The 66,176-nt window shown below is 37.4% G+C and overlaps 7 protein-coding genes across 8 annotated transcripts; 6 read left to right on the top strand and 1 right to left on the bottom strand.

Moving 5' to 3' along the window:
- The first annotated feature begins 9,301 nt into the window (after positions 1–9,301).
- LOC121782641 ((+)-sabinene synthase, chloroplastic-like) lies at positions 9,302–12,702 on the top strand. The gene is made up of 7 exons (XM_042180571.1): positions 9,302–9,755; positions 9,996–10,272; positions 10,370–10,760; positions 10,849–11,067; positions 11,392–11,530; positions 11,938–12,186; positions 12,268–12,702. Exons 1-7 carry the CDS (start codon positions 9,522–9,524, stop codon positions 12,556–12,558), a joined length of 1,800 nt encoding a protein of 599 aa, XP_042036505.1. The 5' UTR covers positions 9,302–9,521; the 3' UTR covers positions 12,559–12,702.
- A 4,033-nt stretch (positions 12,703–16,735) lies between these two features.
- LOC121781913 (ankyrin repeat-containing protein NPR4-like) lies at positions 16,736–20,066 on the top strand. Its single transcript, XM_042179620.1, has 5 exons — positions 16,736–16,950; positions 17,023–17,469; positions 17,552–17,716; positions 18,394–18,818; positions 19,338–20,066. The coding sequence occupies exons 1-5, from the start codon at positions 16,773–16,775 to the stop codon at positions 19,971–19,973; spliced, it is 1,851 nt and encodes a 616-aa protein (XP_042035554.1). The 5' UTR covers positions 16,736–16,772; the 3' UTR covers positions 19,974–20,066.
- A 503-nt stretch (positions 20,067–20,569) lies between these two features.
- LOC121781281 lies at positions 20,570–24,262 on the top strand. 2 transcript variants are annotated; one of them, XR_006046170.1, is made up of 5 exons: positions 20,570–20,708; positions 20,782–21,249; positions 21,445–21,612; positions 22,033–22,457; positions 23,509–24,262. XR_006046170.1 is itself a non-coding variant. In XM_042179020.1 (4 exons), exons 1-4 carry the CDS (start codon positions 20,642–20,644, stop codon positions 22,383–22,385), a joined length of 1,056 nt encoding a protein of 351 aa, XP_042034954.1. In that variant the 5' UTR covers positions 20,570–20,641; the 3' UTR covers positions 22,386–22,498. The 2 variants fall into 2 exon arrangements, 1 of the variants encoding a protein (XP_042034954.1); XM_042179020.1 differs by lacking the exon at positions 23,509–24,262 and having other exon boundaries at positions 22,033–22,498.
- Positions 23,620–24,147, top strand: LOC121782676 (ankyrin repeat-containing protein ITN1-like). Its single transcript, XM_042180627.1, has one exon. The coding sequence runs from the start codon at positions 23,620–23,622 to the stop codon at positions 24,145–24,147; it is 528 nt and encodes a 175-aa protein (XP_042036561.1).
- Positions 24,263–32,552: 8,290 nt separating the features above from the next.
- On the bottom strand, positions 32,553–33,193 carry LOC121781328 (EPIDERMAL PATTERNING FACTOR-like protein 9). Its single transcript, XM_042179075.1, has 3 exons — positions 33,002–33,193; positions 32,879–32,925; positions 32,553–32,807 (listed from the first exon to the last, which is right to left on the bottom strand). Exons 1-3 carry the CDS (start codon positions 33,063–33,065, stop codon positions 32,649–32,651), a joined length of 270 nt encoding a protein of 89 aa, XP_042035009.1. The 5' UTR covers positions 33,066–33,193; the 3' UTR covers positions 32,553–32,648.
- A 6,297-nt stretch (positions 33,194–39,490) lies between these two features.
- LOC121780798 lies at positions 39,491–40,669 on the top strand. The gene has a single exon (XM_042178426.1). It carries the CDS (start codon positions 39,661–39,663, stop codon positions 40,384–40,386), a length of 726 nt encoding a protein of 241 aa, XP_042034360.1. The 5' UTR covers positions 39,491–39,660; the 3' UTR covers positions 40,387–40,669.
- A 14,295-nt stretch (positions 40,670–54,964) lies between these two features.
- Positions 54,965–59,348, top strand: LOC121782702 (probable CoA ligase CCL5). The gene is made up of 5 exons (XM_042180653.1): positions 54,965–56,261; positions 58,568–58,713; positions 58,800–58,867; positions 58,954–59,056; positions 59,134–59,348. The coding sequence occupies exons 1-5, from the start codon at positions 55,040–55,042 to the stop codon at positions 59,245–59,247; spliced, it is 1,653 nt and encodes a 550-aa protein (XP_042036587.1). The 5' UTR covers positions 54,965–55,039; the 3' UTR covers positions 59,248–59,348.
- Positions 59,349–66,176: the final 6,828 nt, after the last annotated feature.

Raw genomic sequence — 66,176 nt, forward strand, 5'->3', positions numbered from 1 at the left:
CCACCAGCCCCAAACAGTATTTAAACTTCATGGCTGGCAACGGCTTTGTCAACATATCAGCCGCATTATGCTCAGTGGATATTTTCACCATCTTGACTTCACCTCTCTGTATTTCATCCCTTATGAAGTGCATCCGCACATCTATGTGCTTACTTCTTTCGTGAAACACTTGGTGTTTGGCAAGGCATAAGGCGCTGCTGCTGTCACAGTTTATCTCCACTGTATCTTGCTTCTCCCCAAAATCTTCTAGGATTCCCTTCAGCCATATTGCTTCTTTCACAGCCTCTGTCATTGCCATGTACTCAGCTTCCGTAGTAGATAAAGCAACCACATGTTGTAATCCAGATTTCCAGCTTATAGCAGTGCCATTTAGGGTGAACACATATCCAGTTTGAGATCTCCTATTATCTCTATTTGATGCATAATCAGAATCGCAAAACCCCACCAGTGCTCCACCTTGATCCTTACAATCTGCCTTGTACAACAGACCATAATCTGAAGCACCCTTCAAGTATCTGAGCAACCACTTCAATGCTATCCAATGCTCTCTCCCATGGTCTGACATAAATCGGCTAGTAACACTTATAGCCTGAGCCAAATCTGGTCTTGTGCATAGCATTGTGTACATTATGCTTCCTATGATGTTTGCATAAGGTATCTTGCTCAGCTCTCTCCTCTCTGAGTCATTCTTTGGTTTCTGATCCATGCTCAACTTAAAGTGAGCAGCCAATGGTGTAGAGACAGGTTTGAAGTCATCAGCCTGAAATTTCTTCAAAACTCTCTGGATGTAATTCCTCTGCAACAACCTGAGCTCTCTCTTTGGCCTATCCCTCAGTATATCCATGCCAAGGATTCTCCTTGCATTTCAAAGATCCTTCATTTCAAACTTGGATTCCAGTTCAGCCTTGATTCTCTCAATCACTCCCAGATCTGCTCCTGCCACAAGCATATCATCAACATACAAAAGTAGAAAAGCAATTGGTACACCATTCCTTTCTCTGATGTAAACACAGCTATCATACTGCGATTTTCTGAAACCAATACTCATCATATGCTCATCAAACTTGAGATACCACTGCCTACTACTTTGCTTCAATCCATACAAACTTCTCTTGAGCAAACACACTTTGTCTTCATTCCCAGCCTCCATGAACCCCTCGGGTTGATGCATATATATTGTTTCTTCAAGTTCACCATGCAAGAAGGCTGTCTTGACATCGAGTTGGTGTAACTCCCAATCATACTTTGCAACAAGAGCAAGCAATATCCTGATGGAACTGTGTTTTACAACCGGAGAGAACACATCATTATAATCAATCCCCTCTTCTTGAGTGAATCCTCTAGCAACAAGCCGTGCCTTAAACCTGACACTCTCAACTTCACCAACTTCAATCTTCATCTTGAAGATCCATTTGCAGCTAATAAGCTTTTGGGTCCCTGGATTCTTCACCAAAATCCAAGTATGGTTTTTGAGTAGTGACTGGATCTCTTCTCTCATAGCTGCAAGCCATTTCTCCTTTTCCTTACTCGACATAGCTTCAGCATAGGTGGATGGCTCTAAGCACTCCAATACCTCAGCAACACAGAGAGCAAAAAAACTCATCTCATAATCACTGAACCTGGCTGGCTTTCTGATCTCTCTTCTATTTCTGTCCCTGGCTATAATATGTGATCTCTGACCATCATCAATCTGATCTCGTTGCTGGGGTTGCTGTGGACTTGAAGCTTTATGGGAGCTTGAAGCTCCACCTCCATTCTGATCATCTGGATCACTAGGTGGTGGCTGGCCATGCTGAACTTCTTGATCAATAGATACTCTTTCACCCATCTGATCCTCAGTCTTCAAGAATGGCATATGATGCTCATGGAAGACCACATCTCGGCTCACAATTATCTTCTTGTTCCCCTCTTCAGTGCACCACAACCTGTACCCTTTTACTCCATGTTGGTAACCAACCATCACACATTTCTGAGCCCTTGCATCAAGCTTTCCCTGCTTGCAGTGGGCATATGCTCTACAACCGAACACCTTGAACTGATTGTACTCTCTATCTCCACCATACCATCTGACATCTGGGATTTCATTTCCTATAGCTGATGATGGAGAACTGTTAATTAGCACTGCAGCAGTACACACAGCCTCCCCCCAGAACATCTTTGGCAAGCCTGATGATAAAAGCATGCATCTGACTCTATCGAGGAGTGTTCGGTTCATTCTTTCAGCAACTCCGTTTTGTTGCGGATTAGCCGGGACTGTCCTATGCCTTTGTATCCCATTTGATTTGCAGAAAGACTCAAAATCTTCAGATAAGAACTCCAGCCCGTTATCAGTCCTCAAGCACTTGAGAGTGGTGGATTTCTTCAGCTTCATCTCTGTGCACCATTCTCTGAATTTTTCAAATGCTTGTGACTTCTGCTTTAGGATGTATATCCAGACTTTTCTGCTATAATCATCTATTATCGACATGAAATACCTGCCTCCTCCCATAGAAGCAGGCTGAGCTGGACCCCATAAATCACAATGCGCATAGTCAAGAGGTAATTTGGAGGTGTGTTTACCAGCCTTGTATGGTAGCTTCTTACTCTTTCCCAGAGCACAGTGTTCACATTCCTTGAACCTCTGATCACTTCCAGCCGGAATGACCCCTTTCTGGATCAGTTCTCTCATCCCACTTTCTCCAAGATGGCCGAGCCTCTTGTGCCACAGACTCATATCAGAGTCCTCTGCAAGATTCACTGAAGCAACAACAGTTTCTGCTACTAGATAGTATAAACTGTTTCTTCTCTCAGCAATCAGCAAGATTTTTCCATTAAGTGAGACATTCATATAGTCTTTCTCAGAAGAAAACCTGAAACCTCTAGATTCAAGCATGCCAAGTGAAATCAAATTCCTCTTAATCTCAGGAATGTACCTGACTTGAGTAAGCAGTTTTGTTGATCCATCATGAGCTCTCAATCTGATATCTCCAATGCCTTTGATGTAGCACATCTGATCATTCCCCAACATTACTGACCCGGTTGCCTCAGAAAGGTTTTCAAACCAAGCTTTGTTGGAACAAATATGGAAGCTGCACCCGGAGTCCATTATCCAAGAACTCTCTATCCCACCACTCACCACATTCATGATCTGGGGTGGATCTGTATCTTGCTTCTCCCCAAAATCTTCTAGGATTCCCTTCAGCCATATTGCTTCTTTCACAGCCTCTGTCATTGCCATGTACTCAGCTTCCGTAGTAGATAAAGCAACCACATGTTGTAATCCAGATTTCCAAGATTTTTCATTTCAAACTTGGATTCCAGTTCAGCCTTGATTCTCTCAATCACTCCTAGATCTGCTCCTGCCACAAGCATATCATCAACATACAAAAGTAGAAAAGCAATTGGTACACCATTCCTTTCTCTGATGTAAACACAGCTATCATACTGCGATTTTCTGAAACCAATACTCATCATATGCTCATCAAACTTGAGATACCACTGCCTACTACTTTGCTTCAATCCATACAAACTTCTCTTGAGCAAACACACTTTGTCTTCATTCCCAGCCTCCATGAACCCCTCGGGTTGATGCATATATATTGTTTCTTCAAGTTCACCATGCAAGAAGGCTGTCTTGACATCGAGTTGGTGTAACTCCCAATCATACTTTGCAACAAGAGCAAGCAATATCCTGATGGAACTGTGTTTTACAACCGGAGAGAACACATCATTATAATCAATCCCCTCTTCTTGAGTGAATCCTCTAGCAACAAGCCGTGCCTTAAACCTGACACTCTCAACTTCACCAACTTCAATCTTCATCTTGAAGATCCATTTGCAGCTAATAAGCTTTTGGGTCCCTGGATTCTTCACCAAAATCCAAGTATGGTTTTTGAGTAGTGACTGGATCTCTTCTCTCATAGCTGCAAGCCATTTCTCCTTTTCCTTACTCGACATAGCTTCAGCATAGGTGGATGGCTCTAAGCACTCCAATACCTCAGCAACACAGAGAGCAAAAAAACTCATATATTGAATAATATTTATCTGTATCATCAATGCTAAAAATTGGTGTATACTAGACATACTAACTAGTACACGTTTTGGGTATGAATTATTTTGTATGAACAATGTAATTACCCTCACCTCACAACAATTTAGTTGGCATTTTGAATAACTTGTGCTGGGAGAATAACTTCATCAAACAACAACAGATTTTGAATTATTGAATATGATCATACCAAATAGAGATTATATTAGATTTGGTACTTAATGCGTTTTAGTTTGATACTTTAATTTATCGAGAATATTAATTGGAGTAATTTATCTGATAACTTATCTATTTTTCTAAATTAATAAATTAATTATAACTTTAATTATAATTAGGTAAATGGAACGTTATTTCAAGAAAGTTTCTCCTCTTCAAGTTTCATCTTCGTCATTTAGTAGACCTCCTACCACAAAAATTATTAAATTAAAAGAAAAACAAAGTCGATCTAGACAATCTTCCAAGTGATCTAGGGTGACGACATGCTATAATGAGTTATTCACCAAACAAAGTCGATCTAGACAATCTTGCAAGTGATCCAGGGCGACGACATGATATAATGAGTTACTTGCAAGACATGTATCAACACGAGTAACTAGCTTACTGAAAATTGTGGAATTAATAACAGAAATTCAGTGCATTATTTATTATACTCTTCTCCAATAATTGAACTCGTCCAATATAAATATTATTAATGATTAAGGCGCGCACTTTAAAATATTCATAGATTCCACCGGCTTCACTATTAGTTAGATCAGATGAGTTATAAATTTCATTTGTACACATGAAACACAGGCAAATATCTTTATATCAGTTTGCATAATGACCATATAATGCAATTGGATTTGATTCGTTTTGCACCTTCCTATGTATTGATGGAGAGCACATGGCCTTTTTTTTATTCTACATTAAATTATTTTTATACCGAACGTTTCAATAATTTAAAGATAAACTAAATTAGCCAACCATGAAGGTCACAGCCAGCCACATTCCTCTATATATGGAAGAGGGAAGAAACAACAAACCTAACAATCTCCCGCTTATACTCAAAACATGCTTTCGAGTATACTCACTGTTAAAAACTCTTCCACTTATACTCAAAGCAGGTCTTGGTGCTAGATATATCGAACCACCATTCATTTCACATCATGTTTGAAACATGTTGCCACAAAGACGTTTTCTGTGAAAAAATCTGTTTGGTTGTTCTCTGATCATATCTTTGCCACCATAATGTCTTTGTTGCGCACTTAATCTTTAATTAATTTCATCTCTCTGTGATTCTTGGCTTATGATCTCGTGTGTCCCTTGAGTTAGCCTTCGCGAGAGTAATTAAAAATAATACTCATAGGCATACTCAAACTTACGATCAAAGGTATTAGGAAAATACTCCTAAGGTAAACACATATTATGAGGGTGACTTACTCGATCACTGATCAGTCATAAAACTTAGTCAGTGTAACCTCAAGGACATTGCATGAATGACTGGTAAACTAGAATATAACGATTAGTCTTTCTCAAGTACTATGTTATATTCTTTACCTCAATCAAAGTCCTTTGCCATGATTAATATGATATACACCTGCTATGCAAAAACACAACTAATATCAAACTTAGTACACATCATAGCATGTATGAGACATCTATCTCTAAAAACAGTCTCATAATTCTTGATCTCACAAAGTGTCAAACGACACTTGACTAGAGACAAGACAATTCCATCTTGAATGATAAAAACCTTTTCATGGAATTTCTAATGCTAAAATGTTCCATGCAATGTATAGATATAGGATTCCTAAAAGAATCTCAACATTCTTTCTAGCGATCTTGAAAGACTTAGATGGTTAGGATGTAATTGGTTTCTCTCAAATCCTTTATTTTAAACTGGGTAGACAATCAGTTTTCTACGCTAGATGTCAATCTTAGTTGTTTGCAACTTTGTAGATTTCATCATCGTATCATACCATTAATACCATCGTTAATACATTTTCAACTTCCATGTGCTTATAGCACTGTTAAGGGCACAAGTCAAATTTCAAACATTTGACAATTTGATAAAACACATATACTCTGATTTAGATGCTTGTCTGAGGCCACGAAGGTCTTCATAAGCTTCTAATCATGTGTTCTTGATCCTTTATTACATACTCATTAGGATGTTCTATGTAGATGATCTCCTCAAGACTTCCATTTATAGAAGGTTGTCTTGACAATCATAATACATACATTTTAATTTATGTAAGTCCTAATAGACAATATGATTGAATAAATCCTGGCACAACAACAGTGAGAGAATCGTTCTCTTTGGGTATAACACATTGTCATTACATAGCCATTTTGAGATCCATATTTACACTTGCAAATTTACTACCTCCCACTGACTAACACAACCTATATGTAGTATTGCAAGTTTTGTAAAATATTTTTTCTATCTTAGATTGTAGCTTGGAATCTATCACCTTTTCAAGGATGACTATCCAAACAAACCAGTGCTACATTGTAGTTAAAGGGATTATGCTCAAGTTAATCTAAGATTGAGTCTTACGACACTCTTAGACCCATGAACTTGTTATGTTCCTTAGGAACGCTCCCACTACTACATGGTTCTTACAATTTTAGGCACTGAAGTTGATCTCAGTACTGCATAAGTTTCTAATGGTATGACTTCTTGGTAAGTGGAAAAATGATATCTCTCTTTATCTTTAGAGTTATCACGCCGTTAGGCTTTTAGTACCTCTCTTGATCTTCATACAAGAATTCTATCATTGAAGATTACAAAACTTATAATCTTTTATCATTTGGGGTAACCTTAAAATATACATCAGTACTCAACTCTAATTACTTGGACACCTTTCCAACACGTGTTGGAACAACATTACACCTGGAGATGTGCTAGACTAGAGACGCTCTAGTCCACAACTCGTGTTTTGTAGAAGATACTGATGTTGGTAGTTTCTTTAAGGTGTATCTCGTTATATCTAACGCTTATCTCATCAATGATAAGATTTTAATGAGTACAACTAATCACTTAATCAAACTTGTCTTAGAAAGACTTTGATTCCTTCTTATATCAATTAATCAAACTTGTCTTAGAAAGAATTTGATTCCTTCTTATATAACTATCTCATTCTTAAGAAGAATGCTTGGATTCATCGACAGAGATTAGACTTCCACTACTGATCATAACCCATTGCTCGTCTCCTCATGGTGTAAACCATTGAGATTCACTAGTCTTTCTATGTTGCACTTCTATAAGTATTCTGAATCTCTTGATAAATCAAGTGATCCTAACTTATAGTGCATCAAATAGACATTCTCAACTCTCAAGCTATTTAAAAATAAATTGTTAAAATCTTAATAGTTTAGATTAGTTTGAACAATTTCTAAGTATTTTATTGGCCTTAAGACTAAGAGCCATAAATACTGTATTATTCATTGTTTAAGAAGTTGATGTGTTGTTTAATACTCAATCTTGTTGCATTGTTTTAATACTATTATGTCTCTAGCATCAACCATAAAACAATAATTGAGCATTAATAGTTCTCACTGCAACAAATGCCTAACTAGATCAAGGTCTCTTATTTAGAAGTTGCATTGTCATGTAAGTCATTGTCCTTCTTTAAAAGAGGTCAATCCAACTTACAAAGCATCTTCACTTCGCTTTTTAAACAAACATTGATGACAATTCAGGCTCCCCGATTTCCATATCTAGTCTTTTGTTCAAATGAACTAGGACTTAGGAAAAGTGCAGCCTTTATGAATTCGTCATCTATCATGTTACTTTCCTCTAACAGTAATATAACGACTAATATTCTGAAGGTTTTCTATTTTTTCAGTTAAACCTTCTTTTAGTCATTTCTTATTACTTTAGGCATGACTTGAGTCAGAAACTATTTGAGTGATCAAAAGATTCCTCAAAACATTCTGTTACTCTAGGACATTCCAATCGAATCATCTTGACAGATTCTATTGATATCCATCTTTCATCGTCATTAACCAAGACTTGTCTCACTACTTAAAAGAAAATAGTTTGACTTTATTCCTCAAAGAGCTTGTCAAGTACATGCATAATGCATTCTCGAACATTCTTCACGGTATTATGTCGAGAAAATCCCATTTGCTTTTTCACAACTTTTGATAATGGACCTCATATTTCACTAAATTTATTTCACTCACATTTCACTATAAAACTAATACTCCCTCTGTCCCAACTAAGCTGAGTCGTATTTTTTTGGGACGTCTCAGCTAAGTTGAGTCATTTCTTTTTTTACTAAAAACAAAACATACAATCACTCTTACTGATCGATTCTTTATCTCTCTTACTTTTTTCTCTTTCCTATTTTATTTTTTACTTTTATTTAATTTATTCAACATAATTTCTTAATATTCGTGCCCAAAAATTTTGTACCAACTTAGTTGGGACGGAGGGAGTATTAGTTTTGTAGAAAGGACAAATAACAGGCGACATTTAATCCATGATTATACTCCTCTCCAACTAATCCCTCCATATGTGCATGTGAAATTGCACGAGAATTGAACAACTAGTAAAGTAAGAAAGAAGATGAGAAGAGTAGTTAAAGTAATGTTAGTGGATAGTGATATCCATATTATTATTAGTGTTTAATGAATTGTAATAGTGAGTCAGAGTGGAATAAATTGTACTCCCTCCGTCCACAAAAATAGAGCATATTTGCCATTTTTGGTTGTCAACGAAAAATAGAGCACATTTAAAAAATAAAAGTTTTCAACAACTTCTCTCTTACTTTTCTCCCTTTTCCCGGCCTAATAATATGGAACTCATATTCCACTAACAATACTTTACTCTTACTTTTCCAATTCCACATTAAAACTCATGTCATTCATATTGTGTCTTATTTTTCGTGGACGGAGAGAGTATATAAACTGAAAATTAATTTATATATGGATAATGAGCTGAGGACAACTTTACATAAATACATTAAGCTATATTTTTATTAGACGACGAAAATGAAAAATGCATAAAAGGAGTGAGTATTAAATTCACCATATCACTCGGTATGCGCATTCCATTGGATATGATTAATATTTAATGATCAAGGGACTATATAATATTCATACTTAAGTAGATTCCACCTGCTTCATTACTAGTTTTAACAGTATATATGAATTATTGGAGTATATTAAATTTCACTTGTGTAAATCTATGCACGTGAAACTTGAGCACAATATTTATTTCAATTTGCACCAATAATAAGAGCATGGAACTCGTGAACCAATATACATTTTATAAGTGCACGATTTTGCATCACTGGCAATAATGCAACTGGAATTGATTCCTTTGTTTTTTTTTCTTTCTGCATCTTCCTATCATCATCTGAATCAATAATTTAGTGATAAACTACAGCCAACCATCTAGAATCCAGCCAGCCACATTGCATCTTGAGACATATATATATATAACTATGAAATAGAAACCAAAACCAAGAAACACAAAGCAAAAACATTACAGCTGATCTAAAAAATGTCTACCATTAGCATGCATATATCTATCCTTAACAAGCCAGTAAAGTCTCCCCATGGCTTGCATAGGAGAGCCTCAAAGGCGCGGTGTATCTCTCATACTTCACCAGCGGCTCTCCTCAATGCTCGTTGCTCCACACAACTAGAAGAAGATCATCAAATCCGACGCTCTGGAAACTACGAGCCTTCCCTCTGGGATTTCAGTTACATTCAGTCTCTCAACACTCCGTACAAGGTATGGTTCATGGTTTCTAAATATATTAGTGTATTAAATGTCTAGTTTTCCTTTTTGTCTATTCGCCAATAAATATCTCATTTTTTTTACTATTTATGGCAAGTAGACCCCACATTCTCTAACTAATTTCACTCACATTTTATTATAAACTCAATATATAAAAGTTAGACATTCCACATTTTATTGCCGGAGGGAGTATTTTACTCATAACTAATACAATATACATATATACCTGTATAGGAGGAGACACACTTGAATAGGGAAGCTGAGTTGATTGTGCAAGTGAAGAGGTTGCTACATGATAAAAAGGAGGTTGTTCATCAATTGGAGTTGATTGATGACTTGAAATATCTTGGACTATCTTATTTCTTTCAGGATGAGATTAAGGAGATTTTGGGTTCTATATATATTGATAACACATGTTTCCAAACTAATGAAGCAGATGGTCAAAAGGATTTGTATTTCACCGCTCTTGGATTCAGAATTCTCAGACAACATGGTTTCGATGTTCCCCAAGGTGGTACTAAAAGTTGTTACAAATTGTGCTTTTAACATATTTTATTTCTTTGAGTATTAAATCTAAATATAGTATATGATCTTATTCTTAATCGCAGATGTCTTTGATTGTTTCAAGAACAAGAAGGGTAGCGATTTCAAGGCAAGCCTTGGTCACGACACGAAAGGAATGTTACAACTTTATGAAGCATCATTCCTATTGAGAGAAGGTGAAGATACATTGGAGCTAGCAAGGCAATTTTCCACAAAATGTCTGCAGAAAAAGCTTGACGAGGATGGTGGCGATGAAATTGACGAAAATCTATTATCGTGGATTCGCCACTCTTTGGATCTTCCTCTTCACTGGAGGGTTCAAAGACTTGAGGCAAGATGGTTCTTAGATGCTTACGCGAGAAGGCCAGACAAGAATCCACTCATCTTCGAGCTTGCGAAACTCGAATTCAATATCATGCAAGGAACATATCAACAGGAATTAAAAGAAATCTGGAGGTAGTAGATATTACACTTGAGAATTGTTGTTCATTTATTTGTTAATTAATTAATTGATTTATTTATTTTTGTTTTGGCAATGTTATAGGTGGTGGAGTAATACAGGCTTTGCTGAAAAACTACCATTTGCAAGGGATAGGATTGTGGAATCCTTCTTTTGGGGAGTTGGAATGTTTGAGCCTCATCAGTATGGATCTCAGAGAAAAATGGCTGCAATATTTATTATGCTGATAACAGTTCTAGATGATATTTATGATGTGTATGGCACATTAGATGAGCTGCAACTTTTTACAGACATCATTGGGAGGTGAGTATATATTTTGACTGCACATCTTCATATAGGGATATGGTCAGTTGATAATTATCTTTAATAGCCGACAACTATGCAAATAACCAAATTTGTATGTTGGTTGACATACACATGTCTTTTGGTTACAAATATAGATGTGAACAAAAGATATAAGTATGTCAAGCTACATTTAGTTGCATACAAATGAGTTCATGTAGACATCTATAACGTATGTTTTTGACATAGTTATCATTATAAATTTAAAATAGTTGTCAACCCTCTTCATATATATGTAATTGATTAGAAGAATTGATGGATTGACTAATTGAATTTAAATTTCAGATGGGACAGTGAATCCATAACCCAACTACCATATTACATGCAACTGTTTTATTTGGCACTCAACAACTATGTTTCAGAGGTGGCGTACGATGTTCTCAAAGAGCAACATTTCATTTGTATCCCTTATCTACAAAAATCGGTACATACATATACTTTTATTGCTCTCTACCACTACAAAAAAAAAGAACGCTAATTAATGACGGAATTAGTGACGGCAGTGGAAATTTCAAGATTTAGTGACAGATAAATGACTAAAAGTGCCGTCACTAATTGGTGACAGAAAAGTCCGTCACTTATATGAAATTACTACTGTAACCGTCTTTGATTTCCGTCATTGTAACTTTAGTGACGGACAAATCCGTCACTAATATTTTTTACTGACAATCTTTTTAATGACGGATCCGTCAGTACTTAATCTGTCACTATATCAGTTAAGTGCCTAAATTTTGCTGATTCCGTCACTAAATCGCCCGTTTTTGTAGTGTACACAATGAAATGAAAGAAATCATGTTGATTGTTGTGATCAATATATTTTATGTTTTGTAGTGGATAGATTTGGTTGGAACATATTTGAAAGAGGCAAAGTGGTACAACAATGGATATACACCAAGCCTGGAAGAATATCTCAACAACGCCAAGACTTCAATAGGGTCTCCTAATTTAATATCGCAACTCTATTTCACATTTGCAAACGGAGATGACAAAACGGCCATCGACAGCTTGTACCAATATCACAACATACTTTACTTAGCAGGAAGGATTTCAAGGCTTGCTGATGATCTTGGCACATCTCAGGTACTTAAATGGAGTAATAATTTATATTCTCATTTTTTATGCTTTTGGATATTTCATCTGATTAGTGTTTGTTATGTGTAGCACGAGCTGCAGAGAGGGGACGTGCCGAAAGCAATCCAGTGTTACATGAGGGATATAAATGCTTCGGAGGAGGAGGCGCGTGACCATGTGAGGTCTCTGATTGGGGAGGCGTGGAAGGAGATGAACACGGAGGTGGCGGCTGGTTGTCCGTTTCCGGATGATTTGGTCGCAGCCGCGGCTAATCTTGGAAGAGCGGCGCAGTTTATATATCTCGAAGGGGATGGTCACGGCGTGCAACACTCAGGAATACATCAACAGATGGGTGGCTTGCTGTTTCAGCCATATGCCTGAATATTGCTTTCATAACCAACAATTCTATTGTGGGTTGATCTGCTTCCATAGTCTAGGCATGTTGTATTATTTGTAAAGAAATTGCATGATTAGCAAGATAGTAGTACTTGCTAAATATGTATAAAGGTTAATGTATTTCCTAAATTCAATCAATGGTCCAACTCCTAGTATTAATTATATATACTCCCTCTGTTTCCAAAGAGTATGAACATTTGGTTCGACACGAGTTTTAATGCATAATTGGTAAAGTAAGAGAGATAGAAAGAAAAAGTTTTAAAAGTATTGTCAGCGGAGAATGAGTTTCACCTCATTAAAGATAAAAGAGTTTCCGAAATTAGAAAATTCATACTTTTTAGGGACGGACTAAAAAAGAAAGAGTTCATACTTTCCAGGGACCGAAAGAGTATTTTACTTTAATATAGATACATGTATTAATTTAGGTTCATTAAAGTAGTTTATTCCTACTTTAGTATAATTAGGATGATCCTTATACTATTTCTTCAGTCAAGTATTCAATAAGAATTATCTACAAAGAGTATCCTCTTGTTATTCTCGTTTCAAATATGTCCACATATATTTGTCAGTGAAAATTACAATTTTTGGAGTATCAAAATGAGGAGTTTTTTTTTCATCATAATATCAAGGGAATATGATAAAAAAAAATGTGTAAATAATCCAACACTAATGTGGTAGGGAATATAGAATAATAAAAATGTTATGGCGTTGTTCAGGCTTCAGCAAGCAACTGTAGTCATCTATTTCTGATTTATGGGAGCCACCTTTTTGGAGCAAGAATGTTTTATTTTGTGTGTATTTTGTGGTATGAGATATTGGTGTTAAAATGTTCTTCATTTTTGTTGCATATTACTTGTTAGTGGTCCCAATTCGTTGTTTATGTGTTTTTGGTTTTGTGTATTTGTTGGTGTAAATATTTATTGATATTAAACATAGTATGTCCTGATTATATATTTAATTTCCAGACTTTATCGAGGCTGCTTTTTGATGTATATTGGTGGGGTACATGGCCAATGTGTATAATTTCGTTTTATGCTATTTTGTTTTCAATGAATTTGTTGAACATGTCCACATTCTGTAATCTGTAAATGTTCAGGACTAACGTGTAGAGTATGTTTGTGCTAATATCTATTGCATATAGATGGGACATTCATTAAAAGGTTGCACTACAATGATGAAAGAGTGCATGTAAATTAATATATGCATGGTATTTGGTATATACACCCTCCTGTCCACATTAAATGTCATATTTTTTTTTATTAAGACGGTCTCAATAAGTGTCTCATTTCATTTTTACCATTTTGATAGTAGATCATATATTTCACAAACTCATTCTCACTCACATTTTGTTATATAACTAATATATAAAGTAGGACCCACATTTCACTAACTTTTATTACCCACTCTTACTAACAAAGTCAAACAATTTCTTTTATGATGAAATACTATATACAAATGTGACCCAAATGGATGGTTCATTTGGACCGTCCCCAATAAAGAGGGACCGGAGGGAGTATAATACATACAAATGTGACCTAAATAGATGGTCCAAGTATAAGTTGATGATGTTCTAGGAACGCAAGGTGTGATTGTTGTTTGATGGAATGCTTTATTCTAAAACATGAGATGACTATAGATGAAGGGTAAAGAAATGTGCACGTAAACCAACACAACCGATGTAGAGAAAATAAAACAACAAAAATGTTATGCCATTGTTCCGTCTCAAAAATGATAACCATGAATCTTAGTTTGATATCTACGTATATCTCTGGTGGCATTAATATCATTCAAGATGGTATAAGAGCATTTGTAGACATTTGATGCGCAATTGATAAAATGTACTTCCTCTGTCTCATCACAAGTGATCAACTTTCTGTTTTGGGTTGTCCCACTACAAGTGATTGATTTCCTCTTTTAGCAAAAAAACAAAACATTTTCCCTCTCTTACTTAATTCTAGGGGTGACAAATCGTGCGGATTGAATCGTTATTGGGTCAACCTGATAACGACCCAACCCAATAAGGCCTAACTCGAACCCGAGCTGTTAAGGAAACTGCAAATCCGAACACGAACCCGACCTGCTACCCTCAAACCTGAACACGACCCGAACCCGACACGATATAATATGGGCTGACACGACACGATAACAACCTGAACCCAATATTACACGATTAAATCTAATTTTCATGATTTAAACCCGATTTATAAAATATTATATAATTAAACTAAAGTTTTTTTAAAAAAATAATATTATAAATAATAAAAATAATAATATTATTTCTTAATAGGTTATCTGTATCCAACCCGAACCCAACCTGAAATTTTCAGGTTCATAACGAGTCAACCCAATAAGGACACAAATCATTAAGGTGTGGCCCAACCTATTATTTTCGTGCGGATTCGTGTCGGATCAAAAATTGTCAGTCCTACTTTATTCTACACTACAAAAAAACTCGCGATTTAGTGACGGAATTATCCGTCACTAATCAGCAAAATTTCTTCTCTAAACATAGTTATTGACGGATAAAGTACCGACGAATCCGTCAGTAACAAACTTGTCACTAAAAACTTTAAGTGACGGATTTGTCCGTCACCAAAGTTACTAACCCACTCAATGACGGAATAGTAGGTGGCTGCCACATATTAGTGACAGACTTATCTGATACTCCCTCCGTTCCATGTTAATAGAGTCATTTTATTATTTTGGGAAGTTTCAAGTTAATTGAGTAATTTCTATTTTTAGCAAAAAGTAATTTCACTTTTAGTTTATTCTCTCTTCATCTCTCTTACTTTATTCTCTCTTACTTTTTCCACCATCCATTTAACACATTATCCTTAAACTCCGTACCGCAAAGAAATGCATCTATTAACAAGGAACGGAGGTGATAGAAATCCATGGGTTCCATCCTAAAACCAATTGGTTATAGGAGGAGGGGCCCATGAGACTTATATACTAGTTTCAGTTTTCTCTTGACACCGATGTGAGACAGTTATATGTTATATTTTTAGTTTCAATTGCCAACACCCTCCCTCAAACCCTTCAAGGTGAACCTTGGAGGGGTTGGACTTTTTCTAATCGATTGGACAATCGGCCCAATTTTTTTTTTCGATCGGTTGGACCACTTGGCCCAAATTTATAAGTCCAGATATACTGTTGGGTCAGTCATTTTTTTGGTTTCGGCCCAGATATACTGCTGGTTCAGTTAAATTTGACCCACAGTCGGCGACCCGCTTTGATACCATGATAGAAATTCATGGGTTCCATCCTAAAACCAATTGCTTATAGGAGGAGGGGCCCATGAGACTTATATACTAGTTTCAGTTTTCTCTTGACACCAATGTGGGACAGTTATATGTTATATTTTTAGTTTCAATTGTCAATAGGAGGGAGTACTAATTAGTGACTGACGAATTTCAGTCATTCATCCGTCACTAATTCTTGAGCTGTTTTTCGCCGTCACTATAATTCCGTCACTAATGAGCGTTTTTTTGTAGTGCTATTTCTCTTACTTTTTTCCATCTTTCTTACTTTATTCTATCTTCATCTCTTCTACTTTTTCTTCTCTCATAATTTATTCGCTCCACTTTCATTTAATAAATATAATTTTCTTAAATTCCGTGCCCAAAAGAAACTCACACTTATGATGGGACGGAGGAAGTAAGAAAAAAAGGATAAAGGTAGGTAACGTTAGAGAGTCAAAGAGAAAAAAGTAGTAAAAATTTTTATGTAAATGAGATAATTTTTAGTAAACAAAACAAAATGAAATAGTAAGGCTATAATTTATGGTTTATGGATGGATGAAGTATTAACTACAGGCTTGATATACTGTCCTATTAAAAATGACATGTTTATATTTTTTGTTGTACTATTAAAAATGATATATTTTCTTAAATGAAAATAGTATCGTTATCTCTCTTATTTTATTCTTTCTGTTATATAAAATTTCATGGAAAAAACAAATGTTCAATATTTAGGGAAACGAAGAGAGTATACTAAATTAAATTTCTTTCATCCCATTCTGAAAAGAAAATGTTACATTTCAAACTTCTGTTATAAGATAACATACAGTAAATACTCATAAAATGTAGAGATAAAAGAAAAGCAAAAAGATGAGAAGAGACAAAGTATCAACCATACTAATTGAAAATGAAAAAAAAATCAAAACATAATATTGTAATCAACAAGTTTTGAGAGCCAAGATGAAGAGACTGGTGACCACGAGCAGCGGCCGGCAAGTCTACGGCCCAAAATGGCAGAACATCGAAGGAAAAGACGAGATCGAGAGGGACGCCGGCGATCATTTGGTTTCCATTAAATCATCTACAATAGCCGATCATGTTTCTGATGAAGATATTAGCGTAAATCAAGCATGGAAAGGTCAGATAATTTATTGAGATGCAAAAAATATATTATAAAATCTCACTATTTCTTTGATTTTTTTTATAACAGAATCTATGTACAAAGCTGCACTAGAAGGTGATTGGGAAGCAGCCGGTGTAGTTCTTGCACGACACCCGACTTTAGCTCGTGATCACATAACGGAAGAGAGGGACCGAGCTCTGCATGTAGCGGTTGCAAGGGAGCACGAGGAATTCGTGCGAAAACTGGTCCAAAATATGAGCCCAGACGACGTGGCATTGCTAGATGGACATGGCTACACGGCTTGTTGCTACGCGGCTGTATCGGGAGAAATACGGATTGCAGACCTAATCTTTCAGAGAAATCCGAATCTGAGTGCTTCGCGCGACATAAATGGCGCAACGCCTTTGCATAAGGCTGCATTGCACGGAAACAAAGAGATGGTTTCGTATCTTCTGAAATGGACTAAAGTTGAAGATTTGTCTAGAGGAGAATGGTTTGATCTTTTGGTCAATGTTATATGTTGCAAAATGTATGGTATGTTGTAATATCTCTACCTTATTTTATGATAGACTATATAGTAACGTTTTGTTGAGATTATAGGTTTTAATTTTTGTAGGTGTGGCTCTAGAATTATTGGAAAGGGATGGACCTCTTGCTACTATGAGAAATGAACAAGGAACAGCATTGCATCACTTAGCCAGACACGAAGTTGAAGATGTGAAGCGCTCCCGTTTCAAAGCCATAGTACTCGATTTGCTTCTCGTACATAGTGAACTAATCGGTACGCATTACAACAAACTCATCTTATAATGATACAAAATTGGAGATGCAATTACCAGATTTAGAAATTTTATGAAATTGCCAAAATTTAAGGCGTAAAGAAAAGATGAGGATACTTTTGTCAAGTAGTGTAGGTGATATATTTAGAAACACTAATTAACTCCGCAGTTAAATAAAAAATTATCCTTAGCTGTTTTTATTATGGTAGTGAAGAGACTTGAAATATTTTTCAATGTTTCAAAATCAATTATATGAATTGTATATTACTAACTTGCTTCATTGAAGGTTCTTGCATCTATAAAAGTAACTACTAACTTTCAAGAGGTGATTCTTAGAAAACAGTTCATGGATTCTTTCAAATTGAAGCTCTAAAGTAAAAGTGAAGGCTATAAGAGTGATGGTGAAACCATATGCTATGGTGGTGCTATGTCCTTTATTTTGCTTTTTCTTTGTATATTGAAAAATGCCATATTTATAAAGGTAACTAGTAAATATACTCCTTCCATTCATTAATAAATTTCCACGGGTTTATTGTACTTACTGATCTATATTTACTACTTACTAATATAGCTATGTATAGTAACAATATTAATTTTTAATATATTTAGTAGTATTTGATTCATAGTTTGATTTAAACATACTTAGAAGCATGACATTGTGATAAAAAAAATATCATAGGAGAACGGATGTTTGGAGCAATGCAACCAGATCTATGCTCATTAGCAGAGAAAATATGGACCGAAATCCAGAAATTAGAGCGGCTTCGTGTGCTCGAGCTTATCAAGAACCCTCCGATCCTTCATGATGCAGCGAAAGTAGGGAACGTCGAGCTTATAACTATGCTTACCAGCACTTACCCCGATCTTTTATGGGACATAGACAGCGACGGGTATACTATATTCCACATCGCTGTCATATATCGACAAGAAATTGTGTTCGGACTCATTCACGAAACAGGAGCTGCAAAACATTTTATTGCAATCTCACAAGACCAAAATGGTGACAATATTTTGCATTTAGCTGCCAAGTTAGCACATCCAAATGCAAGGAGGATCGTCACCGAATCCACTATTGAAATGCAAAGGGAGATAGTGTGGTTTATGGTAAGAATTCATTTACACTTAAATTAATATAAGTTGATAGATACTATTAGTATAGATGTATGATCCGTTGCTAACTTTCTTTAGTTGCTAACACTGCTAACTAATAAATGCAGTTTATTAAAAATGTCGACAATATGACAATGAAATGTCAACATAAACTTGGTTGATATTTTAATACATTGTGTTGACATTGATATTTAAATGTCAACACTGTATATTAAAATGTCAACACAAATTTGTGTTGTCATTTTAATGTGATCGTGTTAACATTTTTAATACATTGCGTTGATGAGTTAGCATGTTAGGAATTTAAGAAAAGTTAGAGAACACACCCCGTATGAGTATAATTTTAAAATTTAGTGGTTCTCATTGTATTGCAGTCAATGTTGATCATTAATATCATATATTTCGATTTCAAGAAATTAGGGTTTCTCTGAAATCTACAGTCCAGTCATTATTATGGCACATTTGCATCACGGTAAGAGAGATCCGAACCATAATGTTTGGCTAACACTGCAGGAAGTTGAGGCGATTGTCCCACCACCGTGTTTGGAGATGAGAAACAAGGAGGGGAAGACTCCACAAGAGTTATTCTCAAAGGAGCACGAGAGCTTGCAAGAGAAGGCAGAAACATGGATGCGCAACGCAGCACATTCATGCATGCTGATAGCCACCATTTTGCTTACATTAGTGTTCGCGGCTGCATTTCAAGTTCCGGGAGGAAACGAAGACTCTGGGCTTCCGGTGCACATAAAGAGGAATTGGTTCACATGTTTCATTATTTTTGAAGCAGTCGCCATGTTTAGCGCGACAATGTCCATCACTGTGTGCTGGTCGGTCATGACATCCAGCTTTGAAGAAGATCAGTTTATGCAGATATTACCGAATCTATTGAAACTTGGACTTATCATCCTCGTCATCTCTCTTGTCGCCTCCATCTCTGCCTTCGTGTCGGCCTACTTTCTGGTCTTCGTTGGAGCAAGGGCATTGCTTGTTAAATTTGTTATTCTTTTGGTTTATATTGTGCTTGTTTACGCAGTTCTCTATCAGTTCGATAAGATATGGCTTAACGTCATCCTTCCTGGATATCTAGCTCAGAAGCTTTCTACACCGGTATGGCGTAGGCGTCGTATGACCGGAAACAAGAAACCCTAGTCATCGTTTGTAGAGTGTATTCATACATGGGATTTTATTTTCGTCGTATTTTATTGGTGTGGATGTGAGATATACATAGCAGTGTGTAATTTAAAAATGGTCTTGTGAGTTGTAGTATATATCTATTGAGTTCATATGTTTTTTTTTTGAGATAAAAGGTTGTTGGTTGAATAGAAGAATAGATGGCAACTTTCAATTTTAAATGACATACTTTTCGTTCAAAAGATTGGAACTTAGTTCTGAGCATAATCTTATGAACATCATTTCATTTGGTGCCTAATTATTTAAATTTTAAGCATCATCTCACATAAAACATGAAAGATAAGAACTGAATTTTAGTATTATATGGCATGGAGTTTACTATACAATAATGGACTTATGACTTATGACTTATGAGGATCATCTCCTTGCAACTTGGCATAATCTAATACTTACATTCATATGATAATATTTGAATCTAAAACACTCTAAAGTTTAAACCTTCCATATTACAAAAGAAAAAAGAGTTTAAAGGTAGCTTCCAAACTTCTAATCCAAGCATACATGTTAAAAAATAAATAGGACCACAAATAAAGAAAGAAAAGGAGAGTGGCCATAAAAGAAGAAAAAGAAATAAAAACATCATATAAAAAGTTTCATATTGCGGAAGAGAATTTTGGGCACCTAAAATGGATAACATTCTTCATTCAACTTCAACCCAACCAGGATCATTGCAGACTGCTACATCAACTACAGGTTATCATATTTCCCATTAATGATTTGTACATTTTTTCAATTATGCTTAACTTTTTAAAAAAATTTCGAACAGGAAATCGTTCAGATGGCGATTCCATGTACGAGGCTGTCCTAGAAGGCGACTGGGAAGCTATTGAGAAGCTTCTAGAAAGAGCCCCGTCCCTAGCTTTTGTTGAAATAAACGAGAGGGGCGATAGAGCTCTCCATCTTGCTGCTGCGATGGGGAACGAGGAAATTGTACGAGAGCTGGTGGAGCGCATAAGCTCGTGCGATGACTTAGCATTGCTAGACGGGCGCGGATGCACAGCGTGTTGCTATGCAGCTATCTCGGGGGACGTTGAAGTTGCTGATATAATGCTGAGAAAGAATCCGTGTTTGGTGACTGCGCGTGACAAAAATAACGCCACGCCCCTCCATAAGGCAGCTTTCTGTGGGAATAAGGAAATGGTCTCTTATTTTCTCAAATCTACTAAGGTTGAAGATTTTTCAAACCAAGAATGGTTTGATATCTTGTTGCTCCTTGTACGGACAAGAATGTATGGTATGATAATATATCGCCAATGAATTCATAATACTACAGAAATCACTAACCTTCCAAAAATTTATATGTATTCGTTTATCTCTTATTCATAAATTTTACGTACTTCTACGTGGTTAAACCTAACAAAGAAAGAAACAAATTAAACAAAACACGAAGAAAATGAAGTTGACATCGCGAGGCCTTGAATTTGTGCAGATGTGGGTTTAGAACTATTAGAGAAGAATGTATCTCTGGCTACAATGAGGAATGAAGAAGGAACCGTCTTGCATGCATTGGCACGACAGGATATTTCACACTTCCGCGCTAATAGAAGAATATTAGATAGTCGTCATGTGAAAAAGGCTACCATGAAAGGCGTACCAAGTAAGCACCCTATTCTCTATTAGTCGGGGGTTTCGGTTTTGCAGTCATGCCTCGATATTTCATATCGCCTTCGACTTTATATGCATACATAGGTGGTTTTTCGACTAATAGATGGGTGTTCAAGTCATCCCCCAGTGTGTAAATTTTAAAAAAGATACGAGATGCCGATAAAAGTGTAAAATACAGGTTATCTAATATAGTCATAGTAGACATGAAATATTTAATTAATAGCCATCATACAGATTAAGTTATCTGTACATTGTACTTTCATAGTGTACCATATTTTATACATGGATAAATAAATAGAAATTTTCAAGGCCTGACGGTTGACTCAAACTCGAAATCTTTGACTCTGAGCATCAATCACTCTACCATATTTTCTTTTGATGGATGGTAACTAATGCATGTAATTCTTGTTAGGGCGCCAAATTGAAGGAGTGATGCAACCCGATCTTCAGTTGTTAGCTGAGAAGGTATGGACCGAGGTTCAAAGACTGGATCGGGCAAGAGTGCGTGATCTAATGAAAAATCCTTTGATTCTTCACGACGCGGCTAGGTTTGGGAATGTCGAGCTTATAACAATGCTTACTCGGGATTACCCTAATCTGATTTGGGAAACAGATAGCGACGGGTATACCATATTTCATGTTGCTGTAATGTATCGAAGAGAAAATGTGTTTAGACTAATTTACTCTTTTGGAGCTTTCAAACATCTTCTTGCAACCTCACAAGATCAAAATGGCGACCACATTTTGCATCTAGCAGCAAAATGACCTCCTCCCAATTCAAGGAATGTAGTATCCATTCCACCCTTCCAGATGCAGAAAGAGTTAGCTTGGTTTAAGGTAATTTACAAAACATGATTTTGTTCGAAGTTCAATATATTACGTGCCGATATAAGCCTATACCACATTATTTCTTAAATATTGATATGTTTTAATTATGTTACAATTTAAGAGATTGTTTAAAAAGGAGAAAAAAATGAACATTGATGAAATTCCATCCGACGACACCAAAAATGTGAACTGTGTTTTATTGACTTAAAATTCGCATTGGACTTGCAAAATGGGTTGACGAGTCAAACTCATAACCTTTGCCATAATATACAATGATTTTGCTCATTTAACAAATGGTGAAATCATCATTTTATTGTTTTAGGGCTTTTTTTTAAATTTTCGTAATTTTATTTTATTTCCTTTTGAGTCCTAAAATTTTCAAACCACTTATAAATACTGACTTTCATAGTGTTGCATTTTCTATAGTTAATAATTTCTTTCCATTTCAATAAACTAGGATTTCCACAAGTTCATTCATTCTCATGGCATATTTGCATCAAACAACATTTATAGATTATTTAAATGGGATATAATCACATGCAAACTCTAGATATTATACAAACTCCAAACTATGATCTGGCCGTTAAAAATGTCAACATATGACAAAAATAACATCAACAAAAATTGTCAACACATTGTCAATAGTTGACATTGTGTTGACAATGTGTTGATATTAAAATCTTGAAATTTTACAATTTATTGACATTGTGTTGATACTGTGTTGACACTATATTGATGAGTTTGGAGTTCGTACAATATATTGAGTTTGCATTTTATCACTACCCTTATCTGAATTGTATCATACTCCATTTGTCCACGAAAAATAGGGCTATTCCATTTTTATCCTTCATTTTGAAAAAATGATAATAAATAGTTAAAGTGGATAGAAAGAAAAGTAAGAGAGAGAATAATATAGACAAGAGACTTCTCTATATTATTCTATCTCTTACTTTTCTTTCTATCTACGTTAACTATTTATTATCATTTTTTCAAAATGAAGGATAAAAATGGAATAGCCCTATTTTTCGTGGATGGAGAGAGTAATTATTATAACTTACAGGAAGTGGAGGCAATTTCTACAGCATCATATCTAGAACGGAGAAACAAAGAAGGACAGACATCAAGGGAAGTGTTTAGCAAGGAGCACAAGTCCCTCCTAGAAAAGAGTGAAATGTGGATGAGAAACACGGCAGATTCGTGTATGCTAATTGCCACTATCATGCTTACCGTCGTCTTCACAGCCGCCTTCACTGTGCCGGGAGGAAACAACAAGGACGGCTTGCCAGCACTACTCCACAAGAGTTGGTTCACATGTTTCGTTATTTTTGAAGCGTTGGCTTTGTTTGGGTCGACGCTTTCTATCATAGTGTTCTGGTCGATCATGACATCGAGCTTCGAAGAAAGCCAATTCTTGAATACATTACCTACGCAGATGAAAGTCGGACTAATTGGGTTGTTGATATCTCTTGTTGGCTCCATCTCGACATTCATGTCAGCATATTTCTTGATGTTTGTTTCTGTGAGAGGGTGGCTTGTTAAGTTGGTTATCATTGATGTTTATGTGACGGTTCTTCTAGCGATTGGGATCGAGATTGTCAAGTTGTTGCTCAACACAAACCTTCAGCGGTTTCTCTCTGAGTTGGTGCCCCGTGCCACACCAGAGAACCTGGTAAGACCGGTGCTACGGATGAAGCACTGAGCTTTCCGACCTTATTGATGCGATTCAACCAGAACTTTTCAGCGGGTTATCAGCTGCAAGTTAAAGTTGGGTCTATGATCATTGTATTATGTGTGCCCTATGATATATTTTTAAGTTTATGCCAAGTTATTTTAGTTCAGTTGCACAATTTTTCCCTTCCTTTCTCGATTCTTAATTCTTCCCTTAGTCACGATAAACCAAGCTTTCTATCCTTAACAATCATAGAATTTGGCCACCATGCGAACTAATTATTGGGATCTCTTTTTGTATTAAACCGCGTACTGAGATGGCCAATCTCAGAGGTAAATCGCCGGATACAAAAAGAAACAGGATTACAACTCTACAAAGTACAAGTGAAACACAATCGAAACCCTAGATAATCTCAAGTCTTCCACCAGACTTGAGTCTCCAGCTACACCGAGTCATCTGCACACTACGTAGACCAATTAGTAATACAAGCAACTGATCCCGGGGGATCTAAATCAAAGCAAAACAAAAGACAAGAAGAAGAGAAACAATAGAGATGTGGCTCAGGTCACAACAGCGACTACACCTGGCCAAGAACCTCCCCACAGCTTCAACCAAGGGTCACAAGAGGAAGAAACCGTCTAACTCAGGTGTCTAACTATACCGTGTCTCCAACTACCGCTTGCTCCGGCCTCCTCTCACGTAAACCTTCACAAACACAGAAATCTCACCCGATCTACAAAGGATCTCCCACACCATACACCAACCAAAGTCATATCTGAAACCCTAGGTCGGATCTAACACCAGATCTCTAAAGGAAACCTAGAGACTAACCAAACTCAAGATCTTCACCGATTGATCTAACTAAAATTGTAATACCCCGAGGTACCATACACGGAGTGTCACGTTTTCTGTCATCTTGATTACTCAAATATAAAACACATTATGCAAATCATGTAATTTGTAGAGCCCATGTAGAGCCCATGCAAATCATCTTGATTACTCAAATATAAAACACTTTGCACGATGGCTCAATGGCCTTGCAAAATGGCTCGATGGCCTAGCACGATGGCTCAATGGCCTGGCACGATGGCTCAATGGCCTTGCACAATGGCTCGATAGCCTGGCACTATGGCTCTATGGCCTTACACGATGGCTTGACGTCCCAGCACGATGGCACGATGGCTCGTTGGCCTTACACAATGGCTCGACGGCCTAGCATGATGGCTCGATGGCCTGACACAATGGCTCGATTGCCTAGCATTGTGGCCTTACACGATGGCTCGACGACCTAGCACGATGGCCTGGCATTGTGGCCTTACACGATGGCTCGACGGCCGAGCACGATGGTTCGATGGCCTGGCATTGTGGCCGTACACGAAGGCTCGACGGCCTAGCACGATGGCTCGATGGCCTAGCATGATGGCTCTATAGCCTTGCACAATGGCTCGATGGCCTGGCATGGTGGCCTTACACGATGGCTCGATGGCCTAGCATGATGGCTCGATGGCCTAGCACAATGGCTAGATGGCTCGTGCCATGCCCGGTGGCCTTGCACGTCTCAGCCCATGACCAAGCTTTTGGGCATAGCTGGCGCGGTCTGGCTGAGTCTCACCCATGTAGATCATGATCCATTGACCCAAGGAAAACCCAATTGTAGATGTTTGATCAATATTTTTGTGAAGTAGATTTTCAATTTATCAAAATAAACAAATGCAAATCATAGATCGAACAAGAATTCATGAATCTAAGATGAAACAAGAAAGATTGACATTGGATAGTGTGGAAATTGGAATACAAAGTCATTGATGAAGCAAGTTAAAGCACTTACAACATAATTAACATGCATTCATGGCTAGATCTTCAATGCAACCACAATCCTCAAAGCATACCTCTACTTGATCCATACTTTACTAGGAATTGATGAACCAAGCAAACTAAATCTAGGAAATAGATGAAAACCCTCTTCAAGAGGAACAAATCTCTCAAGTATATGATTTCAGCAAAAACTAAGGAATAAAATCGGAAAAGGGGTATTTATAGTTTAGACCCAAATCCCTAGAAAAAGGCCCACAAAATCTATCATGCGCAACTCTACCCGGCTGGGTGGATATTAGGGTGCTAAATCACCCGGCCGGGTGAAATTCTCTGGACCAGCCCTGCCTTCCGTGAGTCACCCGACTGGGTGGACGAAGTGACCCAAAAGTCACCCGGTCGGGTGGAATGCTCTGACCTTTTCATGCCTTCGACGACGCACCCGGTCGGGTGGCAACATGGGTACCCGGCCGGGTGGGAAAGTTTGGTTGCAGCTCCTCCAGAGAGTTGTACCCGTCCGGGTGGTTTGGTGCGAAAAATCCCACCCGGTCGGGTGGAATGCTTCCTCCTTCAAATTTCAGCAACTTCCTTATCGCGGGCTCCCCGTTCTTCATGGACTCCTCCAGCATGGCCTTTTGCACAAAAGTAGAGAGCCCCTCCCGCAGTCGCCTCGCCACGGACCTCGTCGTGGGGCCTCCACGTGGGGTCGTATCATCCTCCCCTTCTTAGAAAGGATTTGTCATCGAATCCGATCCTTTTCTATTCCTCGCATCCTCGGGAGGTCCTCTAACTTTATTGGATCCTTGGTTTGTCTTCTCACTCATCATTGGACCCCAATTAATCCATGGCGCACGTCGAAGTGAAGACTCTTGACATCTAGCTCCCGTGGTCATATCACCCTCCCCTCCTTGGAAAGGATTTGCCCTAAAATCCGGATTCCGCAAACCTAGAGAATAGAACGAGAGCAAATCAAATATCAAAATATGATGATAAAGATTAAGACCACTAACGGCTCTCAAAGATGTTACCACACTAAGATGATCGACATGCTCTAACAAGTTCAAAACCAATACATAAGCTATTGGAGAATAAAAATGTAAGCATCCTTTAACATTGAAGCCCCAAACAAAACCATATGATGCAAAGTTTTTGACAGAAAGACAAGAAAACATGTCAACCCCATTGAACGGCTTGATTGTCATGCAATGAAAGCAAAGATTATGCCAAGACACATATGCATCGAACACTTTGTCATCTTTACTCCCAACTTTGCCCACACTACTTAGGGCTATATGTATTAACTTCTTCACAAAATATTTGGTATTCTCAAAAGTGCTAGGGGAGTATAAAAAGGATCTTTATAACAAAACACTTCAAACTCATCAAGATATCCTTCACGCCAATGCTCAAATAAATCCAACGCATACAAACTAAATTGAGGAGAACACACCCTCACAAAGTAATCCCAAACAAAATCATTTAGTGCATCACTCTTGCCAAAATATGAACTACAACCCACATCAAGCTTGCAAGAAGAATTATCAGTTAACAAACAAAGTTCCTCACAATGGTTTTCACTCACTTGCACCAACAATTTCAAGAAGTGGTCAAAAGTATACGCACAATGTATCCATAAATTTTTATGCTCAACATGCATAATAAGCACAAAATCATGCATATGTAACTTGTGCAAAGGCATAATCATCATCGTAAGATTCTTATCAAATAGGCCTCACGCAATTCCTCTAACAAACTTAGATCATGACTACCCATATGGGAACAATGCATTCTTATGCCATTAATCACAACAAAATCCACAAGCGACATGTGAGTAGCAAAATTCTTCACAAAACGACCATAGAACACTCCAATCCCATTGAAGGGTTTAACCACTTGACAATGGAAACATAGCAAATACCAAGTTCTAAAGTCATTGATCATTTCACTCATCATGGTCCTCATATTTGCACCCACATGCTCATGAGACTCAAAAATACACACTAGTAAAAGCTTAGACATCTTAGTATGGAAGGAAGTTACTCCAACGTTCAAGGTAAATTTCACAAGAGAAATGTCATGCCTTTCAATACTTGTATGTAACCAAAAAGGATCAACATATGAGGCAAATAAAGATTTAGCATTCAAAGATTCAAGCTCATGAAACCACTTTTTACACAACTCGTCAATAACAAATCTATCAAAATAAATGGGTTTCTCTAATACAATCATCTCTAAGGGAGAATCACATGGAGACAAGGATAGTTCACTTGAACCTTGGGCAAGGAGTTCATCCACTTGCCCTCGTTCCTCTTCATCCTTATCCGGGGATGTAGTTTCTAAGCCATGTACAACTTGATGCTTCACTTCCATGTCTTCAATTTTACTCACTAAAAAGTCACCAACATAAGAAGACATAGAAAAAGTGTTAGTGGGTAAGAACTTATATTCCTAGGGCAAGAGACAAAGGCTCATTTGGTGCCCACCCACGATTGGCCTTAGAATCTAACAAACACCCTTGACTCACTTGTGCTTGTGGTTTTTCTCTCATGTGGTATTTTTCTTTTCTCTCACCCCCACCACTTTCTCTTGACTTTTGCACCTCACACTCTTGTATTTTATCACGCTCTCTTGGCTTTTTAAACTCACTTTCACTCTCAAGCCTTCTCTCTCTCTCTCTCTCTCTCTCTCTCGTTCTTTATCTCTACTAATTTGGTTTAAGCTCATCAAAGAAGAGACATTTCCATACATATCAAGAAGCTCATGTGAGAAATGGAAAGAAGAGGATGTGGTCACACGACTTGATGGAGTACCCATTTAGTTTGTGTCAACACCACTATGACGATAGGTAGGCCTCAACCGAGCTCTATATGCGACTTCTTCTTCAATTGACCTCTCAAACCCCTTAAAGCTAACATGATCTCTCACCCTCCTAGAATGCCACTCTCCATGAGATTTTGGAGCTCGCTCCCCACTACTTCCCCTATCAAGTCAATCTTCATGGTACCTTGACTCATAGTCACATCTATCATCACCATTCATTCCACACTCCTTGCTAACATACTTCTTATAGCCTCCATTGTCCCTCAACACTACATGTTCTATGCCAGAAGCTTTGAGATGTAGATGGTCACTTTTAGGAGTAACGGATCTTGATGCACGGACCTCCTTTAAAGCTCCAACCAAGGTGTTTTGATTGGATGTCCATCGGGCCTCGAATTCCCTCACTTCTTCTCGGATATCTTGCTTGAGATCACGCTTGAAATCCGACACCATTTGGTCCATTAAGCTCACTAGGTCCCCCTCGAGTGTAGGATGGCTCATGCTTGTATCCTCCCATTCCGCAGTTGTCCCCACTATTTTGTTGGACCGGGTGCGAGGAGGCATAGAGTAAATTCCTGCAATAAGACTAACACTAAGGACTAGCCCAAGTGTGGTTAGTGAAAAATAAAGAAAATAAGATTTAAGAAGGTGGCCTTAACCAAGATGTCCCAACCCCCCAAAAGACACTCCCCAATATCACTCGGAAGAAGGTTTAGAGTATAGTAAAAGGTGGTTTCCCTCACACTCGCAACTCTAATTCCAAGTTTTAGGTGCTTGAGGTGGATCAATCAAGGTATACCTCTTGGCAAACAAAAATCAAGAAGACATAATACATAAACACATATTAGCAAGTTGCAAGTAGGTTCAAGGCCTTAAGCAAAACACACACAAGCCATATATGAAAGCTGGAAATATAGTAAACATGGACTCAGCTTTAGGAATTTGTTTTGTATGGTTCCCCAACCCCAAAATGGCTGAAACTTTGTGCATAGCTTCACTTTAGAGTATATTTCAAGGATAAAATAGCCCCAACAAGTCAGATTTTGATATAGGGTATGATTTTTCACTTTTTTTCCCCAACTATGCAAAAACAGGGCACATGTATTCAACCGATCAGATCCATAGGCAAACGAAGGTATTTTTAGCTGTTTTTTGTAGGCAAGTAGCTAACATTACAAGGTAACTTCAAATAAAATTTCAGCTCAATCCATCAACAATAGGTCAATCCGATCAGCAATTACATATAGGCTAAAACAAAGGAAACACAAAGGCTAAAGTAAAAAATCATATAAACAAAAGATCAAACACCTAGTGGATACTAGGCTCTAGATACCAAATGATATGGATCCATGTAGATTATGATCCATTAACCCAAGGAAAACCCAATTGTAGATGCTTGATCAATATTTTTGTGAAGTAGATTTTCAATTTATCAAAATAAACAAAGGCAAATCATAGATTCAACAAGATTTCATGAATATAAGATGAAACAAGAAAGATTAACATTGGATAGTGTGGAAATTGGAATACAAAGTCATTGATGAAGCAAGCTAAGGCACTTACAACATAACTAACATACATTCATGGCTAGATCTTCAAGGCAATCACAATCCTCAAAGCATACCAGTACTTGATCCATACTTCACTAGGAATTGATGAACCAAGCAACCTAAATCTAGGAATTAGTTGAAAACCCTCTTCAAGAGGAACAAATCTCTCAAGTATATGATTTCAGCAATAACTAAGGAATAAAATGGGAAAATGGGTATTTATAGTTTAGGCCAAAATCCCTAGAAAAAGGCCCACAAAATCTATCATGCGTCACTCTACCCGGCCGGGTGAATATTAGGGTGCTAAATCACCCGGTCGGGTGAAAGTCTCTGGACCCGCCCTGCCTTCCGTGAGTCACCCGACCGGGTGGACGAAGTGACCCAAAAATCACCCGGTCGGGTGGAACGCTCTGACCCTTTCATGCCTTCGACGACGCAAATTTCCCTTTACAATTCCATAGTCCAAAAATCACAATTGTAGTCATTGGGTACTGGGTATGATATTGAAGAAGTCTCTAAATAATGCAATTCTGATTGCAAACAAATCAAAACAATGATAACGAGACGAAAGAGTATTTTTCTGACTTCCATCTAGAAGGCAAGCTGGTTTTCAACCGTCGGAGAATTGATAGGGACCAAACTTTTACTTTATTCCGAAAGTGAGCTGATAACCTCTCTCTATATATTTATTTAGCTTATTTAATGAATTATTGTTTAGCTGTTAGGATTTGATTTAGCATCCTAGTTTGTAGAAGTCTTATAAATATATGTGGGGTCTTTATTATCATTAGGGAGTGTTCACCTTGGAAGAATTGGCCATATCTGGGTCCATTTCTGAGTATTCTTGGTGTTTGGTGTATGCTATATATTCAGGAGAGCCCAAGAAATAATGGCTAGCCCACACTGTTCATATGAAACAGAGTAGATTTTTTTGTTTTCAAATTGGTAAGATTTGGTATCTGTATTGAAGAGCGGACCAAGAATTTGTAGTGAATACTGAGAATATATCCATCACGGTTCCAACGATTCTTCTGTTGTGGGGTTTTCACCTGAAGTTTTCAAATGTTGTCTGTAGAGAAGAAAGAACAATTTTAAAAAATTAGTAAAGCACCATGTTTACAGTAGTTGGGTACAGAGCTCATTCCACAAATCTTGTATACTAAACAATTGTGTGCACGTTATAATTATGCTGGGAAGGGGAATTATGTAATGAAGAAAAACTAGTGCTAAATGTTTTTAAGCATTGTTTATCCTTTCCTTCTCTTTTTAACTTCTTTGCAGGGTAGTTGTATTTTTCTTATGCTTCATCAATCATTACATATTACTGCAGTTTCAGTTATTTCTACAAGTATCTTCTGCATCAAGTGCTTTTTGGGAATGTGAGATTTCATTGCGGACCAGAAGCATCTCAATACAAGTGGAAAATGGGGCCTCTAGCTTTCTCATATCTTCTCCTAATGAATTGTGGTCAGCCATTTAGTGAAAAGATAAAACTGTATTCAAACAAGATTGCCCCACTTTAGGACCACTTCCATATGCCACTTGCAATGTTTATGGTTCCTTTATAACCATTAGAGACATTCTTCAAGCCCACCATTATCACCATAAGCTTTGAAAGTGACGTTGCACCTGATAGATTCGTATGCGATGGATATGCAGGTTTGCACGTCGTACTTGATGTTCGTTTCGTCATTAAAGGCTAAGCATACACTAAGGGGTAGTTCGGTAGGGTAGATCATCTAATCTTGAAATTTTATAAACAAAAATGACCTAAAATGTGTGTTCTTCTCATATTCGAAGCTGGGATGTCAAGATGATACTAATAATGACATTATTCCAGTCATGTTTGTTATACTAATAGTTTCTTGAAGTAGATTATGCTCACAAAGCACTTAATTTATATTATTTTGAAATTCTACTTCCTATGTTTCATAATAGTGGAGTCGTTTTGCCATTTTTGTACGTTCCATAATAATGGAGTTATTTCCTTTTGCAGCAAAAGTCTAACATATTTTTTCTCTATTACTTTACTGTCTCTTACTTTATTCTTTCTTCAGCTCTCTACTTTTTTCATTTCTTACTTTATTTTTTCTTTAGTTGACTCAGTTAACACAAATTTTCTTAAATCGCGTGCCAAAAAGAAACGTCCCACTACAGTGGAATAGAGGGAGTAAGATTTAGTATAAATCTTGTGATTAAATGCTTAATAAGCAAATGGTTAAACAGCATTCCAAAACAGCAGACACATAAGAATGCTGGACAAAATGAATCTATATTTTCTCAATAGTAATAATATAGTATGAGCTGATGCTCCTACATTTGGACAAAAACTCAAAGGTGCAAAAAATTCTATCTGTGACAAACACATTTGTAGTGATAAGCGCTGTTTATCGGATCGTTGCCTTCAACCGGAACTTGCTCGGCTCTGCACTTAAACCGGCACCCTCTGCACTCGTTGTAGGTGCACGTTGGTGCCACCGAGCCAATCAGCAATCTTCTAGAGCCATCCTGCAATTTCCACAACCATGATGTCGAAACTCGTGACAAAAAGAAGAAATGTAACCTTAATTAAGGCTTACTTGAATTCCTGGTGATGCAATACCATAATCTGTAGACCCTGTGGCATCTGCAGCATTGCCAAATAAGTTAGAATTACGCACGAAAGAATGAAGCGCGACGCGAAGGGGGAAAGGAGTTGGGACCTTGGATGAGGAGAGCGGCGTAGAGGAAGGCGAGGAGGAGCAAATGCTTCTCCCAAGGGGCCATCGGGGCGCCTTATCCGTAGATGGGAGAAAGGATGTGAAGAATGTATGTGTGTAGATAGGAAGGGAGTGTGGGTGAATACTGACCATAAGGAGATAGAATTGGCTAAAATATGCAGTGGTGCTGCTAAAACAAAAGGAGGTCCCCAACTTAACAGACAAAACAAAATTGTTGAAATAACAGTTTGCTGGATTATTCCATGCGCCTACAAAATCTTATTCACTGTCATCCAATTTTTTTGTATTTATTTATTTTGTTGGAATCATTGTAGGGAGGAGATTGATATCTTTCATGAAAGAATCAAGGGATGTTCCCAAAATTATTCATTTGACTGAAATAAGTTTTGCTTTATTATTTGTTTGTGAAGGTGTGATTCGTTGCTAACTCATCAATGCAGCGTATTAAAAATGTCAACATAAAGTTTGTTGATATTTTAATACATTGTGTTGATATTGATACTTAAAATGTCAACATAGTATATTATAATGTCTACGCAAATTAGTGTTAACATTTTAATGTGATCGTGTTGATATTTTTAATACACTGCATTGATAAATTAACAAGTTATCAATTTGAGAGAAGTTAGCATTAAACGCAGCCTATATATATTTGTGTTTCTAATCTTGCATGTGCTAGTATGACTTTTTTTTTTAGGTTGATATAATGATATGATCTCATGCAGTGTGTTGATGCTTCAAATTGTGTGTGTGTGTGTGTGAAATTGAAGCATTGATAAGCTTGAATATGGTAGAAGATAGAGCCACGTGTAGGGGGCAGCCTAATTTTTAGGGGGTGGGACCCACTAAAGAGATAAGAAATTGTGGGGTGAATTACTATTGGATTGATAAACTATTGGAAATAATGGTTTAATATTTGGATTAGTTAACCTTTTTAACAAAATTGTGCCACACATGTAGATATTTTCTTCCCAAAATTCAAATTTCAGTCATGAATAGAATACGTGACTGGTGCAAAATAAAATAAAAATACGTACTCCTATATTATTATTAGTATGTAAGCGATTGGCAGTGAAACAATATATATTTCCGTACTTCAATAGTTCAATTTGAGACAGTTAGGTTATTTAATTTTAAGCTCCGCTTGATTTTTATTTAATTAACGAATTAAACTGTAAGTTTCTCTGAATTTATTTAATTCTAATAAAAATATGATGAATCACTAAAATTCGAAAAGAATGCAAGAATTATAAATGAAAACTGAGCAATCAACTCTCGTGGTGAAAAAACCCATTATCCGACCTGCTTTGTTAAACTCGACAAGGAAATTAATTATTGAAATAAAAAGAAAATATGTGGAAAAAACAGTAATGTGGAATCAAAATAACTTTGTGTAGGAAATGAAATAATGGCTTCTCTTATCACGTGATCAAGTCGACTCCGACGGCGTGTGGTCCTTCAACCTCATGCGTGCCGCAGGTTCAGTGTTCGGAGCTTCTTTTCGCATAGTTAATTTGTTAAATTCTTTTACACATTCGTTAAATCTTATCTCAAATGTGGGGTCGAATTTTTTAAAACAACAAATATTATATTGAAATAATTATTTTTTATCATAAATATATAAATATAAATACAACTACCTTACGTTGCGCGAAATAGTTGGCTCGTGTGAGTATTCATATACCAAAAATATCATTTTATTCGGGATGATTGTGAACTATTCTCTTTCGACGTATATCGTCAAAATATCTTTCAACCAATCATCTCCCTGTCTTATTTCCCAATCTAACTTGCCAAATTTCATTGCAGATTCTAATGAACGTAAGACTAAAAACGAATTTAATCAATTGATATACTATAAAACTTTGTAATTTAATCTTATTAAAAACAAATCACTTAAATCTATTATAAAAATAAAGACAATTATTGCATTTATTTAAATTAGGCCAAAAACAATGGGTTAATAAAAAATAAAAATAATAATTTGATAATTATTATTAAATTATAGAGAAAATAATAGGAGTAGTATGATAATTATTATACATACAGCAATTTCCTTCTATGAATATTAAGCAAGAATTGACATTGTTTAAATTAAAGATAATGTCGAGCAAGAACTGATTGTGAAGAATATTCAGCAGGAATGGACGTTGTTGTTTCAAAGATATTACTATATTTTTATTTTGCGTTCAAATTATTATAAAACAACTGTTGAGTCATTTTATTAGTAATAGAATAAATTATTGGACTATAAAATAATAGGTTTCATAATTCACATATGAGAAGGCCCATTTGTGAAGCCTACGAAATGAAACTAAAAGAGGGTTTAAATGTGCAGTCATATTAGTCCTTTGAACTCATGCATTAATAAATCTTCCATGAGACCAACACTGCGGACTAACTGATAATTTTGTTTTAAAGGAAACAAATTATAGTTATTAAAAAAAATACTCCCTGATTTAAGGTCTCACTTTGACTCGATGCATGTTTTATAAAATGTGAAAGAAAGTGGATCGAAAAAATTAATGGAATCCTGGGTTGACTTTTATACATTAGTTTTAAAATTGGATGTAAATGAGTTAGAAGAATAGAATGGCTAAAGGCAGATGGTATAAGGGAGACCCTATTTTGTCATTCCTCTTATCTTTTTTACTACTTCCATGGCTGCTCATGTCATGATAATCTATATTTTGTCATTCCTCATTCCATCAAGGTTGTCTTAGCCTTTTCGATTTGGTTTGCTGCTATGAATGAAGAATTTATCGTTCTTACCAAGGTCAAGATGCTAAGCCATATCATACATAGCTTGAACTTGAGTCGGTAGCCTTGTATCGTGTTCTGTACTAAGTAATTGGTTTGTAATTGATCAGTTTGTAGAAAGATTGACCAGCTCTCGTCTTTTACATAAAAGAGGTCTCAGTAAATAGTGAATCCTAAACAGTCTGATTCCTACATGATGCTTGATTATCCTCTGTCAAAGTTGCAGTCAGAATTGTAGAGGATACCAACATTGCCATCTCAAGAGAAGACATATTATTATTAGTATGCAACCAATTATTGTTGTGAAAGGAATTAAAGCATTGGATAAACCTCCAGCCCACACGCTTTAGTGCTGAACGATTTTACGAAATTCTATGTTTTTACTAAAAACAAGAAAATAAGCGAACATATATCGTGTTCACATCACATGCTCATAGCTGAAATTAATCGTGAGACTTTCTTAATTAATAGTAATTCACAATTATACTTCTATATGTTATCTGGAGTTGCGACACTTTGTTCGAGTGAAATTTAATTAATACGACAGATTGAAATCCTCTTGCATTGATGTTGCAACAATTATTATATAAATAAATACTCACAGTCAAAATCCTCTGCTAGATTCCGGTACAACTTCGATCAACATCACTCATTTTATGACATAATTGATACTTACTACTTTTCGGTTATTATTCATAAGTTGACAAAATTCTTAACTACAAATACAATATACAAAAATAAAATGGTAAATATTTAGAGATCCTTCTATTTTTACTTTTACTTTCGTTATAGCCTTTTACATTTTTTCCATTTTAATAGTATAGATCTAATCTAATGAAACTACGAGGATCTAGAAAATAAAATATACTAGTACTACTCTGTAACAGAGCATGCTTTATTAAAATAAGCAGAATGCATCTAGATATATGTTGGTTCGATATATTTTAATTATTCTAATTACTTTAAAAGGTTCGTATACTATTTCAATGTACATTGTATCTAAATAATGTACGGATTGGTTGATTGCATTTTTATTTATGTGTGCCGTTTTTGAAAAATATGAACATTTGATTTGATACGGGTTTTAATTCAAAATTGAAAAAATAAGACAGATATAGAAAGAAAAAGTTTTTAAAATATTGTTAGTAGAGAATGAGTCATACCTCATTAGAGAGAAATGAGTTTACAAAATTAAAAAGTTCATACTTTTCAGGAACGGACTAAAAAAAGAAAGAATTCATACTTTTCGGGGGCGCAAGGAGTACTTTTTTAAATGTATTTATTTGTTGAAGCACCGTTCTCTATTTACTTTTTTCTTTACATATAAACTGTATTTCTTGATTTGATAAAATTTAATGTTGATTTAATTTGGCTTCGTCGATATTTTAAACCTCGTACCCTTGAACATATGCAAATTTATTACACGAGTATGAAAAATATTATATTAATAAACTAAAAATAGTTTAGAATATAATTTTCAATTAAAGTTAGCTCGGATAAAATATATTAGTAGCATATAAAACTTTGAAACATTATTAAAAAAACCAACTATTAATAAACATAATTACCTTCAATCTTGAGAAGTTAAAAATCTATGGCGAAATGTTTGACAATACTACTGCTATCAAATACATTAGAACTTAAATTTGAAGAGACAATTAGAAAATTCGCAGAAGCCACCACCGGTTTTCCATTCTTTAATTTTTTTTTTTTGGCTCATAGACAATTTTGAAGTCGTTTGTTTACTTTTCAAAGTAAATAATGAAGTTCTAATTCTATAAATTGACGTGTCAAACAAGATCTTACATAAGCTAGCTAAATCAGACAAACAAATATCCAAGCAGCAACAGTTCATTTCTAACTTCTAAGAGGAAGTTTCCATAATTGTAGTTGAAAAGTTTATGGATATCACTTCAACACCACTCTGTAATTAGACGAGAAATTTTTTGATAATTAAATTGTAGTTTGGGGAAGGCAACGAGGACAATTAATTAAAAATCCCTATGTCACGTTACATAGGAGTATGCACTCTTTTCATTTTAATTGATCTCATAATTGTACACTTTTTAATTTTGGAAACTTTTTTCTGTATAATAAAGTGAGACTCATTCTCCACTAACAATATTTTTTTTAGCTATATCTCTATTTCTTTACCAATTATACATTAAATTTGTGTCTAATCAAAAGTGAATATTTTTGTGGGATGGAGGTGTATTACTCTCAATTTCTATTTGAAATATATGGAGGTAGAAAATAATTATTCCGAAACTATAAATTTATCAATGTCTATGCATTTATCAAATTAATGGACATCCATACTTGTACAAATTAAAAAAAAAACAAATTATCAATATAAATTGTGTTTATCAATTATGATTTTTGCATATGAGAATTAGAGTACTATATTTGATGCTCAATGTTACTTGCCAGGTTTAAGATTGTTAAGGAATAAGGATCATAATTCATAGTACTTATTTTACAAGGATGATAATCACAACAAAGAAAGGTCTCCTTTAATAAGTCAAAACCGTCAAACAATTGGAGTCATTTTGAACCTAAAAACTAGTCGATTTGGTTGGAAACCGTCAGGGGATTGAACCAATTTTTAGTTTTTTTTTTCTAAAGGAAGCTAAATTTAAATAGTTAGACGTATTAAAAAAATTGATTTGGTATCAACTTAAACTTTCTCTATAAGAATATTAAAAATGAAAAAGAAAATGTTATACTAGTATATCTTTAGCAAAGTATAGAATTTTCTAAAATATAAATTTCTTATTAAGCATTAGCAGAAACCTAAATTAGTTATTAATGATTAAAATTATAATTTGTAAATTTTAATAAAAGGGAATTTCAAATTCGTTACTAATATGATTAAATTTTTTATTAAATGTAGCATCCTATATTCAAATAATCGCCACTGTACAAGATAACATATCTATAGATAGCACTAACGAATTTTCAAAGTCACCACTAACATAATTAAAGGTGTAAGATTTTCATTTTCTTAAAAAAAATAAACAAAGGATTAACCAAATAAAAGTATAGTTTATTAGAGTCCCAACCGAACCAACTTTTCACGATCACACTGGCGATCAAGATTCGAGATGGATCAACAGAAGTTTGACACTCAAACATTATAATCATTTTTTAAAAATGACTTGAACCTAGAAAAGTAAAAGAAAAGTCTTATTAAAACAAATGAGATAGAATTTTTGTGAAATGCTTCATTCGTTCTCACTGAAGACCTACATTTATTTTTTGTTTATACCAATCAAAAAAAATATATTCAAATCATAAACTATAATTAAAGTCGAATTAGATTTTTTTTTTCCTTTTTAAAAACGAAGAGATAGAAATTCATTAATATGGATCACATCAATTAAAATTCAAATCCAGTACACAATTAATTTTAGATCTGTGTACACATTTTTAAATAAAAATTCTCCCAACTTGTGATTATTAAATATCGCAATTCTTATATCCTCACGTGCATCATAAAAATGTTCACACACACAACCCCAAAATTGACACCACAAAATGTTTAAATACATAGACTAATCCACTGTGCAAATGCGACGCAATTTCCAGCTGCTTAATTTGGTCCCATAGCTGTTGACAATCTCCACAACCGTACAAACACACGAAATTTCCACACCCTTTCCTCCTCTTTTTAATTCTTACTAATCCCATATTTAAATACTGTAACCGATGTAGCAAGTCATAATCCCCAGCCACAAACTCCGTGCTCAACCATAATTCCCCTGTTTTTTTCCCAAGTCAAGAATAGCTCCCATCCCATTCAAACCTTTGATCACTCTTCCCTATAAATAGGATTCAATTCACAAAATTATTTCATTTGATTCACAAAACAAGAAAAAAAAATGTCACAAGTCCAATTCAATTTCGACTCATTGAACGAATTCCACGACTCAGTAAACGAGTTACTGAGTCTGCCGGACATGAAGCTGGCCGTGAGCGACCGGCGGCAGGAGAAGCTGGCCGACGACGTCTCGGAGGCGTCGCTGAAAATGGCGGACTCGTGCGCTGCCGCGAAGGACCTCATCCTCCTCGCGAAAGACCACCTGCAAAGCCTGCAGGCGGCCTTCCGCCGCATCGCCAGCGCCGCCGACCACGCCGCCGGCAGCATCGCCACCCACCGCCTCCCGCGGAAACATTTGAAGAAAGCGATACTGAAAAGGCTCGATTCCCTCAAGGGAATGGAGCGCGGTACCTTCTCCTCCTCAGCCTCGGCCGCGGCCGAGGAGGAAAAGGAGAATCAGCAGAGCCTGACTGCAGTAGTCAGGCTCTTGGCAGAAGTGAGGGCGACGACGACGGCGATGGTGCGGTCGCTGATGACGCTGATAGCGATCCCGCATCCGGGTCGGAAGGCAGAGTCGGGTCGGAGGGACCCAATATTCCGGATCAAGCTGACCCGGGTGGACAGTTTAAGCGTGTGGGAGAAGGGTGACGTGTCGGATGTCCGTACGATGATGAAGAGGCTGGAGGAGGTGGAGGTGGTGGTGGATGACATGGCGGCTGAGCTGGACGACATGTTTAGAAGGCTGATTAGGACGAGAGCATCGCTTCTAAACATAATCACCGCTTAATTGATTGATTAATTGGGGCTAATAATGACCATCCAACTTAGGGCTTGGCTATCGCTTAATTTAGATATCCACTTAGAAATTGGATTTAACGATGATACTATAGTATTATCATCCTATATTTTTTTAATCAAATTTTATTTATTCTTTGATTCTTGATTACGTGATGGGTTAGTGTATATTGTGGTCAATCAACATCCGGTGTTTTTCAGTAAATTTACGATGTTGTTAGTCAAGGGAATTTATGGTCAGAATTATTTTTATTGGATTTATTTACGAACACTAAGTTTGATCGCGAATGTACAGTGCAAATAATGTAGTATACCTATGAATTGGTGTTATTGATATAAACCTAGTTACTATAACTTGAACTAATTTATTTTAATTTAGATGACTAATCTAGGACGAGGGCATCGCTTTTCAACATAAATACATAATTACCACTTAATCTATTCTTTTATTCTTGATTACGGATGGTTACTGCTTTGTATTAAACTTCAGGTTGTTGTCACATCACGTATTTTTTACTGTATATACTCATTGAACACTATTTATATGTAACTTGACTTGAAAAATATATTGAATCAAGCTCAAGGTATATTTATCGAACATTTCAAGGTTCACGAACCTGACCAAACTTTATAAATTTTGATTAAAACTGTGGTGATGAATATATTATTATTTTTTTTATTTTTATTATTATTGTTGTTATTTTCTATCACTTTCCATAAAAATTATATCAGTTTTACCATTTTTAGTAGTTCACCCAAATATAACAATTTCTAACTATAGAAAATCTTAAATATTTAAATAATACTACTAACACTGTTATTCTCTTACTGCACTTTTTTCTTCTATTTCTTACTTTATCAATTGTACAACTAAGTTTGTACCATACATAATTATATCTATTTTTGTTGGATGGAAGTAATATTATTGACCGGACTTATTTAAATATTTTTGAAGTCCCAAAACGATGGTAATCACCGGGTTGATTTCATCGCTTTCGAAGGCGGTAAGGGAATTTTCATTCAATAACTACTTGTTCATAAGTATATTAGCCTAATATACTTTCTTAGGCGCTCTAAGTTCGCATACATAGGCTCGGTTACTATTCATCAATATTTCCACAAACATGTTCAAAGATCAAATAATTGGCCGCATGCCATACATCACACTTACATAGCAACTCATAAAGATTCACAAACACATTTTCATCCTCATAAAGATTCATAAAAACACATTTCATTTTCCATAAAGATTCATAAAATACATTTTCTTAGAAGCTTCTAGAAACATAGGTATTTACCTCCTTTGCTGCAGTTGAATCTGACGAGTCAAGGTGTTGAGTCCCTTTAAGTTTAACATTTTAGTCATATTCTGGCCTAGTACTATTATCCTAGACTAAGGCTTGAAAGCAAGTTCTTGGGTCCAGAGTGAAAGAACGGCGCTCTGATACCACTCTGTCACGACCACATCTCCCTAGTGTTAGTGAGCGCTGCTATATCGTGACTAAAATAGTCTTAAAATAAAGAGATAAACATAAAGGATAAGTCAAATTCAAACATTAGTTTCGAGTGCAAAAGTGGTACACGGTCAAAACGAAAATCAGAGTAAGTTATCTAGGTTTACAAGCTCCTAGTACAGACTTCCTAATGCAGCGGAAGAGACCAAGACAAAGTAGTATGTGTGAAAACACACTACTTTAGGCTACCTATTGCTACTTATTAATACCATTTCCCAACACCTTCGCCTCCTCGTTCACATTCAACCTGCACATTAGAAAAGAAACATGCTGAGCTGAGTATTTGATATACTCAGTGGATTTATTGCCAAAAATCATAAGTTTCATTAAAGTTTTGTCAGCCACAGTTGAGTGATCACAAGGTTTTACTTAAAAAGGGTCCGCGTCACTAAAATTCTTTTAGTTCATAAAATTGATTGTGCAATCACATAAATATAGATACCATATCTGAACGTATGTGAACTGGGAATGTCGTCATATTCCACGACGGTCACTGGACAGGCCAACTCGAAAGCTAGCTCACGATCTCCATATGTGTACACTAGTTCGAGTAGGGTTTGCGGCCCTACTGGGACCCGAATTCGATTAAACATGATTAGCAAAGCCAAGCAGATAGGTATTCATAAAAGCAAAACATGGCATGACAAAAACATGTATAGAAATTTTCACATAAACACTTAAAAGTCACGTTAAAAGAATGCCCACCTCAAAAACTATTTCCTTAGCCGAAAAGTTTCTTGATTTGGTCTTAAACGACGTGCAAAGACGCCCTTTAAAAAAGGTACTCCCTCCGTCCGGCATTAGGAGTCCCGGTTGAGTTGGGTGCGGGTTTTAAGAAATGTTTGAGTATGTAATAATTGGAGTGTGAGATAATGGAATGTGGGACTCATTTGCATTATTATTTGCTTTGTTTTTTGGATGTGTTTTTACATGTGTTATTTAGTGTTTTATTTTATAATATTTTTATTTCACTTTTTATGGAAATGTCTAATCGGAACTCCTAATGCCGGACGGAGGGAGTAGTACTTAATTAGATTTAAGAAGCCAAGAAATCTTAACGTGAATGCATCCTAAGTGCATGATCATTCTATTCTATTTCCTCATTTCATAGAAAGTCCTTAAGTATTAATTAAATCGAGTGATTTAATTTATATGGAGGTTTACAAATTATTCATTTAGTAAAGAGAGTCTTACTTCCTAGGTAAATTATTCAAGCATTAAAATAAAATCCGGGAATTATAATTTATCATGGCAGAAATATTTAGCGAACCATTACTCCTCATCAATTATTCGATCGACTTAGGAGAGCTCATAAACTACATAGGCCACTTGCTCATTTAACTTATTCATTAAGCCCAACAAAAGAATAATTATCCCAACTCCCTTTTTTTATATACTTTCAGGCCCAAGCCCCTAATTTATAGGAGTAGCCCAAATCATCAAATTATTGAGATGGCCCAAAATAAATTAAAGGAAACACCATTTATTTTATTCAACCCCATTCTCCAACACTCCATTGGTCTCTCTCTCCTCTCATTATCCAAAATCCCCAAATTTCTCTTTACTAAGGAAAACCCTAAAATTGGAAGGAAAACAGCGGCGCCTCTCTTCCTCGCCCCGTCCATCTCGCTTTCTCTCTACCGTTCCACCAGGGTCGTCGGGCACCGCCGGCGTTTCCTTCCTCTTTCCGGCGGAGTCACGGTGAGTTCTCGCATTCTCCGTCGAAGTCACCGATAGGGAGAAGGCGTCGCCTTTTTCCTCCACAGCGTCGCTCCTTGGTGAATCGCCGTCACCCGCGGCGGTGTGTACTCCTCCCCCTCCGGCGACACTCAGCTCCTCTGTCATGGATATGATGCGCAGGTAGCGGCCTCGCCGCTGCCGGTGCCCTGCACCAGCCCCCTCCCTCGCCGATGGCGAAGACGGCTCCAGCTCGCCCTCCGCCGCTGTCTGCTGCTCGTAGCACGAGTGGAAGCTGCTGCTGTCCCGTGGAGTCCATGCGGCTGCCGTCGCGGTGGCTCGTCGGAGCAGCCCTTCGGCTTTAAATCTAAGTTCTCAATTTTACACCATTAGAAGATTATGATTGGTATTCTTAGATTTTTAGAGAGTTGAGCATATGGCAGATTTAAAACTAAACTTAGGCTTAGAGTTATGAATTTATTTGTTGGCTGTGGGGAATGGTTTGACATTATCTGGAGGAAGCTTGTATAAACATGAGGTTTTCTATGTTGTATATACTACTTAAGTTACTGATATCTTGAGGCTTCTAGTTCTATTGTTTCTACATGATGACATGAAAGAAAGGGTATTTAGACTTGGGATGGGGGAAGAGTTACCTGTTGAGAGGCTGTGAAGAAATGAGGATGAACTCTCTCTTGCTGCTGCTTGTTCTCGATTCTCACTAGAAAATGCTGGATTTTTGATGTGTGTGGAAGGGGAAAAATTGATGCATATGATGGGGTTTTTATAGGCAAAACTTGGTGTACCTTGGGAGAATTAATGGGCTGCCTAGACTCTTGTTTTCATGTTGCAGAGGATTTCCTTTTGTTCTTGATTCTCACCACTTTTAACTAAGGAAATTTGGTGTTATGCCTATGGGGAGTACTCCTTAGTCCCTTATTGGAAAAGAAGTGTTGTTTCTTCTCTCCTAAAACAAGTCTCTTTATTTCTCTTGTTCTCTACCCATTTAAAACTTGTTTTGTATTGCAGGGTGGGAGAGAACTCGGGCTGCCAGGCGGACCCAGTGTTATCAATCTCGTATGGCGGTTCGCCTAAAAACCGCCACAGGGATATGGTGTATTAGTATGGCGGATATGGCGGTCAATAATTAAATAAATAAAATAATACTTATTATTTATACATAATTCAAAAATTGGAAAATAACAAAAATATAACATCTAAAACTCTTAAAACAATTAATAAAGCATAAATACAGCTCTAACATCCATGTTTCTTGCATAATGTCTCATTCCTAAATGCAGTACACACACAATATTGTCAAATGGCGGATATGGCGGTGCTATGGAAGTGCTATGTTGCTATAGCATTTCCACCACAGAACGCCATGACATAGCGTCATGGCGCCGCCATATCCGCTATTTGATAACATTGGGCGGACCATCTGACCTCCGGCCATCGCGGGCCGCTTCGGTGTGGTTTGGGCTGGAGAAGAGGGCCCACGTTTGCACTATAGAATCATAAATTTCGTAACTTGTGGCCCATCCTTGTGCATTTTTCTAGTAGCATTCGAAGATTCTTTACTTTTCTTCGATTTACGCCCACATGAACTTGGACATGTAATTTAAATGTATTGATTGTGGTGTACGCGAACACCTTGTTTCGGAAATGAGATCCTCATATTTATTCTTCAATCACTAAATTTCTCATAAGTTTTCACAATTATTAAGTGTCGTCCCCTTCTCTATGGTTTCACAAGTTTTATGTGTTACGGTTTGAAGCTCGACAAACACAACAATAACGCGATGGACTAAAACACACCAAGGATTTACGTGGTTCGATCAAAGATGATCTACGTCCACGGACAACAAAATGGATCTTTATTCACTCCACTCTCAAGATTACAATCTCTCAATCTATCTACTATCTCTTGATTATTCAATGAGCAAAACCGCAAGAAGCTCTTGATGAATACAACAAGAATGAGAAAAATGATTGAGCTAACTAACTTGTATGTGTGTGTGCGTCGACTGCTTTTATATGTGAATGGTTACAACAGAATCATAGAGAGGTTGGATTCTCTAGTAACAAACTCGTGCTGTTACTCCTGATCCTTACTTCAAACGGACTCCTTCCGAGCTGACGTGGATAACCGGACTCCTTCCGAGCTGCCGGACTCCTTCCGAGCTGCCGGACTCCTTCCGAGCTGACTATCCACATTTTTGAGTTGAACTTCACTTCGCATGCAGTCACAACTCCACCTCTTCTCTTATTCTCTTATGCCATCACATTCACACACTACAAATCTCCACCTTGAATGTGAAGCATAGAAACACTTTGCTGTCAACCTTTCCTTGCATTCATTTCTCAACCATATTTACCAACTCCTGACAATAGTTGAACTTGGCAGTTGGTAATGGTTTTGTGAGCATGTCGGCTGGGTTGTGGTCTGTGCTGATCTTCACCACTTTAACTTCTCCCTTGTCAACTTCGTCTCTGACAAAATGCATACGCACGTCAATGTGCTTGCTTCTTTCATGGAATACTTGATGCTTTGCAAGGCACAAAGCACCACTGCTGTCACAGTTGATCTCCACAGCCTTCTGCTTCACACCGAAATCCTCAAGGATCCCCTTTAGCCATTTACACTCCTTAACTGCTTCTGTGAGTGAAATGTACTCGGCCTCTGTGGTGGAGAGGGCCACCACTGACTGCAATCCAGACTTCCAAGAGATGGCTGAACCAAATAGAGTGAAGATATAACCGGATTGTGATTTTCTATTATCCAGATTAGCAGCATAATCTGAGTCACAAAATCCCACCAAGGGCTCGGATCCCACATCATCCACTCCTCCATACACAATGCCAATGCCCTGAGATTGTTTAGCATATCTCATCAGCCATTTCACAGCCTGCCAGTGGCTTCTGCCCGGATTGCTCATATACCTGCTAACTACACTCATTGCTTGAGCTATGTCCGGCCTAGTACACACCATAGTGTACATGAGGCTGCCCACAATGTTTGAGTATGGGATCATGTCCATTTGCTTCTTCTCTTGATCATCCTTAGGTGCTTGGTTTCCAGAGAGCTTGAACTGCTGGCTCAGAGGAGTTGAGACACCTTTCGACTCATGCATCTGATACTTCTTCAACATCCTCCCAAGATAATCTCCTTGCATCAGCCACAGCCTCTTAGACTTCCTATCCCTGACAATGTCAATGCCAAGGATTCTTTGGGCACAACCAAGATCCTTCATCTCAAACACTGAGCTGAGTTGCCTCTTTATGCAGTCTACTTCCTTGATATCAGGGCTAGCTATGAGCATGTCATCTACATACAGCAATAACCATGCCACAGCTCCCTGATTCCTGTATCTGATGTACACACATCCATCAAACTTGGACTTTATAAATCCCAGCTTGTGCATCTCTTCATCAAATTTGAGATACCACTGTCGACTTGACTGCTTCAGACCATATAGACTCCTTTTGAGGAGACACACCTTATCCTCATCACCCGGAGCTATGAAACCCTCTGGTTGAAGCATGTAAATCTTCTCCTCAAGGATCCCATGTAAGAAAGCTGTTTTTACATCCATTTGGTGTAATTCCCAGTCGAGTTGTGCTGTGAGAGCCATCAAGATTCTGATAGAAGCATGCTTTACCACCGGAGAGAAGACTTCATTGAAGTCTATGCCTTCCTTTTGTGAGTACCCTTTAGCTACGAGCCTTGCTTTGTATCTAAGCTTCTCAATTCCAGTGACCTCCACCTTTCTTTTGAAAATCCATTTACATCCAATGGGCTTTTGCAGATCAGATCTCTTTACAAGGATCCATGTTCCATTCTTCAACAAGGATTTTATTTCATCAATCATGGCCTTCTTCCATGCTTCTTTCTCCTTGCTCTTGATGGCTTCTGCATAGGTCAGTGGCTCTGAATACTCTATCTCTTCAGCAACACACAAAGCATAGTATATCATATCAGCTTGGCTGTATCTTGTAGGTAGCTTCTGTACTCTCCTTGGCCTATCTCTTGCAAGCAAATAGTTATCAAGATTTTGAGCTACTGGAGCTGGCTCTTCATTATTTTCTGGAATAGGACCCTCAGCAGCTACTGGAGCTGGCTCCTCTGCTCCTTCTTGTGACTGATCATCATCATTACCATGCATTCTGCCCAGCTCCACCTCAGTCGAAGTACCACCATAATCAGAGATACCTGCTGCAGGTTGCTTAATCTCAGAGAATGGCATCTTGCCTTCATCAAACTTGACATCTCTACTTATCACCAATTTGTGATTCCCGGGCTCAATGGACCATAGCCTATAGCCCTTCACACCAGGCTGATACCCCAACATAATGCACCTTAAGGCCCTAGCTTCAAGCTTGCTTTGCTTTATGTGTGCATATGCAGCACACCCAAAACTCCTAAGCTGGCAGTAGCTGCTGTCCCTGCCATACCATCTGTAATCCGGGGTATCAAAATCAATAGCTGAGCTGGGGCATTTGTTGATCAAGACTGCTGCTGTTGTCACTGCCTCTCCCCAGAATCTCTTAGGAACACCCGAGCCAAGAATCATGCACCTAACTCTCTCCAATAATGTTCTATTCATCCTCTCAGCAGTGCCATTTTGTTGGGGATTGTTAGGCACTGTTCTGTGTCTTCTAATGCCCTTTTGAGCACAATAACTCTGAAACTCATTCGAAAGAAACTCTAATCCATTATCAGTTCTCAAACACTTGAGGGATCTGCCCTTTTCCAATTCAACTTCAGAGCACCAAACTTTGAATTTTAGAAAAGCTTGAGATTTTTCTTTCAAGATGTATATCCAAACTCTTCTTGAATAGTCATCTATAATTGACATAAAATACCTCCCTCCTCCCTCAGAAACAGTAGGTGAAGGCCCCCACAAATCTGAATGTGCATAATCAAGTGGAGAGGAAGAAGTATGAATACCTTTCTGATATGGAAGCTTCTTGCTCTTTCCTAATGCACAATCCTCACAGCTTGTCAGATTCTGCTGAGTTCCAGATCTTATCAATCCCCTTTTGATGAGCTCTTTCAGGCCCTTTTCTGAGACATGCCCGAGCCTCCTATGCCATAAATCCAAGTCACAGCTAGTAGCAGCATTTACCTGTGAACTGACTTCAGTCTCACCAAGCAAATAATAGAGGGTGTTGATTCTTGTTGCCTTCAACAATTCCTTGCCTCCTTTGGACACTATCATCTCCCCAGCTTTTGACATGAACACACACCCCTTTGCTTCAAGAACACCAAGGGACACCAGATTTCTTTTAACCTCAGGTATATACCTTACCTGAGTAAGAATCAGAGAGGAGCCATCTTCATTTCGGATCTTGATGTCTCCTATTCCCTTCACTTGGCAGATTTGGTTGTTGCCTAGTAGAACGGTGCCATCACTCTTGGTTAGATTCAAGAACCACGACTTGTGAGGACTCATATGAAAACTGCATCCCGAGTCCATAATCCAAGAGTTGCCAATGTCTTGCTCAACTACATTCATTATCTGAGGCATTTCCAGATCTTCAGCAATATCTGCCTCGTTTGCACCATTCTGCTCCTCAGCAACCTTCTTCTTCCAGGAATGACAATTTTTCTTTAAGTGTCCCGGCTTTTTGCAGTAGAAACATTCCCTAGTTTCCCTTTTCTGAGGATCTTTACTCCCCTGATACTTAGCCTTTGCATTCTTGGTTTTCTGCATGGGCTTCTTGCCTTTGAATCTGACATTCAAGGCTTCTGCTGAATGATCAGTGGTGGATTTGATGGTGGATTTCTGCAATTGTTTGGCTCTCAAAACCGATTGCACTTCATCAAGAGTGATGGTTTTCTCCCGGCCATACAACATCGCATCCTTCAAATGATCAAAAGACTTTGGCAAAGCATTAAGAAGGAGAATAGCTTTATCTTCATCAACTAAACTCACATCAATATTTTCAAGGTCATCAATGGCCTTGTTGAATTCCTCCAGCTGCTCCTCTACGCCCCTTTCTTCAAGAAATCGATAGGAGTATAGTTTCTGCTTCATGAACAGCCGATTTGCCAAAGATTTCGTCATGTACAAGTTCTCCAATTTAGACCACACATCAGCGGCAGTCTTCTCCTTGGCCACCTCGCGCAAAACCTTATCCCCCAAGCAGAGAATAATTGCGCTATGCGCGCGATCAAGCATCTCCTGCCTTTTGATCGCAGCTTTCGGATCCTCTTCCACCACTGCAGCATCTTTATCGATAGGCTTCAGCGCCTCCGCCAGACCCTGCTGCACAAGGACGGCCTTCATCTTGATGCGCCATAACCCGAAGTCGTTGCGCCCGGTGAATTTCTCGGTTTCCAATTTCGTCGTCGCCATCGCTCCGCTTCCCACAGACGGCGCCAGTTGTTACGGTTTGAAGCTCGACAAACACAACAATAACGCGATGGACTAAAACACACCAAGGATTTACGTGGTTCGATCAAAGATGATCTACGTCCACGGACAACAAAATGGATCTTTATTCACTCCACTCTCAAGATTACAATCTCTCAATCTATCTACTATCTCTTGATTATTCAATGAGCAAAACCGCAAGAAGCTCTTGATGAATACAACAAGAATGAGAAAAATGATTGAGCTAACTAACTTGTATGTGTGTGTGCGTCGACTGCTTTTATATGTGAATGGTTACAACAGAATCATAGAGAGGTTGGATTCTCTAGTAACAAACTCGTGCTGTTACTCCTGATCCTTACTTCAAACGGACTCCTTCCGAGCTGACGTGGATAACCGGACTCCTTCCGAGCTGCCGGACTCCTTCCGAGCTGCCGGACTCCTTCCGAGCTGACTATCCACATTTTTGAGTTGAACTTCACTTCGCATGCAGTCACAACTCCACCTCTTCTCTTATTCTCTTATGCCATCACATTCACACACTACATTATGATTGGAATATAATGGAGTAATACCTCTCCACAACTCTAATCTCAATCTTCATCCCCACCCCAAATTGAAAAAAAAAATCGAAAATCATGGCGGAGGAATCATGTCTCGTATGCAAGAAATCACCATGTGAGAATCTTTTGAGGTCACATTAAGTCTCATATAGCTACGAAATCAGTTGTGTTTCATGAGAAATTAGAGTGTTTCGAAAGGGGCAAATTGTGAGTGAATCCAAGTTTGTAGAATCGGGACACGTTTTGAGGAAGAATTCCCAGAAGGAGAAAGGAGAAAGCTTGCAGTAGATGAAGGCGTTGTGTGGGCACATGACGTGACACCCAGAAAAGGATAGAGGAAGAACGGCTAGTCTTTCTTGTACGAGTCACCATGAGAGATAAAGAAATGAAGAAGAATTAACTCTATGTAATATATGCAGTGATCTGGAGAATTTACCTTGTGTAATCATTTGTAAAATGGAAAGAAATTTGGTTTTTGACGATAACAAAGAGGGAGCGTGAGGAAGAGGGGCTGACGTGTCATGTCGCCTACAACTGTCGCTCATGATAAGTGTCCAGCAGAACGTTTCTCTGTATATAATATCTTTAAATTTTTAAATTTTATTTTTTCTTTATTGTATTATACTCCATGTAGCAATAAAAAATAAATAATATATAAATTTTATGTCAAATCGCAACATGATTTCAAGCTTGATTCAAATTAATTTATAATATTTAGTAAAAACTATTTTTTTAAATATATAAATATTTAAGTTAAAATTTCAAAGTGTTGCAAAATAATTAATATGAAATATAATATAAATCAATTAATTTTTATAAATCAATTTTCAATGTAAATATTAAAAAAAAGGTCAATTATGTATGTAAAAATATTCGTTGCGGCCCAAAAAGCGTTTTCGTTGTTCATCTAACACATTATCGTAAATTAGAGGTATATACCTGTGGATATCAGTGTCTTAAAAACCGGACAGGACCGGTCGGTTCGACCGGTTCAACCGCGAACCGGCAGGCAGTCCGGTCCGGTTCACCCCTAAAAACCACTAGCACATTGAATCGCCGCGAACCGGTGGAACCGGTTCCCGAACTGTATTCCGATATCAGGGTGGGTTGATCTTATCAAAATACTAGTACTCGAATAAAGAGACAGAACTTTCTCACGGAGAAGAGTTGAAAATCTCAGGGAGGAGAAATTAATAAGAAAAATCGTCCCCCTCTTAAATATGGGAGTGGACGAAATTTTCATAACAATTTAAATCTTAATTCTGTCCCCTTTATTCTCCTATTTATATTAAGTTACATATTGGCCCAATCAGAGATCTATGGAAGGTTTTGGATATGGGCTCCACCAATTAGCTTTTTACTAATTAAATTGAACCCACAATTTAATACAAGCTTATATTGGAATATTACGAGCAGCCACTACAGAAGTAATATTGACCTCCCCATCCAAATCCGAAATTACAAGTAATCCGGGTTTCCGTTTTGACTTTCATTTCCCGCGCTGAAGATATAAACGTCAATTAATTAATTAATGTCTGCTATGGACTTAATTAATTAACACCTTTTAATTCCAAGAGTGGACTTAGCAAGAAACACTTATTTATTATTCAAGGAATAATTAAATTCGAACTAGTCAGTTTCCGAATAATAAAAACCTTGTTCAAGCTCCTCTTGAGGACATTATCAAACGAGGCTCACCTCGCGCACGATTCAACATAATAGCAATCCTAGCACCGCTAGATATTAACCACCACTACCCAATATATCAGGATTATTGGGTTACGAAAAACCCGCACCATTTGATAAGTCAAAGTAGTGCATAATCAATAATGTATGCTCAGTGCTAACGTATGTTGATTAAGAAATAGTTGTTTATCAAAACCTAGTTTTCCAGTAGATAGCATGAAGACATGTCGTGCTGTTAGATCCGCTGAGTGCTATACCACACCAATGTCATCTTATTTCAGTAAGGCTTAGAAATATCAGACTGACATTGCAACCTTTCATGATAGGTAGTCTAAGCCTATCTGGGTTGTGAAATTCTTCTTTTTCTTTTGTAAATCATTGCATAGAACCGACCGTGTTACCTTAAAGTGGCCGACGCCCACAACCGGTCTACTAAGCAAAAGACTTAGCCTTTGTTTACTTTTTATGCATTTAAATGTTTATAAAAAATCTTATAAACGCACAAGCAAACACAATGTAATAATATTAGTGATTCTATTCGTGCGAAACTGCTCGAATAATACGGAATCGGGTTAAAAGTGGATTGTAGAGTTTTTCGTAAACAAGCAAGATTCTATTCGTGTTTGAAACATGCTTTTCAGTATACCAAACCTAACACGGGATTCGGAGGAGATGAAGAAATGGAATGGCAAGTGGACTAACGTAGTCCGGATGTGGCCGAGCGGTCATAGCGAGATGGACCTCGTGGCGAAAGCCAACGAGGAGTTTTACTCTGGCGGGAAGAAGCACTTCAAGTACTGCGACGTTTGGAAGCTTATCCACAAGAGCTTGAAGTACACCGACAGGAAGTGGGGCACCGAAGAGAACCAAAGTTTCCGCCTCCGGAAACTACTCTTCGAGCGAGGTCCAACAATCGACCTCAACGTGACAGATGACGACGTCTTCATCTCACCCCCTAGCACTCAAAGTCGTCCGATGGGAACTAAATCGGCAAAGAGGAAAGCGAATGGGAAGGCCGTTACGAGTACCCCACTATGTCGCCGCCGCCACCCAATCATTCTCTGGATAAGATATCCGACTCTATGTCGTCTATGAGTGTACCTTGCAGATGGGTCATCTGACGGAATTGACTGCCTACCTTCGCGCACAAATGAAGAAGAAGAAGGTTTTTTCATTTTTAGGACTTGTAATTTTTATTTTCGAAGGCTTGTAATTTTTAGATTCTAGGGTTTGTAATTAATTATTTTTAGGGTTCGTAATCTTTTATTTTCGACTGAACAATGAATATTTAGAAGTAAAATACTCCTTCCGTCCCTCAAGAATATGCACTCTTTCCTTTTTAGTCTGTCCCACAAGAATATGCACTTTCTAATCTTGGAAAGTCTTTTCTCTCCAATGAGGTGAGACTCATTCTCCACTAACAATACTTTATTTACTTTTTCTCTCTACCTCTCTCCCTTTACCAATTTTACATTAAAACTCGTGTCGATCCCAAGATGCATATTCTTTGGGGACGGAGGGAGTAGCTTGTAGTTGTGAATAGTACAATTTAATAGTAGGGGCCTGGATGGGGACTGTGAGTTTATAGGAGTTGTGGCATGGGCCTGAAAATTAGGGGAATGATGACGTGGAGGGGATTTGGGGCCTGAATCCGAATCAGGGTTAATGATGTTCTTATGTCCACTGACTTACTTCATTTTTTATACTTTAAAGTTCTTTGATATTTTTATTCATAAAAGATTGGATTCAACATGGTCGAGCATAGGAAGAGTATGATTATGGGTGGGAATTCGGGTATCCATGGGTACTTGACCCGAAATAACTGGATACCCAAACGCAAAAATCGTTTAACATGCACACCCAATACTCGACCCTATATGTGTTTCGGGTACCTAAATATCCGCCACGGGTATCCAAAACTGATGATTGGGTACCAAATACCCAACTCTTTACATATATTAATAATTAATAAATCTCTTTATTCATTGATAATATTTTATTTTATTTTATTTAGTATGCTAATTATGTCTTTTTCGTGAACATAAAAATGTCAGCTGTATAACCAAGGGAGACAAGTGACTAACTCAGAAGCGACGACAGAGAGTGTGTAGGCGGCACCGTAATAGATACAGAGACTTGAAGAAAGAAAGAGAAGGAATGAGAGTAGAGTCACTTTAATGGAGAGTCGGATAATTGAATTATTTATAAATGTTAGAGAAAAATATCCTAATTAATTATAATTAAGTAAATAATTTATATCATACCCAACAACCCTAAATGACTAAACCTAATTAAAAATTACCCTAAACAGTAAATCGGGTATTTGGGTAATACCCGATACCCGATTGGATTATCCAATACCCGACTTATTTTAAACTTCACTACTCGATCTCATACCCAATCCCATTTTATTGGATATCGATTATTCAATACCCAATTAGTATCGAGTCAGAAACGTGTAAACTCAATACCCATGATTCATATTCCCACCCCTAAATATTAGTTAAGTTAATGATTCATTTTTTACTAATTTTTTCTCTTACTTTTCTTGCCAATTTTTTAAAAAAATCATTGGGGCATTAAATTCAAGTGGCCTTTTTAATACCTAAAAAAATCATTTTTATAACATGTTTTTGCGCACGAGCCCAACGTTTCCCGCGTCAAAGACGACCAACTTATTTGTGCCCATATAAAAAATTAAAATAACATAAAATAGGCAATCTGACTCACTACTATAAATTATTTGTGGCATCAAATCATATCAACACATCCCACTTTACCACTTCCACTCACACTTGCTTTGAATCTTCAACTTTAATTCAACAATGGCGGATTCACCAAACACCGATCCCCGCAGCGGATTATGCACTTCCAACTCCACCTTCTACAGCAAGCGCAAGCCCATCCCCTTACCCGCCAACCCCTCCCTCGACGTCACCACCTTCATCTCCTCCCGCTCCCACCACGGCCACGTCGCCTTCATCGACGCCGCCACCGGCCGCCGCCTCTCCTTCTCCGCTCTATGGCGCGCCGTCGACGCCGTCGCCTCCTCCCTCTCCTCCGACTTCGGCGTCCGCAAGGGCCACGTCGTCCTCCTCCTCTCCCCCAACTCCATCTACTTCCCCATCGTCTGCCTCGCCGTCATGTCCCTCGGCGCCGTCGTCACCACCACCAATCCCCTCAACACCGCCCGCGAGATCTCCAAACAGATCTCCGATTCCAAACCTTCGCTCGCCTTCACCGTCCCTCCGCTCCTCCCCAAACTCGCCGACTGCAGGAATCTCCCAATCGTCCTGCTAGGCGACGGAAATCCGATTCCCGGCGCCAATTTCAAAATTGTTTCAACGATTGAGGAGATGATTAAGAGAGAACCGAGTCAGATCCGAGTCAGGGAGCGAGTCGACCTGGACGACACGGCGACGCTGCTCTACTCCTCTGGAACGACCGGCGCGAGCAAAGGCGTGGCTTCCTCGCACAGAAACCTAATCGCGATGGTGCAGACGGTGGTGAATCGGTTCAAATTGGAGGAGGGGAAGGAGATCTTCATCTGCACGGTGCCGATGTTCCACATCTACGGATTGGCAGCGTTCGCCACCGGCCTAATCGCGTCCGGATCTACGGTGGTGATCCTCTCCAAATTCGAGATGGATGAGATGCTGATCGCGATCCAGAAATACTCGGCGACGTATCTGCCGCTGGTGCCGCCGATCCTCGTGGCGCTGGTTAACCACGCCGACGGCGTGAGGAGGAAGTACGATCTGAGCAGCCTCCGCGCGGTGCTCTCCGGCGGCGCGCCGCTGAGCAAGGAGGTGATCGAGGGTTTCGCGGAGAAGTACCCTGGCGTGGCGGTGCTGCAGGGGTACGGACTGACGGAATCGACGGGGATCGGGGCGTCGACAGACTCGGAGGAGGAGAGCAGGAGGTACGGAACGGCGGGGATGCTGTCGCCGAGCATGGAGGCGAGGATTGTGGAGCCGGAGAGTGGGAAGGCGTTGCCGGTGAATTGCACCGGCGAGCTTTGGCTCAGGGGTCCCTGCATTATGAAAGGTATGGTCTATTAATTAAATATTAATGACAAAAACGACATCCACTAATAATACTATAGTCCGTGGCACATCAACTAGTACTTATTTGGTATGGGCTGTGGACTTTCGTTTCTCTCTAATCACATAATTATTCTATAGCTGTTTGGTACTATAATATTCCCCCGGTCCCCAAATAATATGCACTTTTTGGTCGACACGAGTTTTAATATAAAATTGGTAAAAATAAAGAGGTAGAGAGAAAAAGTAAATAGAGAGAAAAGACTCTCTAAAATTAGAATGTGCATATTCTTGTGGGAATGACTAAAAAGGAAAGCGTGCATAATCTTGAGGGACGGAGGGAGTAGTTGTTTGTTATAAACGGTGTACTCCACGGTTAATCAAATTACTTCAATTGGACCGTACATGTTTGATAAAATATGAGAAATGAGAATTAAGACAAATTTGATAAAGTAAGGGAAATGAGAGAACATATAATTAGAGTAGTGTAAGTGGATGATGAGACTCACATTATTATTAGTGTTTTAATGGTGGTATAAGTTGTAAATAACTTTATACATATAGGGGTAATAAATTGGATAAACTTTTCATAAGTAAAATTATCCATGTTTTTATGGGAGGGAGTAAGGAAAATGGTTAAAATGAATAAGCTATATAGGAAAAATATAAATAAAGTAGAAAAGAGAAAAATAAAATGTGAATAATAAATTGAGGGTAACTTTTAATAATTTTTAGCAAGACCAATTTTGACAGTTTGATGAAAATAGAAAAGATGAGACTATTATCTTATAAAAATATTATGCTATTGGAGCATGGATGCAAGACATAATTTGTACAATAGTTTGGGATTAAAAATATTATTTTTGTAAATTTATGATATACTCATTCGTTCTACGGATGATGACCCCTTATAAGGATGACACGAGATTTTATGTACTCTTATTTTAAACAGTTTAAGGAGATAGAAAATAAGTTGTTGGATGTTTTAAAGTTGGAAAAATAAATAAAATAAGAGAGAGAAAAGATTGTTGTGTCTTTTTAAATAGGAAAAATAAAGTAAGGGAGAAAAAAATTATTAGGTATTTTAAAGCATTAGGCCATCCGCAACGTTGTCTCTTAACCGTCTCATCCCTTAACTATTAATGGGTCTTACTATACTTTTCACTCCATCTCTTAACTAAGAGACAGAACCTGCAACCCTCCATCTTTTATCCGTCTCTTAATCAACTCTTAACTTACTATTCATTCAATTTCATTTTTTTTTTCAACAAATTCAATTAATAAAAAACACACTTCATTAAATAAAATAAAAATACAACTTAAAATCCTAAAAAAATACATAATTAAATTTGTGGAAAAATAAATAAAAAAATATAATTTAAAATACAATTTTATAGAAATTAAAAAAACTACTCCGCCGTCGAATCATCTCCCGAAGGCGGTGGCGGTGCACTCAAGCTACCAGGAGGCGGAATATCAATTTTTCGTGCCATATACTCAATTCCGGCAAGATAGGCTTGGTATTGTGAAGGCGTCATGCAGGAAGTGTCCGCCATTGTGGCGGTCAAGTACATGGACAATAGGGTGTTCAATTTTTATAGAATCATGTTTTGCAACAACCATCTTTGTTTCTTTTTATCCATCTTATTTTCCGACATCAGTTTCAACATTGAAATGAAAACACGTGCTAAAATACTTTTGAACGTAGTGTGAAATGAATAATAGAGGTTTGGTGAATATTATCGTCTTGTCTTCATTATCTGTACTATCCTATATGTGGTATAGTAGGAGGTTCATTATTTCTTTTCCTTGACCATTTTGGTTCTATCTTTAAAAAAGGTTTCAATTTGAATTTATTGTTATTTAGCAGGCATGCAATTGCTTAGGCTTAAATCTAGAGGTGCCCACGGTCCAGAGCCTTTGTCCTAGCGGTAAGGAGCTTAGACACCGATACCGCGAAACACCCTCACGGTACAGTTCCGGTTCGGCAATTTCCAAAATTGAAACCGACGGTTCTGTACCGCAACCCCTTTACAGTTTTTCACAGTTCCGAACCACCCATTTTTGGCTGATTTTTTATGGTTCGGGCTCGTTGCACGGTTTTTCGCGATTCCGGCATGGTTTCGGTCCGGAATTTTTCAAACCTGAACCGGACCACGGTTCTAAAATCGACGGTTTCAGATCGGATAAATTGTCACGGTTTCGGTTCGGAACCGTAACCGACCGTTAAGAACTGGAGATCAAGTGTATTTGTAAAAAATGATCAATCGATTTCGATTATAATGCTGGTTGGTTGTGCTTTTGCGACAGGTTACTTCAGCAACGAAGAGGCGACAGCTTCAACTCTAGACTCACAAGGGTGGTTGAGAACTGGAGATCTTTGCTACATTGATGAAGATGGCTTCATTTTTGTTGTAGACCGATTAAAGGAGCTCATCAAATACAAGGGCTATCAGGTATTCAATCGAAACAAATATAATCGCTTCAAACGCTCAGATACAGAAAGTCGAAAACTAACTTGTAGTTGCGTTATTTCTTTCAGGTTCCGCCTGCAGAATTGGAGGCTTTGTTGCTCACTCATCCGAAAATAGATGATGCTGCTGTGATACCGTAAGTGTTATTGATTTCGACGTTTTTATGTACATCGTTAGTGATTTTGTCTGAACAAGATTGTTTCGATGGTTGATCCGCGATAGGTTCCCAGATAAGGATGCCGGACAGATTCCAATGGCATACGTGGTGAGGAAAAAGGGAAGCACGGTGACAGAGAGCGAAGTGATGGATTTCATTTCTCAGCAGGTAATTCAAACCGCATACATAAATCATTATGTCAAAATGTTTTAGATCTCTCTGTATTGAGTTTTAATCTACACTAGGTGGCTCCGTATAAGAGAATTCGAAGAGTGGCGTTCGTGGCTTCTGTCCCGAAGAATCCATCGGGCAAGATACTCAGAAAGGATCTTATCAAGCTTGCTGTCTCTAAAATATAATGTATCAATTTGATTTCGAAGTTTTTATATAGCTGGGTTTGTAGCATCAATAATGTAATGTTTCACACTATATAACATAATTCAATAATAGTAGTTTGTAACTGCGTGTTTCCCTTACATCTAATTGTCTTCTTCTTCTTCTTCTTCACATAAAAAAGTAAAAATCAACTAAAACATTACTTACATGGTTAAACTAAATTCTCAATTCCTCATTTCAATGTACACAAAATCAAGAAAAAATAAAATCTCAACTATAAAAAACTGTAGTTTGCTCATTGCATGGAACCTTGAAATGGAGAGGACTGCATTATCTACATCGTCATTGGTATTTTTCCCGAGCATAAAAAGAATGAAGGCGGCGCGACGAATTCATTGTCGCAAGGAATCTGCAACGGGCCGTGAACGTCGAGTGTTGTCTTTTGAGTAGACCACGAAATGGCCTCTTCGTATCCACTTTCCCACGATCTTGCTTAGCTTCTCGGAGCTCTCCTTCATCTTATCTTCATTTGGTTGTTTTAGCATCAAATACATTATGTTTCTTCTTAAGGCTGGATTTGATCTAGTATGTTAGTGGTAGTTGGAAAAGGCCAAAAGAAAGAGGTGAAGAGATACAAGTATAGATTGGTTGTGTCACTGTGTGTGGCTAAAAATGGCAAAAAATAGATTGATATTTGAGGGAATGTGGGCTTTGAATATTCGCTGGTCCCAAACCGGGCAAGATTAAAAGCATGGGCTACTCATGGGTTTGGTATGAATTAAGAGGCCCTTTTATTTTTATTTTTATTTTTATTTTTATATTATAATGGTATGAATTAAGAGGCCTTTTTATTTTTATTTTTATTTTTTTTCAATTATAGATAAAAAAAAAGTTCATACTAGAAAATTCGGATATAGTGTTAATGGGACGTTAGGGCCGAAATTCCTTTTTTTTTAGGATTCCAGTTTGACATATTATTTGTTTGTCATTTGTTGAGTTTAACAAAAGAGTGAACTGCATACTGTTAATGAAACGTTAGGGCTGAAATTCTTTGGACATTTTTTCGGCCTAAGAGCATCCCTATCCGTGCTCTTGCCAAAGAGCACGGATGTGGGCCCGGATCCACTTTTATTACTTTTTTACTCTATGTTCTTCCTTAAGAGCACAACACCCACATCCATGCTCTTCCGCAAGACATGCTCAAGGGTCCCACCATTCTATTATTTAATTTAAATACTTCAATTACTAAAAACATTTCCACGATATTAAAATGCATTAAAAACACCCAGAATTACATAATTAAAATCCTAAAAAATTAAAAATTACATAATTAAATTCATAAAATTAAAAAAAAACCCACTATTCGTGGCCGAATTTCGCCCAAATGGATGATGAATGTGTGTATTTATAGATGATTTTGGGATTAAATTTTTTTAAAAAAAATTCAAAAAAACGGTAATAAAACGGCTATATTTTTGGGAATCCGATTTTTTTTTAGTTTTTGGTATTATTTTCAATTTTTTTAAAAAAAAGAAAAAGAAGATGAAAATGCTAACAAGTAACAACCAATAGAAACGCGCCACGTCGCCCTGATCAGCGGCACGGACGTGCTCGATGTATCGAGTAGAGCCGTGCCGTTGGCAAGAGCACAACGGCGGACATGGGTGTGCCGTGCCAGCGGCATGGACGTTGTCCTTACTGAAGAGCACCGCTGCGGATGAATACCCCCAAAGCGTACAGGACATTTTTGGATTTTCAATTGAAGTATTACTTCCGTCTCTTATTGTGTACAGTTTTTTGTTTTGAATTATGATATTTAATTAAGGTATTAGGGTTAATAACCGTTCTTTTTTAAAGTATTCTCTTATTATATTTAAAATAATAATTTAATTATACTAATTACTCAATATTAAATTTACAAACTAAAATAAAATAACATGGGACACGCAATTGGTAAAGTAAGAGATAGAGGGAGGCAAAAAGTGGTGGAAGTAGTGTTAGTGGATTGTGGGGTCCACGTGTAAAATGATATGTAGGGTTAGTATTTGTTTAAAACTTTCAATATTTAGAATTGATCTAATTTTGATGGATGACCCAAAACTTCCTTATTTTTTATACACTTTAACCTTTAACACATTAATTTCTAGAATTTCACGCTCAAAAGAAATGTATCAACTACTTTGGTACGGAAGGAATACTTGGATGGAGAGTTCGAAAATATCATATTTAGTACTTCAGTGGAAAGTCTAAAAATGTTCTCCATAGTTATTTGGGTCATTTAGGGTTTATATTTGGTCAAAAGTACTAAACATGCTATCACCTCCGTCCAAAAAAAAGATTAATTTTACATTGGTCATCCATCAAAATTAGACCAATTCTAAATATGAAAAGTTTTAAATAAATATTAATCATACACATCATTCTAAATGTGGATTCTACAATCCATTAACACTACTTTCATCACTTTTTCCATCCATCTCTTTATTTTACCAATTGCGCATTTACAACCTTGCAATTTACAATTTTATCTACTTTCTATGGACGGAGGTAGTATTAAAATCCTCTAACTATATTCGAAGACTTATTTATGTAATTCACTTCTTTACAAAATTACAAGTATGCATCGCATGCGATGCACATTGTCTAGTACGTTACACCTGCAGTCGATGTTTGTCCACGCATGCTTCTATTTGATAACTTAAAAAAAATAAAAATTGAGTAAGTTTTAAATTTCAGAACCAAACACGACTTATAATTGATAATAAGTAGGAGTAATGATTATCTATATGAATACATAAGAATATAATAAGTTTTAAATTTTAACCAATTATATATGTATCGCCCTTGGTACGTAGTGGAAATAATATAATACTATAAAAATAAAAACTCCAAAATGATGGGAAACTTTCGTCAAAATACTACACCTAGAATTACACAATCATCTCCCTTGAAAAGTCACAAACAAAATGAAAGTTCAAATTAGTTAAAGGAAAAAGAAATAGCATATGTGAGTGGTGAATTTCTTGGTTGATTGAATGAGTAATCATACCAAGAAAGTTGGTAGTGTTCTTAATTGTGTGAGAAAGTTAGAAGTGTTCTTAATTATCGTAAAAGAATTTTGACTATTCTAAAATCTATTACTTTGTCTATTATTTGATCTGCTGGTTAGAGCTTAGTCTTCGCTCTTCCAAAACGAATTTCATTGTAATTAGTATCCCTTAATCTTTATCGTTTCACTGCCAAAGAATACGTCCATCATATTTGGAAAAAATTTATTTAATAAAAATTAAAAGCTACGTAAACTATTATTGAATACACATTGAGCTCGGATAGTTACTGGTAATAGTTTAGGGACATCAATGCACCTTGCAATTCATGGACTAATTTGAATAGTCCGGTAAATTAAGATGGTTAGTGGTTAGATATTTTTTTAATAAAAATACAATCTAATTAGCCTGCACCTTATAGGGTCAAACCTGAAATCCAATGACTTGGCATGATGGATTGAACTTAGGTACAACTATTGTTTATTATTCTTCATGTTGGACACATAATTCGACATTTCATTAATTATTTTATAATATAAATAATGTTTAGTTTTATGTTTAATATACATATATTTTAGAGTGTTATTAATATAACAATAAATAAATTTGTAATAACTTTACAAAATATTTCTTTTTTCTAAAATATACTTTAAAATTTCTCAAAATATATTTAATTTTTATTTTCTTTATACAATTTTAAATTAGTAATTTTAGTTTGACTTTATGCATATAGTATTTTAAAATTATCATAAATAAATGATTTTCCTCATATAAATATGACTATTTTTCATTATTTTGTATTGTATTGACCATATGTTAATTTTATCATTAGCAACCCGATTAGTCCATGGGCTTGCCCGAAACCCAAACATTTAAGGTTAAAGTTGATTTTTATAATCTAAAAAAATCATAACCTTATTAGCCCGCATCCGTTTAACCTAGGTTGGCCCGAAACCCGCTAGGCTGACCCGATTAACTTCCTTACTTAGAGGCAATTGCTATATGACTTTTTTTTGTGCTGGATAGATTACTTCAAATCACAATCATGTTCAGTTGTTGTGATTCTTGAATCGTATTGGTTTCTCAATCATGGATATATTACTACATTAATTAGATAAAAAAATATAATTTAATTTTTTATGTTGACACTGTGTTTTTTTACTCGACTCCATTAAAATGGGTAAAAAATGGACCGATTTCATTAGCGACGCAATGATTCAAAACATAATATTTTAAAACAAAATCATAAAACGATCCTATATTCATGACCACCTTTCGATTTAAGTCTTTATTTATATTGAGGCTTAATTTCGTTTTGTTCGCTCTTTATGCCTTTTTCTTATAATGGAAAATGTTTAATACCTAGCCAATTTAACTTCGTTCACAACTCCACATGCTTTGATTCTAACATCGATGTAAGTTCTGATAGTATCAAGAAATGAAGCATTGGGTAATGATTTAATATCTTTGGGAAATAACTAACATAAACTAATTCAACTTGTCTTTATTAAATTTTTTTTCTCTTTCTATAAATGTCAAAATGAACCCACATTTAGAGAACCCAAGGAAAATCATAAGTCAAGCAATAGCAAAGTCGAATCATTCGAGAAGAAAAAGACATAAAAATGAGAAACATTGACCAGTTCCAATAGTTTACTTTCATAAGTGGGGAAATTTCTATCGTAGTAACATTTTCTATTAGATTAATTTTTTTTAATAACTTACTCCATCCGTCCCACAATAAGAATCACATTTTGTTATTTCGGTCCGTCCCACAATTAGAGTTATATTTCACTTTTAGAGCATCCCCAACGGTGCTTTATGGGACAAACGGCGTCCGTGCCGACGGCGCGACACACCCATGTCCGCCGATGTGCTCTTGCCGACGGCACGGCGCTGCTCGATACATCGAGCACGTCCGTGCTGCTGAGCAGGGCGACATGGCAGCACACCATTGGCCAACAGCATAGCAGTTGGCATTTTCTTTTTCTTTTTTTTTAAATTAGAATTTTAATTTAAAAAATTATTTTTAAATTAAAAAAATATTTTCCCACTTCCCAATAAATTATATTCGTTTTCTCACCACTTTTAATTTATTTTTCATTTTTCCCCCAAAATTCACATTTTTCATCTATAAATACCCTCATTTCCACACAAAAAATTTACCACCACACTATACAATTCTCATCTAAATTCTCTCATCAATTCTCAATCTTTCACTCTTATAAAAAAAATGTCTTCCTCCGGCGATCACCCCTTCGACTCCCGTGGTTGGAACCACGAATGGTTCCCTAGTCCGAAAACGGAATCCTCGCCCCCTCCTCTAACCCAAGGTTCTCAAATTTCGGGTGGCTACAGTCCTTACCCGGTGGACGAGCAAGATGCCCCCAATGGGCTATACGGGTGGGCACCCGAACAAGGATCGGGAGGGAGCGGCGGCTCCCAAACTCCTTCTACTCCTACTCCTACTCCTCGTAGTACTCGTGTTCAGGGTCGTGGCGGTGACCCTCACGTCCGCACCCCGTACACTCCAAGGGAGATGGATATGTTATTCAAAGCCTATTTGAAAATCTCTGAAGATACGGAGATTGTCACAAACCAAACCGGGGATAGGTTTTGGTTCCGCATCTCTCACCGGTACAATGCCATCCGACCGGAGAGAACCATCGAGCGCAATGAGAGTATGGTGCGCAATGCCATTTTCAGAGCCAACGAAGAAATCCAAAAGTTCTTGGGAATTTAACTCCAAGAACAGGAGTCGGCGGGGAGCGGCAAGAGGTGCATACGCATCTGAAGTATATGGGAGGCTTATCATCCTCCTCCAGCTCCTCCAACAAACGGTCGAGGTCGTTATCTGACGTCGGCTCGGATGAGGTGGCTAGCCAGCTTACCTCAACTAACTTGGGTAGCCCCGACGCTTGCCCGAGTAGTTCCCAATGTCGGCCGCAAGGAAGGAAATAGGCGACGACCAACCACCGTCGCGCCGCTGCCGCTCCCGCTCCTACTCCATTTGTGCCACCTCAACCGCCCACCAATTCGTTGTGGGCCCTTTTGGCTCAGCTCAATTTGGCCAATACGTCTCACATGTCTCCCGAGCAACTTGATGCACATTTTGCAATGATACGAGGTCTTCGAAAAACATTGGGGATAAAATAGTCTTCCACGAAGGTATTTTAAGTATGTAATTTTTAATTTGTAGGATTTTAATTATGTCATTTTTACTTTTTAGGATTTTAAGTATGTAATTTTTATTTTTTAGGATTTAAGTATGTATTTTTTATTTTTTTAAATTGTAATAGTAGTTCGAGTATTTTAATGTATTTTTATATTGTAGAAATGTTTTTAGTAATTGAAGTTTTTAAATTAAATAATGGGATAGTGGGACCCTTCAGCATGTCCTTGCGGAAAAATATGGATGTGGATGTTGTACTCTTGGGGAAGAGCAGAGAGTAAAAAATTAATAAATGTGGGTCCGGGCCCATATCCATGGATGGGGATGCTCTTACCAAAAATAGTAACTAAGATCACACATTCCGCTAACTCACGAGAAAATATTCACTACTCACCTCACTCACATTTATTATAAAATTAATTTTAAAAAGTGGGTCTCGTTAGAGATGCCCACAGTTCATGAACCGGTTGCCGGTTCCGGTTTCGGAAATTATCAAACCGGAACTGAACCGCGAGGGTGTTTCAAGGTTCAAGTTCCAAAATCGACGGTTACGGTTTCAGTTCGGAACCGGCGGTTTTCCGGTGATTTTTTTTTTTACAGTTTTTCATGGTTCCGAACCGCCGGTTTCCGACGGTTTTTCACGGTTTCTGGCTAGATTTCACGGTTTTCCGACGGTTTTTCATGGTTCCGGTTTGAAACCGTCCGGAACCGGCGGTTCCGGCACGGTTTCGGT

Source organism: Salvia splendens, chromosome 20, assembly GCF_004379255.2.
Source record: "Salvia splendens isolate huo1 chromosome 20, SspV2, whole genome shotgun sequence".
NCBI classification, from domain to species: domain Eukaryota; kingdom Viridiplantae; phylum Streptophyta; class Magnoliopsida; order Lamiales; family Lamiaceae; genus Salvia; species Salvia splendens.

What these genes read in the sequence shown, in the direction of transcription:
- LOC121782641 (XM_042180571.1), top strand. Translation starts at nt 9,522, where the DNA reads ATGTCTACCATTAGCATGCATATATCTATCCTTAACAAGCCAGTAAAG. An exon ending in TCCCTTATCTACAAAAATCG is followed by an intron (nt 11,531 to 11,937) that starts GTACATACATAT and finishes TATGTTTTGTAG; the next exon opens with TGGATAGATTTGGTTGGAAC. An exon ending in ATGATCTTGGCACATCTCAG is followed by an intron (nt 12,187 to 12,267) that starts GTACTTAAATGG and finishes TGTTATGTGTAG; the next exon opens with CACGAGCTGCAGAGAGGGGA.
- LOC121781913 (XM_042179620.1), top strand. Translation starts at nt 16,773, where the DNA reads ATGAAGAGACTGGTGACCACGAGCAGCGGCCGGCAAGTCTACGGCCCA. An exon ending in CGTACATAGTGAACTAATCG is followed by an intron (nt 17,717 to 18,393) that starts GTACGCATTACA and finishes AAAATATCATAG; the next exon opens with GAGAACGGATGTTTGGAGCA. An exon ending in GGGAGATAGTGTGGTTTATG is followed by an intron (nt 18,819 to 19,337) that starts GTAAGAATTCAT and finishes CTAACACTGCAG; the next exon opens with GAAGTTGAGGCGATTGTCCC.
- LOC121781281 (XM_042179020.1), top strand. Translation starts at nt 20,642, where the DNA reads ATGGATAACATTCTTCATTCAACTTCAACCCAACCAGGATCATTGCAG. An exon ending in GACTGCTACATCAACTACAG is followed by an intron (nt 20,709 to 20,781) that starts GTTATCATATTT and finishes AATTTCGAACAG; the next exon opens with GAAATCGTTCAGATGGCGAT. An exon ending in TACCATGAAAGGCGTACCAA is followed by an intron (nt 21,613 to 22,032) that starts GTAAGCACCCTA and finishes AATTCTTGTTAG; the next exon opens with GGCGCCAAATTGAAGGAGTG.
- LOC121782676 (XM_042180627.1), top strand. Translation starts at nt 23,620, where the DNA reads ATGTGGATGAGAAACACGGCAGATTCGTGTATGCTAATTGCCACTATC.
- LOC121781328 (XM_042179075.1), bottom strand. Translation starts at nt 33,065, where the DNA reads ATGGCCCCTTGGGAGAAGCATTTGCTCCTCCTCGCCTTCCTCTACGCC. An exon ending in CGCCGCTCTCCTCATCCAAG is followed by an intron (nt 32,926 to 33,001) that starts GTCCCAACTCCT and finishes GCAATGCTGCAG; the next exon opens with ATGCCACAGGGTCTACAGAT. An exon ending in TTGCATCACCAGGAATTCAA is followed by an intron (nt 32,808 to 32,878) that starts GTAAGCCTTAAT and finishes TGGAAATTGCAG; the next exon opens with GATGGCTCTAGAAGATTGCT.
- LOC121780798 (XM_042178426.1), top strand. Translation starts at nt 39,661, where the DNA reads ATGTCACAAGTCCAATTCAATTTCGACTCATTGAACGAATTCCACGAC.
- LOC121782702 (XM_042180653.1), top strand. Translation starts at nt 55,040, where the DNA reads ATGGCGGATTCACCAAACACCGATCCCCGCAGCGGATTATGCACTTCC. An exon ending in GGGTCCCTGCATTATGAAAG is followed by an intron (nt 56,262 to 58,567) that starts GTATGGTCTATT and finishes CTTTTGCGACAG; the next exon opens with GTTACTTCAGCAACGAAGAG. An exon ending in TCAAATACAAGGGCTATCAG is followed by an intron (nt 58,714 to 58,799) that starts GTATTCAATCGA and finishes TATTTCTTTCAG; the next exon opens with GTTCCGCCTGCAGAATTGGA.